We start from the raw sequence: 72,089 nt of genomic DNA on the forward strand, positions 1-72,089 counted from the left end.
CTATACAAAAGGGGAAATTACTACTTTCACAAAAGTGCTACCCTTCTCAATTTATTGCTAAGACTTTTGATGCGGTCATAAAAACCCTAAGGTTGACCGATGCTAACACAAATTCTCGCAATAAATCCACCATTGATCCATCGAAAGTCATAAGTTTACCTTATGTACCGCTCCTCTCTGAGAACATCTCATCCATGCTGCGGAAATTTAATTTTACTGTAGTGAGAACCAACTACAACAATCTTTCGTTCCTTTGGTCCCCTTTAAAGTCAAAAAGGCTTACCCAACAACTCTCTTGTGTCGTTTATCAATTAGACTGTTTAAATTGCAATTCTTTCTACATTGAGACGGAAGACTCCGGTTGTTCCAAAACACCGTTCGTATTTTCGGGGTCTCTTTCCCTGTTTAGCTATCCTTTCAGTCTTGTCGAGCTCTTTTCTACTGATAGGATTTGTCAACTCCGAAAATATATTCGAAAAATCAGTCAAGGACAGACCCGTTCTTTCTTCATTGACTACATTCTTCAATTTTGGGAGGGTCAACGACTGCCCCCCCCAAGAGCACCCACTGTTGTGTTGCGTAGGTGGTCTGCACGAGATCTCTCTCCATAGAGAGACCACGGGCGACCACTGTCCGACGCAACAGTCCCCCTGGAGCTCTGTGACGTCAGCTCGAGATATCTCTATTTAGAGACGTCCCGTTGGCTGACGTCGCGACGCTCCAGCTACGTCCCCTAGCGACCCCAATTCAGGGTCATCACATGGCCACACAATTGGCCAAACAAAACGGCAATTGTCCAAAAGACTTAATGGCCACAAATACGATAAAAAAGAAGTTACGGCGCTTCATCAGCACGAAAATAACAACGGTAATGCTTTTGATTTTGAAAAGACCAAAGTTTTAGGCAGTGAGTCCAATGACTACACCAGAACCTTATTGGAAATGATATGCATTATAAAAAACAGCAATAGAACCTAACCATAACCAATAGGACCTAACTGTCGGGCTGATGTTGAAAAACTTAGTGTTGCCTACCATCAGTTTTTCCAGCCACACAAGTCCAACTAGTGTGTGTGAAGAGAGATCCCTCTAATTATCTCTTAGTCTGTTTACCGGCTCCGTGATTACATACCTAATCATCAGTCAGCGCCTTGCTACTCCGGTGTGAGAGACGACTGAGTAGAATCAAATAAGTTTTGCTCTACCATGTTCTCCCGACTTTTTAGCCCTTCAGAATGGAAAAATCTGACCTTTTTTCTTTTTAAATTTGTTCAAAATTGTACGCTAATTCAGGTTGTAATATCGCTTTTGGCAGTTTTTGCCATTTAATATCAGAATTTTGGCCCTATAAACAGCTGAAATGTCCTGTACCGTAGCCTGTCTCCGACTCAAGTGCGCAACTTCAACGCTTCATAACCATTATCTTGCATCTAAATACTTCCACTTCTGCTGTAAATCCACACTCAACTAGAACATAACTTAATATTTTCAGTTTTATTCATCCAAATAAGTGAAAATATTGACCGTCTCTGCGTCAAGCAGCCTTGTCTCCGGAATTCGCGTCCTGCACCGTAGCCCCCTTTTTTCAGCATCATTTCGTCCGTTAGAGTGCAGCACTTATGAACTTTGTTTACTTTTTTTGTGTTATCGTCACTATCATACGCTGAGGCCGAGCAGAGGAAAAAAACCGCAATGAAACAGTAAATTTTGACCGTTTTTTTTATGAGTTTCTAGGTTTAACGACCATCTAGGATGTCCTTACCGTATACCTACCTTTTTAATGCATAAATCACTTCAAACTCTCGAATTTTGTTATGTTCTGATACGCTCTGATATCTTAACCTCAAATCCAGAATTTCAACCACATGCGTGAATATGCCCGAGCACCGTTGCCAATAATCACATGATTTGTCCTACCGTAGCCTGTAGCCGTCCGGTACCGTAGCCCGTAGCTCACGCGCGATGCGGCCGGGTCTACGGTAAGTACGGACAAAATGCGAAAGTCATCCAGAAATCGGTGCGCTGTTTGATAGATCATCCTGTTTTACTTTATTTTATCTATCATAAAAATTTGGAATTTAAAAAAAAAGAGAGACGTATTTTTTCTTTAGTACGACGCGACTTAGAAGAAGGAGGCTTTTTTTTTTTGATGATTGCATAAGGATCGCCATCTTTTTATTTTATTCATTTTTTCTTTTAGAACTTTGAGTCCTCTTTTTCGTCTGATGTTCATAGCAATTTATTCGTTAATATCTAACTTTTTTTTTTCTTATTGTCCTTTAAATATTTATTTAAGGTGATTTGTGACCACATTTTCGATAAAGTTACCTTTTTGTTTTCTTTCTTTTTTTGTAAAAGTGCACCTTAAACGTTCTAACGTTGTCAAGCTTGTTTTAAGAACTCAGCTTCTAAAATTTGTCCCTAATTATTTAATGCGTTTACTTTAAAATAAAAGCAGTTCATTTTTTTTTTTTTTTTTTTTTTTAGATTTTTATTTTGTAAACTTCCAAAGGAATTATATACAATATCTTTACAATGTAAGAAATCAGTATACAAGAGACAACAGAGTAGTTTCTTAATTCTTGAAAGAAAAGGATCATTTTTTTTGAAAAACTGATTTACTTACTCTTTTTACCTTTATTGCCTGTAATTATTTATAAAAGTGGCACTTATAAGCTATGCTATAACTTAGCAGTTTATTCCCCAATGAATTTCAGTTCTTTATAATTCGGCCCTTGCATACAGTAATATTTACGAATGCCTCTTCGTCCTTACCGTAGCCCGTTTGTCCGTACCGTAACGTTATTGTCCTGTACCGTAGACCAGTAAAAAATTGTACAATTTGTAGCTTTAAAAAGAGCAAACCTGTAGAAATTCTTTAAAAAAGTTGTCTACCAAATCTTCTAAGTTAGTTCTAAAGAAATTAATTAAAATTAAGCGTTTAATTACATTTCCTGGCTTTTTTAGGAGAAAAATGATGGCGCAAAATTCTAGAAATCGGACTTTAGAGCAATTTGGGGGCTAAATTTTGAAAGTAAAAACTTTGAAGGATATTTTGTTTTATTCTTCTACAAGAATATAGCTCTATGAGTGCAAAATAACTTAAAACGGTATTATTATCATACGTATGGATAGAAAAACTAGCCTTAGGGGGTTTTTCTTAGTGGACCTCCAAGGAGGGGGGGGGGCAACTTTGAAAATTCAAATCGCAACTCCCATTTTTTTAGATATGGTTAAAAGAACTTAAAAAGACAAGAAAAATGGCGCACAAAAAATTAAAATCGGATCACTCGTTCAAAAGTTACAGCCGGTCAAAATTTTAAATTGACCACTTTTCAGAAAATCACCGTTGAGCTCCAAATTATTGAAAAAACAAAAACAAACCAGGAATGAAAAGTTTGAAAAATGCCTTTTAGGAAAATGAAAAACAACTGACGTTGTCACAAGTTTAGATGGCACTATTTCAAAATAAAATTTCGGAAAATTCAACGTGGCGGCAAATTTGAGGAAACGCGAAAAATGAAAATTCCAGAAAGCGTTATCTTTTAAATACCATCTAGCTTAAGGAAATTAAAGGTATCAACTTTAATTATTTTATTTGGCCAAGTAAGAGCAATAATTTGCTGACTTTAAAGTTGTCAAGCGGGACACTTTTAAGCGTTGGAGTATGCAACATCACAGGATTAAGTGGGCTATCAAAAAATGAGGCCAATGTGAAAAAACGCTCCTCCTTTGGGATGCTCTAGAAATTTTGAAGGTCCTCCTTCTCAAATTTAACGATAAAAAAGAAGAAAAGAAAAATTGAGCAATTTTCCCCCGCAAACTTGGCGAGCCAAAAAAACATGGTTTATCGTGATGGGGTAAGGGCGGTTGACATTTTTGACATTTCTCTCTCTGAAAATTAAAAATCCAAGAATAGTTTTAATTCTCTTACTCCTGGCACTCCAAATTGGCAAGGAGGATATCTGCTACGCTTTCAATTCCGAAAACGCCGTTCTACTCTTGATTATTATCTGAGTTGAGATTATCTCATTGACAGTTTCAACCTCACGATTTGAGGCACCGATCTTTTAGGTAACACCTGATACACTATCTGATCGGTGACACTATTTTCGAAGCTGAAATCAGTATGCTAAGTTCCCTTGATTAGTCGGACCAACTTCAAAGTCAGCAAATTATTACTCTTACTTGGCCAAATAAAATAATTAAAGTCGATACCTTTAATTTCCTTAAACTAGAGGGTATTTAAAAGATAACACTTTCTGGAATTTTCATTTTTCGCGTTTCCTCAAATTTGCCGCCACGTTGAATTTTCCGAAATTTTATTTTGAAATAGTGCCATCTAAACTTGTGACAACGTCAGTTGTTTTTCATTTTCCTAAAAGGCACTTTTCAAACTTTTCATTCCTGGTTTGTTTTTGTTTTTTCAATAATTTGGAGCTCAACGGTGATTTTCTGAAAAGTGGTCAATTTAAAATTTTGACCGGCTGTAACTTTTGAACGAGTGATCCGATTTTAATTTTTTGTGCGCCATTTTTCTTGTCTTTTTAAGTTCTTTTTAACCATATCTAAAAAATGGGAGTTGCTATTTGAATTTTCAAAGTTGCCCCCCCCTGCCCCCCCCCCCGGGAGGTCCACTAAGAAAAACCCCCCATCGAAAAATTTCCCTTTTTGCATGATGAAGAATGCCACAAACCGCGACCTTCTCTCTTTTTTTGTTCAAAAATTATACCCACTTTTCAGTTACTTTACGGACACCCGGTATATATATACACACTGAAAACACATCTGGGGAAAGAAAGGTTTACACATTCAAAAATAAAAACCGAGACGTTTCGTCCAAATTCTTGGACATTTTCAATCGATTAAATAAAGGTTAAAATACATATATCATTTATATATGTGCACTGTCCGGCAACGCTGTTGCATAACATCCAAGTTCAAGGGGCAACATACACCATCGCTTAACCCGGAAAATGAAGGGGTAACATACAATACTTTTTACAGCGTTGCCATATCGTACAATACCCACCCCACAACACTGTACTTTAACTCGCATTTTTCTGCACAATTTGGCTTTAAATTTTTGCGCTAAAGTCGCCAATTCTCTACTACTGAGAATATCCTCAGATCTCGAGACGTAGGCTTCGATGAAACCGTAATGGAATATCAACCTCTGACGCAAACTCTAACTGAAATTGATGATAGCAGCGCAACGACGGATTTGCCGTGATAGCGAACAGAGCCGTAAGTGCTTTTCGAAATCGAGTTTTCTTCAAAATTCGTCTAAACTCTTTGAGATGAAATTACTGAGACAGCTAAAACAGCAAAATTCATCCTAATTTAATGAAAACGAGACGTATGAGAAAGCCGTAAGTGCACAAAAAATGACTTAGTTCTTTTTTTAAAGACAGCCGTGGGTGCATGAGAGCCAATGAAAACGGTGCTTTCCAGTCCGCCCTCTTCTGCCAATTTCTAACCTGAAATTGTGCTATATTGTGCGCCCAAAACGCAACCACGAAAACATGCAGAAGATAGCACTTACGGCTGTCTTGCATAACAATAACCTAGCATGAAAATGAAAAATACCCTTTTTATGTAATGGAAATTCAATCAGTCGATTTTTAATCATCCATACGATTTCTAGGAGTCTTCCGGACGACTATGATCGTGTCTCGAGAATCGACGTCGTCTTCAGTGCGACCCGTTGTTTGTTCTTTATCCGTTGCGTCTTGGAACGATTCATCATCATCATCATCATCATCGTCATCCTCCTCCTCCTCCTCCTTTGAGTCGTTATCATCATTATTGTTCATATTTTTCGGTGATCCGAACGAAGCAAAAAAACTATCAACAAACGTTGTTCCATCTTTCGTTTCCGATTTTGAAGGTTCGATCTTGGTTTTCTTTTCCTGAGGAGCAGCAACAAGTGGGGGTGTTGACGACTCATCGTTGGGTGAAAGAGCGGCAGCATACGCCGTAACGAACGCTATGAAACTCAAAGCCAAACTCGGAATGGGACTAAACAAGACGGTGGCAGCGAAAAAACCGAAACCTAAGAAGAAGAAGAAGAGAGCGTCGAAGAAGAAGACGAAACCGGTGGAGCGGTCGATCGAACGAATCTTGGCTCTCCCAAAGATGGGTGCCGGGGCGTCGAAAACGAAGAAGAAGAAGAAACCGGCGGAGCAAATCTTGGCTATCCCGAAGACGGGTGCCGGAGTCAAGAATCTCCTGACGAGTATCGGTCTAGCCGCGAGAACAATCACACCGGTATCGGAAATGATCTAGACCGTCATCGACGGATCTTTGAAGAAGAATGTACACCTCGGTGAAGGATTGTACTTGCGACCGTACCGTAAAGGTTACGGACTTTACTTGAGACCTTACCGAAAGAATTTAAACTGATCCGTGAGCTACCGCGACGAGCGATGACGGACGTTGAGTTGAGGATCGCTGCGACAGAACAATTACGAAGCCCGCATTTCCGCGGTGTGTTCATGATCGATGAATTGGCGACCAAGAAACCCAAACGTCCCGAGTGCGGTATCATCAATCTGGACCGAAGCTATGGACCCGGTACACATTGGACAGCGTACCGGATTTCAAAGAGCGGTAACGCATTGTACTACGACAGCTTCGGTGATTTACCACCACCCGTTGAAATTACGCGATACATTTTACGCTCACGCGGTAGCTCAACGACGACGACAATAGGATACAATTATGATAGCGAACAAAATTTCAACTCGAGCGTCTGCGGGAAACGATGTTTAGAATGGCTCGTACAAACCAGGAAAATATACTATTCGAAACCAAATATGGAAACTCAGAAAAGATGTCACACGTTAATAATGACGGGGAGGAGCAACGCTCTCGAGTTTGCACTGCCTAGACCTCTCGAGTTGTTCGGACCTTGCGAGATCGGTCTGATGGGTTTTGTAACTTATTATTCCATCCCGAACATCGACATAACGAACAGACTGATTTTCTACTCCGAGAACCCTGAAGAGAATTACTCGGCAATTTCCTCCCCGATCGGAGCCTACGAGATCGAGGGTATACAAGAATACTTGTAGGGAGAACTTGGCGGATCGGAAGCTATCAAACTCAAAGCGAACAACGCTACGCTTAAAGTAAGCATCAAATCCAAGTACTGGATCCATTTCCGCAGACCCGGTACTTTACGTAAGGTGCTCGGATTCGGAAAGCGTCTCTTAGCACCGGACGAACGGCACGAAGCTGACTATCGCGTCAACATCCCTCCCATAAACATGATATGCATCGAATGCAGCATCGCCGACGGTGGATACGTGAACGGGGTGCGCGGACATCACATTTATGCGTTTGCTCCCGATATCGAACCAGGATTCAAAATGGTAGAGCAACCGTCGACGATTCATTACTACCCCGTCTTGGGTGATAAGATCCAACGTTTGCTCGTTAATATAGTAGACCAACAAGGAAGAGCGATCAATTTCGGTGGTGAAGAAGCGACAGTGCGACTGCACGTGAGACCGCTAACTTATGGGTAAACGAAGGATCCAGAACGATGACAACGATACGTTCCCATATTTTCTCGCATATAATAGTATTGATAATCCACGGACTAGTTGTCAACAACAACAACAACAACAACAACAACAACAACAACAACAACAACAACAGCAGCAGCAGCAGCAGCAGAGGAAAACTTTGACCGAATATTCCAAGAGGGCTCTCACACAACTCGGATTCGTGGTGAAATATCCGAAATAAGAACGAGATGGAAGCTTGGCGACAAGAGATCATCGAATACAAATACATCCGTTTCGGTCCGGTCGACGAACGGCGTGGAAACAATGATTCGATCCGGTTCACCCCCGATACCCACGGCCTGATCACCGTGCCTCAAGATTCGAGGATCTTCATGTGTTTAGAAGTGAAACTCGAGAAAAATCCTGGAGCCGCCGCAGATGCTACAAAACCTCCATTCAAGTTGGCTAACAATTATATCTAGTACATGTTCGACCGTATGCAGTATAAAGTGAACAGGACGGAAGTCGATAGCATGCAGTCTGTCGGAGTGACATCGACCGTGAAAAATTATCTCACATACACTAGAGCGGAAACCGCGGGACTCGCAACTGCCGGGTTTTTGTGACATCACTCATTCATGGACCGAATGGGATTACACAACGGGGAATCAAACTTTCTTTGGTATCGTACCGTTGTCTACACTCAGCGGATTCGCAGTACATTTTAAAGACGTTCTAGTCAGATGCTCGCAAGAGTTGATCCTAGTAAGCAGTGGTACGGATAAGAACATATGATATCACCGACGCGGCGACCGCGGACGGTTACACCATCAAATTTAAAATAATCGAAATTCATTGGGAGATTCCCATCGTCAAATTCACATTGGAACTGGAAAAACAAATCTTGCTCAAGATGAAGAAGAACGACAAAATTAGTTTCGGTTACATGAATTGGGAATCGCACGACGTCCCGGAGATTTTTCCGACCAAGACGTTCAAATGGAGCGTAAGAACAACCAGCAGGCACAAGCTCAAATTCGTAGTTTTGGTATTTCAAACGGATCGACGGGACAATCACCTGAAGGATTCCTCTCGTTTCGACCATGTAAATGTGCGCTCGATCAGCGTTCAAATCGGTGAGCGTCGGTTTCCTCAAGTTGATACGATCTACGATTTCCCGAGTATGGATTATCATCACGCCTATCTGAACTACACCGATTTTATGAGAGACTACTGGAAAGGTGAGAAACTCTGCGAGCCAGCTATGTTGTATGAACATTTCAAAGATCTCGCGATTTTTGTCATCAAATGCGTTCAAGGTGAAGATTTAAAAACAGCGCCGGTGGATATCACGTTGACCGTTGTGGTAAAGGAGAATTTCCCGGCCAACACTACAGCCCAAGTGATTCTGATCACACCTGTGAAGTATTCGTACGAACTACTGCACGGAACCGCGAGGCAATTGGATTGATCTTAAGCAAAAATTTAAAAAAATATAACATGTTTATTTTGCCATTTTTTTTTACAAGCATGCTATTTATTTATTTTTTTTTTTCAAGCATTACATCATTTAGAAAGGATTACAAACATGACTTACAATATAAATCAAGCTGCAACGTTTCGAACGAGTGTGAATTTGTGTGTTCTTCCGATCGGGCCTTCGTAGATGAGATCGAAGGATCCAGCGTTAATATCCTGAATTGCATCGTCCCTCAATTGGTCCGCAATGTGCGAAGGTAGGAAGAGGAGACGATGATGATAATCGAAGACGATATCAGTGGCAACGGTTATCCCGTACTTGGATGGCATTTTGATGAGTTTGTACATCTTGTAGCGGGCGTTTACAGTCAGCTCTTTAGCGTTAAGGATCAAGACAGAATTGTTGAAAACGTCCATGATGGTAGGTGTCGTCAATTCTCGCAAGGTACGGATGATTCCAATTTTCGTGTGCTATATATTTCGACTGAAACAAGTTGTCTACTTTATTAAGCACGGATGATTTCAATTTTCGACTGCTATATTTCGGTTCGATATTTCGTCTGCGGATGATTCCACTTTTCGTGTGCTATATATTAAGTCGGGTTGATTCGACAATTTGTCTGATATATTAAGCACGGATAATTTCACTTTTCGTCTGCTATATTTCGGTTCGTTCAATCTGACTTATTTCCCACTCCTATATTATTTTCGGGGTGATTCCTTTGTTCGTCTGCTACTATAATCTTCTGCTGCTCCTGCATGATTTCAGTTTTGCAATAATCACGATAAAAAGATTCCGACATCCACATACACAATGGGAATGCGTTCGACATAGTGCAGAATGGATGTACTAAAGGGCACGTATATGCTGTCGACCAACGAGCCAATAGTCGCAAGGACGGGCAATCTTTAGTGTCCAAATTTACAACGATACACTTTTCCGGCACGAAACGACTGATGAAATCTCGTTTTTGTTCACCTTTAACATATAGTACATCGTAGTGGTTCCCGATGCGATTCATTTTTAAAGTGAATTCATCGTACTCGAGAAACCCGCTTTCCCATTCCATGTGATGATGATTGTGTTTAAACCAGTTGTTTGTCACAACATCTTTAGCGCTCAACTAGCTGCTCGCGAATGGTGGTTTGAATAAATAGAGTTCAGTTTCAGTACACTACATATCCACAAGACCAAACTCTTTGACGATGAATTTTCCTTGGCTCCAAAAACCTTGTACATCGAGACATGCCATCGTCCTCTCGTTCCGTTAGTTACATTTTTTACTATTTTCAAATTCGAGGTTTCTTAACTGACGGTTCTCCAGAATTATTTATACTATTTATACGAGGTTCTTTAACCGCGAGGATTTTTCTCAACTCGGTCTCGGCTCCGCAACTTTCATCCACCATGCAAAGATGGTTGATGTCACGATGACCCCAAGGAACAGTGTTAACACCGTCGTCTAAAATACAACGTTTATCGTCTAGTCCGCAGATAGTTCTTTTTGCACTTTCAAATGAGTATTGTTTATGTCTCCGCGCCCCGATCCTGCGTATCGGAGCGCTCATCCTCGATTCAGGATCCTGCAATACGCTCCGAAAGTTTTCGAAGTTTAGCGATCTTAACGCTCCCGTTGATACCACTTTTGCTCTTTTCTCCGTGTCACCGTCGCTGAATCGATAGGCGTACATTTTGGGTCGCAGCGCGACGAACTTGGCAATGGGTCCTCCCGCCGTTTCGTCTTTAAAAGTACCCATCACTTTGCGGTTCGTCGCGCTGCGACATTGGTGTCGGTCTGGGAAGTTGGAGGTGTCGTACATGTGTAGATCTGACATCATATCATCGTAGACGTTCGGTGTAATCAACTCGTAAATGAATGAGTCCGTATCCATGTAGAGAAGTTGAACTTGGTCGGGATTGTACTTCTTAAGCATGTGATTATAGTGGAATTGATACATGTCTACTTTACTCAGATCTAGGATTGAAAAACCAACCTACATTGGTCTGTCTATGACAACCTCTGTTCTCCGTAAATGGATTGCCACCAACTCTTCATCGAAAATTGTGCGATCTATGAAATCGACCCGTGAGATGGCTTTCAGTATGTCTGCTGTTTGTACCCAATTTAATATTCTTTCGCTTCAACGGGTTCTCGATAAATTTTCCGTAGCAAGCGTTGCTGCTCAGTTTAAGGAGCGTTTGGTGGAACGGATTCGTAGCGTCCCGTCTCAACCGGGCGTTCAGCTCGAAGAAGGGTGCCAAGAAAGGAGCCTGACGGAATTTGATTGCCCGGTTGACGCTCAGGAGTTTTAATCCTTGACCGAGCGCTTCTTTCAACATTACATAGTGGATAACATAGTTGTTTTTATGACCTAGAGTCGTCAATAGTTTCGTTGATTTCCCCGCTCCCGATGGTGGTATTTCGTTCCTGCACAAGAACGGAAGGTCCTTGTGTAGGTCGTGGAGGTGTTCTGGATATTCAATATCTACATCGAGTATGAACCCGAAAGGAGCGTCGTCGTGATGGTTGATAATAGTTGTCGCCAGAGTTAGCAACTCTTCTCCTTCCGGGACCCAAGTGTAGTTATCGTAGGGCAGATGCTTTCTCATGGTATGGGCGTACAGTGCCGTCACATCTAAGTATTGTACATAGTTCACTGGTATTTTAGGATCAAACTGATCCGGTATCAAAGGATTGCTTGTGAGAGCGTGCCGTTTCACCACCTGTGTTATCCCCCCTCGGATCGAGCTCATGATCATGAATACCATATCCATATCATTGAAGAGTTGAATTTTCACATTAGTTATTTTTAAGAAGGCGTCGAAAGCGAAACCGGGTAGCGTTAAGTAGTTGGCACAGTCCAAACCATAATTTTTCATCCCAAAGAGACGGAACTCCTCGAACACATCGCTGAGGAGGCACACGTCGAGTCGCAAGTAGAAATCTGAATACTCGCCGAGATTACGGAAATTGAGAGTTTGCCACCCTTGGAGAAACCGTTCGTATTCCTCTTCGGAGATGTGCGTTTGAGTCAGGGTGTTGAAGATAGCCTCTCGTGGTGGTGGACGCGTCTCGTTCAGCTTGGCCGGATTGTCAACGTAATCGTACGGGAGCGGAGCTTTCCGACAAACCATATCGAACTCATTACCTGTGGGAGTGAGTTTCCTCGTGCGAACGAAAGATTCGCGCGGGATCGTCTGAACCAGTTTATCAAACGACGCGGGGAGGAAACTGAACGAGTCGATGAACTTGATCGAAAACCTGTTACCCAGATGGACCGTCATGCGGATGTTTTTTTCCTCCGTGTGTGGTATTGTTGACGCGATGAGGATACTTGTTCAGAGGCAGCACTACCTCATGGAAATCATACCTACTACCATTGTGCAGGACTATTCTAACACATTTTTCATGTCGGAAAATAAGATTGCAATTTGAACATAAGGCTTTTCGATAATTGGACACTGTTTCCCCTCCCGCTCTCTTTTGATGGTCATGATCCCTTACCTTTACGATACCTGGTTGTGAGAAATCCACCTCGCAATGTCCACACCTATTTTCCGCTTCAAATGTGGCCCGGTCTTCATGTGTCATTATTATTTTACCCTCTTTGTCATTGTAAATCTTACTGATTCTTCCTACCAGAGTGATTATATCGTCCAGAAATTTGATATGTGCCTCCTCGCCACGGTACAGTTTCGGATCCGTCATTTTAAACTCAGGATCCTCCGTGACAAGGAGGTAAGCGTAAGAATTTGAGATGCGCCGCGTATACGCAGAAGCTGGATGCTCCGAGTCACCAGGAATTTGTTCCAAGTAGGCTTCAAAGTCTGCATAAATTACATAATTATGTTTTATTTCCTTAAGATGATTTTTGAACTTGAGGTTTCGCTCGTCGGGAAATGAAGCTAGAAACGCGTCTTTGCTTACCAAAGAGAAAAGAAGTTTATGTCGATTCAATTGCTCCATCGAGTACTTGAACGTAAAGCACCTCTTGCAGATTTAGATAGGATGTTGATGTTTTGTCAACTGTTTTCGTACAAGTTGTTCAAAGTTCCTGATTCAACAATAATGGTAACTGAAAGGTACGGGGGTTGAGAAACATAGTAGGTCGGTGTGGTCCTCTCTTTCCGGGTCGGCAACTTTAATTGGGTAAACTGTATACTTTTTCTTGTTGGACACCAAACTCTCACGGAACCCAAATACCGAAACCGATACGTTGTTCCTTTTCTCGAATTTCACAATATCATCTATGCTCGTGGGGAATCGAACGTCCGAGAAATCGTAAAGATTGAACAGATCTAAATATTTAGCCGGACGATATTTATCCTTGTCATCCTTCGGGACGAACTTTTCCAACATTGCGAACAGGAAACAATCGTTTCATGCACCGTTATTTACATTGACAACATTGTTCGTGCGAAACGGAAGCTTAACGTACGTTCCTCCTCGATGTAACGCGTAATAGCGGTTGACACGTAGCTCTCCTTCAGCACCTACCCGGATCCGTTCATGGGAAAATCGAATGACTCTTTATTGATCTTGACCCTGAACCTTTCATAATACTCGTCCAGATCCGTTGACGCGAAAATAGCTTCGTTTTTAGTCTCAAACTATTTCAACTGCATTCCTTCCTTATCTTTAATCATCAGCTTTCTCGTACTCAGCGTAAACTAGTATATTAACCGTCAATAGTCACCTGATTTCGTCGGAACAGAAAATCAACACTATTTTCTCGTTTGTAAGATTCTGTTCGTTGAAAAGATTTCAGAGTGAACATGTGAATACTATTATAAGCTCGAGGGTTTCCAATATCATCAAAAGTGAGACTGACGAGTTTCTACTCGGAGGTAAATATATATATAGTTTCCATACCGAGTGGAAAGAAACTGTAGAGTCATAATTTACCTCAAAGTAAATATAGTAGTATTTATTAATCACCAAACTCGGTTTCACTCGGGCAAATTGTGTAGTCATAAGTCGTAACATAAATTACACTCTTGAGTAGAGTTATAATTTACCTCAGAGTAAATATAGTAGTGTTTGCTAATCACCAGACTCGGTTACACTCGGACAAACTGTGTAGTCATAATTTATAGTAGCAATATAAAACTACGCTTTCATGCAAGTGGGGAAAATTATCAATTCTAGTCAGGGAACGTATAAATAGTGTCGAGGAAATATGATCGATTATTTCAAAACAAGAGCTCATCAAGTATGGACGCTCCAACCCTCAAATCACAATCGATTAGAGCGATGAACACCTTGGACACGGTGTATGAGGCTCTCTCTTTCAAGATTCCAGGAATACGAGCAGAGCTTTTGAACAAGTTTGCCAGACTCCTTTTTCCTGACAAGTTGTTCCTCCATCTTAAACTCAGCTCAATAGACACTTCCGATCCCGTCGGGTGTTATGGGTTAGTTGAGATAACGGAAAGATTTTGCCATCTCCTAGAACGTGTCGCAGACGAGCATGAAATAATGTACTTCTTAAAGCAGGGGTACAAGAAAGTAGACGAACGGGACTGGAAGATATGCAGACTTTTGAGTGCGATTCGCATAGCATTGTACACAAGAGAGAGGAGAGCGGCTCTCGGAAAAAGACCTAATCCTTCCGCTCCCCAGAAGGCTGGGACGCTCTTTGACCGTCGAAAACTTCCAAAACTTGCCCCTCAAGAATAAGGAATCTTGGTCTCTCGTGACATGCTCTATTTTAGTCATTCTGACAAGGAAAAGTGAATTCTTGAACAACTTAGCGCGCCAAAATTATTCAGAACGCTGTCTCTTTGCCCGATGTATGTCCAACGAGTGATACTGGGATGTATTAGCATGGATTATTTTAACTTGTGTAGCTTTCTTTTCTTTATATGATTTTTCTGTTCATTGTACCAAATTGTAGAATAATGAAAATGTTTGATTCACCAAACTGAACATTGCAATATCCAATCCCAGTTGCTCTTCGCAAAACCCAAGGTTCACATACGCATCTCCAAGCGCTTACTACTGAAAATGGAAATTCCCGAATAGGACCCTAATCTCCAGACTCCGATACCAGACCCATACTGTAAGATATGGTCTATCCTGGATGCCGTCAAAATTTTACAAGTCCGAAACTCCGAATTTTTTGCACAATCTCACAAAATTGTATCGGAAAATTAACTGATTTCTTGCACCATCTGGCAACACTGTACAATTCGATGTTGCCAAATTTCACCCATTAAAAATCATTTATTTAACTGCACCGTCCGGCAACGCTGTGGCATAACCGCCATCTTGAAGAATACACCATTGCATAACTCGCATATTGAAGGGGCTACATTACACCATTGCATAACCCGCATATTGAAGGGGCAACATACAATCGTCTCTTCTTTACAGCGTTGCCCTATTGTACAATAACTGCCATACACCACTGTACTTTAATTTATATTTTTCTGCACCATCGTGCAACGCTGTTGGATAATTTACTGCGGTCAAGTCGCCATTTTCATACTACTTGTCGACAAAAAATGTTGCCGACCTTTTTACAAAACTGCTTCCAAGAAACCTGTTCATGAATCATTCTTTAAAAGCTTTTAATTTTTGCCAGTTATACATGTTTGTGAATCATGCTCTTAAAGCCTTATGAATTTTTTTTTCTATCTACAGTAAAGCAAAAGGTAGGTAAAGCTCTTTTTCTGTTATAACTTCGACAGTAACATAACATAAACATTATAACTTCCCAAGTAGCATTTTGCAACGAAAAAATTGCACTTTAAATGAAATACAATTTCCGGATGATTTCAACTTTTTTTCGAGAAAATTTCAATTATTTTACAACATCTGACCCCCTAATTGAAAAAAAAGTTGCAATTTTTTTGCGAAGAAATTTCAATATTGACGACCTTTAAATTTCAACCCCTAAATTTTCCGGGGAAATTAGAATAATTCGAACCCATACTTACTTGAAGTCCTAACACGTTTAGCAGCGTAAAATACCGGACGCGCTCGTGTGGACTTGAACCCGACCCGCGTGTGTCATAGCCCAGCACTCTGCCACTGAGCCACAGGGAGCTGATGGTAAGTCGGGTTAAAATCACGCCTGTTGTTATAGCATGCATTGCGTCAGTGCGCAGCTCAACTTTCATCATAGCTTTGATTATAACGCCGTGTTTTCTCATTCTTCTTTCTTTTTCCTCTTATTATTTTTTTTTCGATATTACGTACTAGGTACTTACACTAAATTTACACTGGTGTATTTTACACCACATACTAACTTGAGAACTTAAAAATATTTTCAAAAAATATATTTAAAATATTTTCAAAACTTTCTTAAGGAATATTTTAAAAATGCTTACAGGCAACATTTTTTAATTATTTCAAAAATATTTTTTGAAAAATTTTCGAAATATTCCCTAAAAATGTGATAAAAACATTTTAAAAATATTTTAATTACAATATTGTCATGAAAATATTTTGATAAAGGTGCTATCTGGGTTAGGTAAGACATTTAAGTCGAAAAATTTTAAAACAACCAGAAAATTGGATGCTAGGCACATGGCGTGAATTTGTTTCAACTTGATTGCACCGAAATTGCAGTCTTTATAGTGCCTTGAAAAAGAAGGTTAGGCAACATGCATAACCTCCATTTCTTGCAAACTCATTCCAATTAAATTGCAAAATTTTCAGCGCCTTCAAATGAACGTATAGGCAACAAGCAAAAATTGCAATCAACTCACAATCCATTGCAATGACATTGCAATCCATAATCCATGCTACTTGGGTTACTCAAAATTTTTGTAGCATTTAAGTAAAAAGAAGTTGAAATAAATTTGTAGACAATCCACATTTTAATCTGTAAAACTGTGTATCGAGTGGAGGTGTTAGAGTAAGAATTTCACCGACACTAGGTTAGCAATCACCGTAAGGGCAACCCTGATTTTTCTTCAGTCTCCATTGATCAACTTTCTTCTCTTGTTAATGCAATGGCCGCTGCTGACTGCTTTGCCCGAACCCGTGTTCACTATGCTATGATAATTTTGTGTTTCCTCAATAAAACTGACAGCTTTAAACCCGAGTTCTCTTTTGCACTTCTAAAAATAGGGGCCGGCAAAGAAAAAATTGCGAGGGAGCCAATTTTTCGTATTTCTAGGTTCGACTAGGTCCTCTTATGTCCCATCTGAAAAGAAGGGGCCTCAGCCTGGCGAAGTAGAAGGGGGGGGGGGGGCACGGAGCGACCAGAGGGACACCTTCACATACGTATTAAACTCAGTTTGAAGAGCCATACACAAGATTTCGACTAATCAACATGAGCATGTTTTGCGAGGGTTACCGAAACATCGAAAATTGAATATCTCGGCAGATTCAATGAGTATTCACAGAATATCCAAAACAGACTGCGTGACCGCTTAAATATTCTCCCAGTCAGCACCGCAATATTTTTAAAACTTTTTAAAAATATTTTTGACATTATTTTGTACTTATTCAAACATTGCCAAAATATTTCCAAAATTGCAACATATTACCTCCATGTAAATATTTTAAAAATATTTTCAAGGAAAATTTTAAAAATATTTTAAAAATATTTAATCGAAAATATTTTACCGGAATGTTTACCTATTTGTATACCATGCGCGCTCTATCAATGATTAATGACACTATTTACTTCTGTGTACTCAGCACACTCTGTCAAGTAGATGTGGAATTACAGGCAAAGATCGTCATTTTCATAGTACTGCACATTTATTACATTTGAAACATGAATTACACTAGTATTGAATATTATAAACCACTTACCTGAATTCCTGCGATGTTTAATAGCGTAAAATACCCGGACGCCTTCGTGCGGACTTGAACCTGGGCCGCGAGTTTGATAACCCAACATTCTGCCACTGAGCCACAGGGAGCTCATGGCGGACCGGGTTAAAATCACGCCTGTTATAGCATGCATTGCGTCAGTGCGCGGCTCGTTCCTGGTATTTGTTTCTTTTCGATCTCACGTAACACGTACCTACACTAAATTTACACTAATGTAAATTACACCTCATAATAACTAAGAATAGGGACTTGAAAATATTTTTAAAATAATTCAAAACAATTTTTTGTAAATATTTTTTTAAAAATACTTTAAAAAATATTTTCAAAACTTTTTTATTAATATTTTAAAAATGTTTACAGACAATATTTTTGAAATATTTTAAAATTATTTTCAAAAAAATATTTTTGAAATATTACTTTAAAAAGTTTGAAATATATCTAAAAATAGTTGGAAAATATTTTTGAAAAATTATTTACGAAACAATTATTTATAAATTAAAAGCATAAAAACAATTTTATAATATTGTCATGTAAATTATTTTTAAAAAATATTTTTAAAAAGTTGTATCAATATTTTTTGTAAGATATTTTCATAGCAATAACGAAAATATTTTTAAAATGTTTTTAAAATATTGCGGACAATCTAGGAGGTATTCATAAAACATCCATGATATTCTATGCTTGGTTATTCTGCGAATATTCAATTTTACCTCAAATACTCATAGAGCGTTCTATTACATTACTAAGCTATCTTCTTTGTAGTGTGACACAGGTGCAAAAGAGAATTTCTCCTAAATGTTTCAGGTAGTTTCGAGACGCAATTCATGCGGATGTTGCAACGGGTAAACGTCACGGTAGAACAAAATGAGCTTCGATTGTTAGACCAGGAGCGACGAGAGCAGACGGAGCTTGAGTGGAAACAGGTGGCGTTGGTAATGGACCGACTCCTTTTGTGGATTTTCATCATCCTTACAGCCATTTCCACCACTGTCATCCTCCGTGGATCCCCATACGGCCCGTGATCTGTCGGTGGCTTTTATATCACGCACGCAGGCTGATTATTTACTTTCATAGATCCTGACCATTGATTTGTAAATTTCATTTATGGCGCATGTATGATCAAACGATTTGTGTTCTATACTGTGATTCTACCCAATGCCCTGCTAAAAATTCCCATGGGAGTGGACAGGGTAGGTATCCCCTGTGCTCCATGGGGAGTGAACAGGGGATCCACTGTGCCCCTGTGGGAGTCTGGGGATCTTCAGTCCCGTCCCTCCGTCCCCGCGCGTCCCGCAGTTTTAAGATTAGGTTGGCGGACCTCCGGCTTCTCGGTTGTTTTTTTATATTAAGTATTTTGTTTATTTTCTGTTTGTTTGTTCATTTGTTTGTTTGTTTGTTTGTTTGTTTGTTTGTTTGTTTGTTTGTTTGTTTGTCTGTTTTGTTTGTTTGTTTGTTTGTTTGTTTGTTTGTTGTTGTATGTATGTATGTATGTATGTATGTATGTATGTATGTATGTATGTATGTATGTATGTATGTATGTATGTATGTATGTATGTATGTATGTATGTATGTATGTATGTATGTATGTATGTATGTATGTATGTATGTATGTATGTATGTATGTATGTATGTATGTATGTATGTATGTATGTATGTATGTATGTATGTATGTATGTATGTATGTATGTATGTATGTATGTATGTATGTATGTATGTATTATGTATGTATGTATGTATGTATGTATGTATGTATGTATGTATGTATGTATGTATGTATGTATGTATGTATGTATGTATGTATGTATGTATGTATGTATGTATGTATGTATGTATGTATGTATGTATGTATGTACACATTTTTACTTAATGATGGCTCGCCCACCCACCTCTCCTCTGCCACAGGCTCTTTCTCTGCCATTGATCTCTCTCTCTGCTCTCTTAATGTTGCCCCCACAATAACATGGAGGGTTCATGATGATTTATGTTCATCAGATCATTTTCCCATTTTCATAAAAACAGGTCCTGAGACACCTAGAACCAAGAAGAAAAAATGGGTGGTAAATAAAGCTGATTGGGAATTGTTCAAGAATTCGATTAATGTAAACCCTGAGAATAATCAAAGCCCTCAAGATATGCTCTCTCATCTCTCTGATCAAATGCTACACGCTGCTGCCGTCTCCATTCCTCAAACTTCCACAGAAATTTCAAAATTTCCCGTTGCCACACGTATCAAAATTCGAAGTTCCCTCCCTCTTAATATGCACTCTTTGTGTTCAGATAGTCCAATGGTAGTAACAGAAATTTTAAAACTCTTCAAGAAACTAAATTTAAAAATTTAAAATTGCCTAGTCCCCGACGTAAGTAGCCCTAGATGCTGATCGTCGTTAAATAAAATTAACTAATTAACTGTATGTATGGTTGGTTGGTAAATACATTTATTTGGTGCTTTAACATTGAAGCCATTAACACCGTAGATGAGGAGAGATCGTCAAAAAAGCATAATTTAAATATTTAAGAAGTAGGAGTCACAAAAAGGGTAGTAGAAAATTAAAATTTAGGACAAGGAAAGAATGCATTAAATTTGGAGATGGACAAGGAAAGAATACATTAAATTTGGAGATTAATTCGTTTAAAAAAGGGAGGGATTTCATGAAAATACTTTGAAAGGATGGTATGGAGGTCAGAAAGTGGAGGGAAAATTTTGGATCTTAATTGTTGATATGTGGGGCAAGTTATTAAAACATGTTTAACTGAGAGAGGGACATTACAAGAGATGCAGGTCGGGGGTTGGACTTTCTTGATGATGTATTGGTGGGTGAAAGACGTGTGCCCAATGCACAGCCGGGTTAATTTTACTTGATCTGCTCGTGGTAGACCAGAAAGTTGAGGGAATACGGACATTGGAGGATTTCTGTGTTGGCAATACACTGTCCACTCTTGTTGCCAATTTTTGACGATTTCTTTTTTGATGTACTTGTTGAGGTCCTCGGCTATGACAGTTAGGGGGAGGAAGGGGCCAGCAGATGAAGCGGCTTCTCTCGCCAGAGTATCGGCTTCCGTGTTTCCAGCAACGCCTACATGTCCCGGGCACCAGCAGAATGCAATTGAGAAATTCAGGGAGAGAAGATGATGTAGGGAATTTTGGATTTGGATAATGAGTGGATTGGAACCAGGGACAGTTTGGAGGGCAGACAGAACACTCAGTGAGTCAGAGCATATAATGGCTTTTTTATCTTCTGTCTCTTGAAGAAAATTTAATGCTTGGTGTATAGCAAAGGCTTCGGCAGTAAAAATTGAGGCAATGGGAGACAGCTTGAAGGATCTAGACTCATTTTGTGTGATAAAAGCACATCCTGTTTGGCTGTTTTCCAGTTTGGATCCATCGGTGTAAATTTGTTTATAGTCTTGATAATTTTCCAATGTCGAGAAAAAGTTACTTCGTAATTCGGCATGGGATGTATCGGACTTTGATAAAGAGCAGGAGTTGAGGTGAATTTCAATATTAGGAGGGGTCCAGGGAGGAAAATTGAGATTTGCAGCTGGAATAACGTCAGAAAAATTGAACTTAGAAAAGAAGGTATCATAGAATGGGATCTCAGCCCTCGCCTCAAAGCAATCTTCAATAGCAGGATTACTTGGATGGCTCACTAGTTTAGTGACATAGCCTGCCAGTAATTGATATCTTCTGTGTTGAAGTGAGGGCTCTTGTGCTTCAACTTCAATACTAACGACAGGACTTGTCCGATAGGCACCAGTAGCTAGTCTGATGCAAGAGTTATGAATACTGTCTAACTTTTTAAGTAAAGAGCGATTTGCGGAGCCATAAAGAATAGAACCATAATCAAGTTTTGATCGTATAAACGATCTGTAAATTTTAAGCAACGTTGGTTTATCAGCTCCCCACGAAGTGTGAGCTAAATATTTCATAATATTCATTCTTTGTTTGCATTTGGATTCAAGTGCCAATATATGTTCTTTCCATGTTAATTTTCTGTCAAAAATTAAACCAAGGAAGCGAATTGATTCGACGAATTCAAGTTTTGTCCCTCCCATACGCAGAGAAATACGAGGGATTTTGTGTTTCTTAGAAAAGATGATACCCTTACTTTTGATTGGGGAGAAGGTGAACCCTGATTTCTCCGACCAATCTTCTAGGTTTTGAATAACCTTTTGGAGGAGAAGTTTGGCATACTTGACATTTTTAGTTGTGAAATAGATGCAAAAGTCGTCCACGAATAGAGATTTGTGTACATTCTGCGGTAGGCATTGAGTTATATCATTGATAGCTATAAGAAAAAGCAGCACACTCAAGACACTGCCTTGAGGGACCCCATTTTCTTGAGAGGTAGGTTTTGAGAGAACAGAATTGACTTTGACTTGAAATTTCCGATCACGCAGGAAATTTTGAATGAAAAAAGGTAAATTACCACGTAGGCCCCATTTATGTAAAGTTTTCAAAACTTTATGCTTCCATGTAGTGTCGTATGCTTTTTGAATGTCAAACATGAGGGCGACAGTGTATGCTTTTTTGGAAAAACCTTTCAGAATTTGTGACTGTAATCGAATCAGGTTGTCTAAAGTTGAGCGCTTTTTCGAGCACCGCTTTGAATATTAGAGAGGAGAGAATGTTTTTCAATAAACCAAGTGAGACGTTTAGCCACAAGTTGCTCATAGCTTTTGCACAGAGTAGAAGTCAGTGAGATTGGTCGAAGTTTTGAAGCATCCAATCTGTTAGTGCTATCTTTTGGTATAGGAATGACTGTAGCCATATGCCATTCTTCTGGGAAATATTGAGACGTCCAATATGAGTTAAACATATCTAGAAGGAAGTGCATCATATTATCAGGAAGATTTTTAATCATCAAATTATGTACTTGATCTGGACCCGGAGCCGATTTTTTAAGTTTTGCAATAACTTGTTTCAGTTCTTTAAAGGAGAAAAGTTTATTATATAGTTCAGAATTAGTTTGAGAGGTAAAATCTGGAACGGAAGTTTCTTCCCTAGACTTAAAATCTAAGAAGCGTTTGGAGTAATTTTCATTGCTTGAATTTTTTTGGAAATTCAAGGCAATAATATCAGCAATGTCTTTGGAATCCGAAAAAATTTTCCGATCATGTATAATGTTCGGAAAATCTAAAGATTGATGATTTCCTGCAATTTTACGAATGTTTTTCCATACCTCTGAGACAGGAGTGTTGGATGTGAGTTGAGATACAAATTTAAACCATGATTTGCGTTTAGCTTCTCTGATTGTTCTTTTGGCAATTGCTCGACTTTTTTTGAAGTTAATCCAATTTTCATCAGTAGGCTCACGTTTAAATAATCTGAAAAGCTTATTTCTTTGAGAAATTACAAGTTGGCAATCATTGTTCCACCAAGGAACTAAGATTCTTTTATTTTTCCCCGCTTTGAAATGGGGGATAGAAAGCGTTGCAGCATGAAAAATTATCTCTTTGAATTTCAAAAGTTTTTCATCTGGATTCTCAGGGAGTTCAGTCACAGAACTGCATATTGAACGAAATTTAGACCAGTCAGCTTGATCTAATTTCCATTTTGTAAATGGGTCATTTGGAACTGATTGCTTAGGATTTAAGAAGGTAGTGATAATTGGAAAGTGATCACTGGAACATAAATCTCCGTGGACAAACCATTGTAATTTGGGCAAAAGATCAAGGGAGCATATCGTTAGATCAATGCTACTAAATGTTTTGGAGGAGTAAGAAAAAAAAGTAGGAATTTGAGAATTTAAGAGCGCCAGTTGATTATTGAAAATAAAATTTTCACAAGCTCTACCATTAGTGTCTAATTTATTTCCTCCCCAAATGGGATTATGAGCATTAAAATCCCCACAAATAATGAATGGAGATGGAAGCTGTGTTTTAATTGAGACGAGTTCGTCTTCAGTTATTTTTTGGCAGTATATGTTGCAAATAGAAATATTCATGTTACTTATGGTTAACTGAATAGCAACTACCTGGTGATTAGACTGGACTGGAATTTGTCGTGGAGAGTGGGAATTTTTGGCAAAAAGAGCAACACCGCCGCAAGCTGATAGGCCTTCTATATAATCCTTTTTGAATAACACATAATTTTTGATTGATGGTTTATGGGAGGGCTTAAATTTGGTTTCCTGAAGTGCGATGACAGATGGATGGATTTGATTTATAAGGAGGTTTAATTCAGCAGTATGGGCATAATACCCATCTGCATTCCATTGCAAAAGGGCCATAATGTTTAACTTTTAGGGGGAGGAGAGGCACAGTTGGAGGAAAAATCAGAAAGCATCTCATCATCAGCAATCTCTAGCTGGCTTTCTTCGGGAAAATCTAAGTTCATCTCAATAGCCTCAATGAGGCGCGAGATCCTTCCCTTTAAATTTCGATTTAATTTCTCAGATTTTATTGTAATTAACACATCACGAAGTTTTTCGAAATCATCGGTGTATACTGAAACAATTTCTAAGGGATTTTTAGAATTTTTAGTTTCAGCAAAAATTTTCTTCAAATCTGATGAAGTAAATTTGACCTCTGAATTGTCTTGCAGTACATTTTTAATGGCAGTGTAGAGGAGTTTATTTTCTTCGTCCAGAAGTTTTTGTTTATTTGAGGAGGGTGGTTTGAGAGGATAGGTGATTGGGTTCTTTGACGTTGTTTCATCTTGAGGTTTGACATTTGGGGGAGAGGCGTGAGAGGAAGAATTTACCTTAGTGTTTTGTGAAGGGTTATGCACAGAGGAAGTAGGATTTGTCTCTGGAATCATCTCTGAGAGTTTTATATTTGTACTGAGGGTGTCCCTAAGTTCAGTATCTAAATTTTCAGTCTCAACATCCATGTGTTTCCCTGCTGATGTCTCTTCCTGCACGAGCTGTTCAGAAGCCCTTTGATGCTTTTGGAGTCTATCAGCAAGAGATCCGACGTTTGAAGGAGTTCCATTTTTAGTTGAAGACGATAATTTTTTCGCACATTCAGCAGTTTTGTGATTGGTTAGGTAATTGCAATGAAAACATCGTGGGTCCTCTACTGATAAGAAGATTCGGACTTCTTCTCCATCATGAGGGATTAAGAGGGATGGAGGGAGGGCATGAGAGTTGACGTCCTTAAGAATGAAGGTTTCACGACGAAAGGACTTAATATGTTGAAATTTAGGGTCTTTCAGTCCAGCCGATATGAGTTGCATGGGTGAGACAACTTTTACAAATTGGGAAACAGCTTCAATTAATTTTTTGTTGGTCATGTTAGGCATTACATTTGATAGGACCAGACGAAAAGCAGGATTAATGAGTCGCCTGATGGGAAGGGGGCCGACAGCAGTGTTGATAAATCTTGAGTTGCAAGCATTATCAACCAACTTTTCAGATGATAAATAGATGCATATTCGATTATTAGAAATTTTGGAGGCATAAAGAATATCTGACGGAGGAATAACCTTTGAAATTTCATTCAGATAATCAGTTAATGTGAGGCTTTGGTTAGCAGGAATTATGATAGCATGTTTCTTAGAAAGTTGATCACCTGCAATCGTTGTCATTGAGTTCGAGTTCTGTGCATTCTTAAACGCGGTAGAATAGGAAGTAGATGGAGCGGCAGGAGAGGGGGGCATGGTCTTATCAGTAACCACGGACTGCATAGTAGGAGTAATAGGCTAAGCGATGGATTGATTGATGTCGTCCTGGGGCATCTTGGAGACAACCGTAGGATGAGGATCAGTGGGGAGCGATTGGGAGGAGGGGGGAGTCAGCTGTTTAATAATTTTTGAAGAGGTTGATTCGTCTGAAGAGCAGTCCATTTTCGAAGAGCGTTTCTGTTTCCTGCCCCGTTTCATCGTGAAGAGGAGGGAGAGGAGAGTAGACACGACTGGAAGCGTCACCTATGGATTCTCCGCTGCGACGGTATCCATGGAAACACAGCACAATTTCACTCGCGATTATAGTTTTGTGATCACATTCTATTTTAGGGAAAGAAATGACGATTTCGCAAAAAAACAAAGGGGGACAATGGACCAGTACTAGGTCACACAAGGATCCAAAAGGATTCTTTGGATAGGGCACGAAAAACTGCACAAACCGATACAACTTTCATTCAAACTTTCGCGCCAAATCGACTCGAAAAAACGAAAATTCGCCGGAGCACAATCGCGCGCGCGCGGTCGGACCGATCTCTCCAACTGTATGTATGTATGTATGTATGTATGTATGTATGTATGTATGTATGTATGTATGTATGTATGTATGTATGTATGTATGTATATATGTAGGTGTGGGATTGTACGATCAATGGTTATGGAGTCCGTACACACGCTTCTATCCCACCTTGTGGGGACTCCCTATCCTTGTGGGGTCATTTTCCGTGGCCCCATAACCAAAATCGTGACAGAAAATGGCATTTATCGGCCAAAAAAAAAGCCCGATAGGTCAGATTAGGTTAGGTTAGGTAAGGTTAGGTTAGGTTAGGTTAGGTTAGGTTAGGTTAATTAGGTTAAATTAGGTTAGAAGAAATTAGGCTGTTTCGGCCAAAATATCGTTAGGTTAGGTTAGGTTAGGTTAGGTTAAGTTAGGTTAGGTTAGGTTAGTTTAGGTTATGTTAGGTTAGGTTAGGTTAGTTTTACAACAACACACAAATCCAGTGGCCCCACAACTATTGTTCGCACAAGACTGTGTGTATGTATGTATGTATGTATGTATGTTCGTTCGTTCGATCGATCGTTCGTTCGTTCGTTCGTTCGTTCGTTTGTTTGTTTGTTTGTTTGTTTGTTTGTTTGTTTGTTCACTTGCTTTTTTTTGTTTGTTTGTTTATCGATATATTTATTTATCTATTTATTTCTTATTTATTTTATTTTATTTCATTGCATTTGATTATTTTTCTTCATTTCAATAAGTTTATTTTGTTTTATTTGATTCATGATTCATTCACTACTTTCCTTCCAAAAATTGATGTACCCGTCATTATTATAGAATTACAAAATACAACAACACCGTTTTAAGGGCAAACATGAAGTTTTCTAATTACATGTAAATTGTGCAACCGTACCGAATTCGCGACTGAATTACAGAAAAAGTGCATCAATGTCTCAATATCCACTCACTTCGGAAGGGAAACTCCCAAAATCGACTCTCCAGCTGAGAAATACTTCCTTTTTGCTGATCTTGATCTCTGCTTACATATTTTTCGGCTGGGACGTCAAAATCGGGCACTTCACCTCTGTTATATAATTTTAGTGTATTTTATGAAGGAAATACACTATTGCGTTCTCCCGTGATGTCAGACCTGGACCAAAGACCATGTAATGAGCATTGATCATGGGTCGTAGATTACGAATATGCATGCCGGTTTTATATATTATATACAGGGTGTTTCAGACCACCCGTACCCAGGCCAACCAGACCGCGGGGTTGAATAGGGAATTGACCCCAAGGAATCCGAATTTCGTGGTCCCGAAACCCCCCAACCTCCCCTTGGGGATAAAGGGGGGGTCACGATGCTAAAAGTCACGGTTTCCGACCGAATTGCGGATGGATCGCATCAGAATTGAAAAGCACGGAAAATTTCACGTGGAATTGACCCCTAAAAATCCAAAATCGGACCATCCAAGGCCCAAAAATGACCCCCTAAAGAGGGGGACAGTACCCCCCTCCATATAATTTCTCTTTGATCTCAAAATTGCCGTAGATTCTCCAGAAAAAGACAGTTTCCCAGGTAATCGACCTCGAGAAATCCAAATTTCATGGTCCCGAAGCTCCTCTAGCTCCCCTTGGGGGGTAAACGGGGGGGGCCCAATTTTAAAAATCGGGGCTCCTTTCCGAATCGCAAATTGATTGCATCCAAATTGAGGAGCAGAACACATTTTCATCTAAAGTGACTCCTGAGAGTTCTAATAGACCCCCTGAACGGCAGAAAGTAACCCCCTGAGGAGGGGGGCTTCGCCCCCGCCAAAAATTTCTCAAGATTCCTCTTTGGTCGCAAAATTGACGTCGATTCTCCAGAAAAAGACGGTTTCCCATATAATCGACCCCGAGGAGCTCGGGAGCATGAAATTTAGAGTCCTCGGGGTCGATTACATGGGAAACCGTCTTTTTCTGGAGAATCAACGTCAATTTTGCGACCAAAGAGGAATCTTGAGAAATTTTTGGCGGGGGCGAAGCCCCCCTCCTCAGGGAGTTACTTTCTGCCGTTCAGGGGGTCTTTTAGGACTCTTAGGAGTCAATTAAGATGTAAATGTGTTCTGCTCCTTAATTAAGATGCAATCAATTTGCGATTCGGAAAGGAGCCCCGATTTTTAAAATTGGGCCCCCCCGTTTACCCCCCAAGGGGAGCTAGAGGAGCTCCGGGACCATGAAATTTGGATTTCTCGAGGTCGATTACCTGGGAAACTGTCTTTTTCTGGAGAATCTACGTCAATTTTGAGACCAAAGAGAAATTATATGGAGGGGGGTACTGTCCCCCTCTTAAGGGAGTCATTTTTGGGCCTTGGTTGGTCCGATTTTGGATTTTTAGGGGTCAATTTCACGTGAAATTTTCCGTGCTTTTCAATTCTGATGCGATCTATCCGCAATTCGGTCGGAAACCGTGACTTTTAGCATCGTGACCCCCCCTTTACCCCCCAAGGGGCGATGGGGGGGGGGGGGTTCCGGGACCACGAAATTCGGATTCCTTGGGGTCAATTCCCTATTCAACCCCGCGGTCCTCGACTTCGTACGACCTAAAACAACCGAGAAAAAGGCCTGGTACGGGTGGTCTGAAACTATATATATATATATATATATATATATATATATAAACTCAGATATACCGCATTAGTTGATCCGAAATTTTTTACACGAACAAGTTGATCCACCAACATTTCCATACATAAGTTGATCCAGTTATTTTCACATTGACAAATTGATCCGCTTATATACAAAGCAATAAGTTGATCCGGATCAATTTCTTTGTATAATTTTGTATATACAAATATTAAGTTGATCCGGATCAATTTTTTTGTATAAATTTTTATATACCAAATTTAAGTTGATCCGGATCAATTTATTGGCATAATTCTGTATATACAGAAAGTAAGTTGATCTGGATTAATTTTTTTGTATGATTTAGTACGTGGAATATGATTACATGCGTTTTCATTTTCATTTTTTTTATTTTTCAATAATTTTCATTGATAAATTAATTAACGCTCAATTTTTTTTCAGTTATTTTCCATCTGTTATCATATGAGTACTACTATTTTTTCAGGTGAAGGTCTGGAAGGGTGGGTTATCTGACAAAATGAAATATTTGTCGTCGTATTTAATTTAATTGACTCGACCAAAACGGTCGCCAAAAAACCCTCATATTTTAAAGGCTCATAACCAGAGTTCGTTTCAAAAAAAAAAAAAAAAAAAAAAAAAAAACAGGCTCTTCAAATTTCCTTTATATAGTTTGGGAAGCCTCTCATTTGAAGAAGTAAAGTAGCAGAGGTGGGTAGTTGCACGTGATCCAAAAGTTAATTTTAAAAAAAGGAACATTCTAACTCTAACCCAAAGTCGATCTGATGCTCCAATCCAAAATGGTGCCGATTTGAACATTTGAGATAGGGAGCCACAGGGCTACCACAGAATTTGGAAAATGAAATCCCTTGATATTTCCCTGATTTCCCTGACACATTTTTGTTAAGAAGACATAATTGAAAATAGTTTTTCGGCAAACTTTGTAGTTTCGAGACCTCAAACCCATTTGGGAAAGAAAATAAAGGAGATTTAACAAATCTCCCCGACATTTTTGACATTTTCGTCATTTTCTCTGACATTTCCCGGGTTTCCCTGACTTTTTAAAATTCCCTGACATTTCTCGGTTTTTCCGGACTGTGGCAACCCTGTAGCTTACCCCTCTAAATCGAAATTACCAAGTCATATTTCATTCAAAAGTTCTTTGAAAAAGGAGACGAATGCCACAAATAAGGTGTCAATTAAGATTCTCCTATCAAAAATGGCAGCAATCCTGCACGGTTCTATATATCCTGAAAACTTTTCAGAGTAGAATTTTGCTAGGAATAAAAAGAAAAATCAAATAATGAAAGAAATAATTATTAATATAATTAATAGGAAAGTATGAAGTTCAGGAAAACACTTTTTAAAGGTAAAACGAGCTTAAACATACAATAATAACTTAACTTAGTGAGAAAAGGTAAGTAACATAAATGAGATAAATTGCAAACATAGACAGCTTGTTATTAAACAAAATAAAAGCACAAAGTTATTAAACAAAATAAACGCACAAAACTTTGTGCCAGAGATAGAAAAAGCTCAAGAGTTTAAATGTCAAATAGCAGAGACAACCGAATAATTTAACCCTGATTAAAATTACAAAAAAAAGAAAAGAACTTAAGCATGAGTTTTAATAACAAAACTTGAGGGAAAAGAAACCTTACTAAAGGCCTGCAATCTAGCACGGTTGCATATTTCTTGAGTAACTTTTCAGAGTAGAATTTTGTTAGGAATAAAAAGGAAAGTAAAATAATGAAAGAAATAAATATTAATATCATTAGTAGGAAAATATAAAGTTCAGGAAAAAACTTATTATAGGTGAAATAAACTTAAACATACAATAATGACTGAACTCTGTGAGAAAAGGCGAGTAACAGATGAGATAAGTTGCAAACATAGACAGCCCAGCTTGTCATTACACAAAAGAAAATCACAAAACTTTGCACCAGAGACAAAAAAAACTCAGGAATTTAAATGTTAAATAGCAGCAACGACCAAATAATTTAACCCTGATATATATAAAAAAAAAAAAAAAACATTAAGCATTAATTTTAAAAAGAAAACTTAAGGAAAATGAAATCTTAACAAGTGCCCCAGCCCTGCTTGGGTGGAGAGTCCCCAACCTTTTTTTTCTTTTTTAAACAATAACTACGAAGTAGTATTGGAAACTAGGAATTTTGGCTCGAACCGCAACTTGGTAACTTGATTCTTGACCAAGTTAGATATAGTATAAGATATCATAACTCCAGTTACAACTATAGTAAAAAAAAATAAAATGGAAAAAATTACCAAAACAAAATGGTTGGGGCCCCTCCCCTAAAGAGCAAGGTCAAAAGTTTGACCCTCCGCCTCCCTCGCGAGAAGATGGTTCCCTTTCAGATAGAAACATTCTCCTAGAATTTTCTTTTATCTTTCAAAAAGTTGGAGGGGGGTGGGGAGGCGGGGACTTTTCCAACACCCTGTTTATTAATAACACTCAAAAATAAACACAAGAAGAAACCTTTAACATAGATAAAAATTAAACATGAACAGGATATGTAAGTGACTACAAATAAAAAATAGGTAAACAAGGAAACTTTTTCTCAGTCTTCTAAGTAAGTATCCAGCCCAGAACAAAAAAAAGTAAACTACATTATATGAGAAAAATTACTTTGAACGTAAAAGAATATGAAACATTAATGAAGAGGTGAAAAATCAAAGATAATTATATTTAGCTCTAAGAAAGGAAGAGCTTTGTGAAAAAGCTTTAATCATTCAACTTATGTAGGTGGAATTTTATAAAGGGACTTATGAAGGGAATTTTAATTATCTTAGAGGTTGATCAACTAGTGGGAATTCACCAGATTTTTTTTTCTTTTTTTTTTTTTTCTGAAAACTGAGCATGGTTGGGGTCTGTTAACAGTTCTGAAGAAGATATCTGGAAAGCTGGGATGTTCCAATCCATTTTGCTAGAGAGCACTATCACAGTGCGATATTATAGATCAAGCAGCAAGAGAGCTCTCTACTGTAATAACACTCTTATTATGTAAATTTAAACGTCTCAATTCTGCAAAGATCTTCTTGAGATACAGCTACAGGTTTTGATGATTCCAGTTTATCCACCAAAAAAAAATTAAAAAATCCATTCGTATATGGTAGATAACCATTGATAAATCACGTGGTTTGATCACCATGAATCACTTTAAAGAGGTAACCTCCGAACTGAGAGAAAGCACACATAATAATATTTCGATTATAAAGAATAGAAGATTGCTTCAGAAATTGACTTTTTCAAAAGGATTTTCACAGGTTTAAGTATTCTGCTGGAAATGCAACCTTGCGTGTTTTGATATTGTTTAGGTAAGTCCTAACTTGTGCAACAGTACGATTACACAGTGCTTCTTCCTTTAGCGCTTTAAGAATGTCAGTCTGTCGAACTGCACTACCAGCAATTATGCAATGTGACAAGTGGCGGAATACAGCTTTTTTCTCTTCATGAGTCCAAGGAGTTCGTTTAACTTTGCTCAGAGAGTTAGTATCAGATCTCATTTTTTTCAGTGTCTTTATTTTTGATTGAACGTCAAGCTCTTCAGAAAAATTGCTAAGTTCAGACTCAGAGGAATAATGTGTAAATGTTTCAGCTGGGAGAGAATGATTCAGAGTTTGATTTTCCTGAGAGGCTTTTTTGGTTTTTTCCTTACGAGTTCTAAACTTTTCTTTAATTTTCACAATATCATTATCACTCTCGCTAGACTCTGAATCTGACTTTGAAGCAGACACATTACTGACATTGACAGTTTCAGAAGTTTCTACATTCTCATTCAGATTGGCGCTGTTCATATCACACTGATTAATGCGATCAGATTCTTGGGTTTTTGACTCACCAGCCGGAGCTGAGGCAACAGAGGTACCTCCCGTCATTTTCAGCATCTCATGCCCTACAATGCCACGTTGAATAACTGATAGAGGAAGTCTATAGTTTTTCTTGTGCACATTGACGCTATGGCCCAACTGTCTGGCAACTTGTTCTGTGAACTGCTCTCCTTTATTCATTAACTGCACCTTGGTTGCCATGTGATGCCTTAGACCAATAGCATTGAAATGAACTGGTTTTCGAAGTTTACATAGATCCTTTACGTAGTCTATGCATTTAGATCCATCGTACAGTAACTCTGAATCCGGCTGTGGAAATAATAATGGATTTTCGGGGTCGATGCTTACTTTTTCTCGATAGCGAATTAGTAATCTGATAAGGTCATCCATTTTACGGGTTAATATCACACAAACAGGTTCAGTGCCTTTCCCGATAATGTGGAAAGAAAGGAGAGCGTCATAGCTCTTTCTTTCTTCTTCAGACAACACTTGTATGTACTCCTCATTGCTCTCCTTGTCAGCACTCTTGCGATTATTAAAATCTTTTACCTCAGCACAGCACACTTCTCCAGGACGCTTGCGTCCGAGAATAATCAGGTGGGCGATGACAAGCTTGGTTAGATTTTTGTAAACTAAGTTACAAGGATTTCGCATTAGTTCTCGGGACAAATCTACTTCGTGTTTTTCAATCTTTAAGCATGCATCCAAAATATCTTGACTATCAGGAAGGACTTCTTCTTTATGCATTTTGTTTTGCTTTTGCGCCCGGTTTGTCCGACCTGAAATCTCATACTGCCAATTTGTAGTTAGTAAATGCATAAATTGATCTAGCTCAGATTTAATGGCCACGTGATCAGTTTGATCCATTAGTGCATTACAATAGATTATATCAATACACTTTGCAATAGCACCTTTCAATCGAGCAGCAACACTCGGAGAGGACACTTTATTTGTGTCGTAATCGATTCCACACATGCACTGAATAGTAAGTATGACATTGTTGTATTGCTTGACTTGAAAGCACGCTTCTAAATTTTTTAAATTGGAATCAATTTTTTTCATCTCAATGAAAAATCTAGCCAGATCTCGCATACAATTTTTAATGTAATTTATCTTGCCTTTTTCAAAATGTTTTTTGATCATACGGGAGGCAAACTGAACAATAAGAGGGTCCGACTTAGCAATGAGAGATACTTCTCCGTGTTGTAAGCGAGGGAAAACCAATTCTTTCAGCTCCTTCGAAGCCTCCTTAGGCCCAGCCGATAACATTATTGCACTTGTTCTTAGCACTCTTCTTTTTGTACCTGAAGTATTCAAATCTTTAGAGGTATTCATTTTACAAATTGGCACATGAAGATACAGAGTGTTTCTTGCAAACAGACCTTGGCAGTAAGCACATGTTGCATGATTTTCTTCATTCATTACAGAGTCGGTGCAATTCGATCGTCGAACTGGAAGGAGTGAACCTTCCACTTCTTTATTCATTACAGCTACATTATAAGCATAGTTGGCTTTCAGTCTTAACTTTTCAGTGAGCTCCGTTCTTCTTTTTTTTCTAATTTTCAAGTCCTCTTTTGAATCAGATTCAGCGACAATTCGAGCCAAGTCAAGTACTTCATCTTCTCCGGCATGATTCCTTTTGAGGTGTCTGGTGAAATTTGTTATGAGAATGAACGGTCTGCAATATGGACATGCATTAGTCCGATTCCAAGTTCGAGATTTCTTCGTAACCTCTGTTACCTACAGGGGAAAAATGTAGAGGTATTAGAGAAGATGTTATTGAGTTTTTGCATAGAAATTAAACTGCCTGACCATCTGATGAAAAGCACATAAATATTTCAAGTGATATTATCCTGTAAAGTGAATGACCTCGTCAGAATAACAATTTGCTATTAAGCAGAAGTAGGTACTAGCCCTGAAAATACATTATTATTTCCGCAACCAGGCTTAGAGTTATTTTTTAAATTGACCTAAATGTATAGACTAGGTATCTTTGTAAACCTGCGCAAATTATGAATAGTCGTCTATTTTGTATCATTTTTTCGCTCAGTTATTTTAAACTTTGAAATTTGCAAAGTTTTGATGAAAATATTTTATTAGATATGTTACTTTTCAAATAAAACGACAAAATTTTGAATGTAGATGCCCCGGTATTTTATCCATATTTTTTCCAATTTACACTCAAGAAATATCATAGAAGATTTACCAATAACTGAATAACTGGTTCGAGGGTCAAAGAATACATTACAAAATATATACATTGATTGAAAATCTGAGAAAAAGTAAGCAGACTTCTGCAATTGTGTTTGTAGGTGTGCTTTTCTGGTTGATGTAAAAATTTTTACAGAACTTCTTCCAAATCAGGCAATTTTTCGACCCTCAAACTAATTTTTGATCAATTAAACTGTGGCTTACATGGAGTACAAATTTTGAAAAAATAAATGTTATTGATACGCCTATTGTTAAAAGTTGGTCATAGTATTTAGAAGGTAACATTGTTAAACAAATTATATTCATCAAACCGCTGTAAATTTCAAGACTTTAAATGACTGAAAAAATTCCTAAAGAATAATTTCAGATGCTCTTTGGTCAGGGTGTCTACTGAAACAGGCTGGCCAAAAATCAGTACTTTTACAATACTTTTCCAGTACATTCCCAAGAAATTTAGTACCTCCTCAACAGAAAAATTCAGTACTTTATAAGTACTTCAATTTGACGAAATTCGAAAAATTTCAAAAATTTGAATTTCTCGCTCAAATTGCTTCAAAAATGAGTGAAATTCCGGACCTTCTTGCGCAATGTCTGCACTTTTTCAGTACTTCCGGACCGCCCTTGAAAAATCAGTACTAAATCCGGACTTGCAGACACCCTGTTGGTCTTTTTAAGAATACTTTAGAATTTGAATCCAATCTGTAAAGCAGCTTTCCAGTAATAAGTTCTTTTGATATTTAAAAACAAATATTGCTAGCACAAACAGAAGTTATAATTCAGGCTCACATTCAGCAGTGAGCAGCTTCTAATGGCCCTTGAAATATTGTTACAGTCTTGGTTCAAAACTTGTTGGAGTGATAAATCATATGTTCCTCCTGTTATCACATTTTTATGCTCATAAACTTATTGATGATGTTGTCACCTTCTGGCTAAAGTATCACAAGCGCCATGTGATGTTTCAAAATTTCAGCCGCCATTTTATTTTTTTACAGAGAAATTGTTCAACGAAACTGTCCGAAAATTCCACTGAATTTTCTTTGTGCTGCCGATAGAATGCAGTGAAATTTTCTAACAGATTCAACAAACAACTTCTCTGTAAATAAATGAAATGGCGGCGGAAATTTTTAAACATAGCATGGCGCGAGCTTCTGATCCTTCGGCCGGAAGGTAACAATGTTATAATTTTTTTTCCTTCGTTGAAAGGAACAACAATAGGAGGTCTGTTCAATTAGAGACAGGATTTTGGTAATAACTAGCCCACCTTACGTCCGAATTAGGTTATCTTTGACTTTCCTGGAAACTGATAACATACGGAAGAACACTAAATTCACAGATTTTCAAAATTTAAACAAGCTTCATCGGTACACAGTTCGGAATAAGGCAACCTCATCAGTGTACTGTGATTTTTTACAAATGACGAATTTCGTTTGAATTAGTTGCCAAAAACAATGTCTGAGGAATTTATTCCTTTTTGGCAGAAATTCCTAAAAAATCCCAGAACACTGGTGAGGTTGCCTTATTCCGAACCATGCACCAACACAGTTAGATTCAATTTTGCAAATCTGTGAATGTAGGGTTCTTTAGTATGTTATCAGCTTTCAGGAAAATCCGAGAAAACCTAATTCGGACGTACATTAGGCTGGTTATCACTGAAATCCGGTTTCTAATGGAATAGACCTTGTACAGTATTTTTATCGTGTCAGTATTTGATCAAATAAGGTTTCTTGAGAAATATTACACCTCACTTTTTATTTCTTGGTATAAAATTGTACTAAATCATTTGCATTCCTACAACACTTCGGAAATAGAAACTAGGGTGCATACATGACCTAATACAGCAAATAAGGAGACTTGTCAAATTCACTAATGTATACAATTAAGTACTACCCTGATATTCAGAGGTATATAGTTGTACCTGTAGTGGTGGTGGTGGTTGTTCATGATTTTTCTCGCTTACGCCATCAACTGCAGTACCCTCAGGTGGGACTTCTTCACAGTTAATGGTTTCGGGTAAATATTCTCTTGTTTCCATAAGCTCAGCGGTGGAGTCATCCTGATTGACCGCCTCAAATACCAAAAAGTTTTCAGATGTTGCCTGGTTTTGTACATCATCGGAATCGTGCACCTATTTTCGTGCAAACAAATCACGAAATATTAGTTGTTCTTTGGAAGCATGTCTATTCAAGAAAAGGAAATAGGTCTAAGTAAAGCAAAAAAAGTTCCATCAGTAGCACAGGCACAGTTAGGAAAATTTTACGCCAACAGCATGTTTACCTATTACTGAGAATAATTGCTTTAATTTGTGAGGAAATATGGGCTTTGTTCTTGACTCCTTCAGACCTGAGATATTATTTATTTTAGAAACATTATTTTGACCTGGAGTATTTGGATAAGTAAACTTTTCTCACCGGGGTTTGAGGAGAGGGCACATGAGTGCAGTTTTTGAAAAAAGGGCTACTCATGATTTGAATTAAAATATGTCTTGAAATATACTCTGTGAAAAATTCACTGTTAAATTCCAATTTTTTAAGCATTCAAAAGTGAGTTTAAACTTCATTTCTGTCAGCAAAACTTAGCAAAAAGTGTACTTATGCGCTTTGTTCTCCAAGCCCTTCAATTTACGTGTATATTTCAGTTTGAGCGCAGATAGATTCTTTTGAAACTGCCCTCTCTCTAAGTTAAGAATAAATTAAAATATTAACACCAACCTGCTCATCATCTGTTGATGAATGTCTTGTTAATGGTTCTTCCACACGATCAAAAACATCCTGGAGGTCCGTAAACAACTCACTTATATCACGGAAATCAGGATCAAATGGAATTTCATGAGAGTTTTCATCAAAAATGTAAACAGAATCATCATGTTCACCCTGTGAAATATGAAAAGAGCCTTGGCTGTTAAAAAATTCTCCCAACATTCACTTGAAATACATTGTTTCTAGTACCTAATCATAAGGCAAGAGCAAGGTTATAAATGTAAGTTCATTTGGCTTTGTGGCACAAATTTTGAGGCGCGCAGTTCAAAATCCCTGGAACCAACATGACAGAGAGTAGAAATTGTGATGACTCACTGGCACGGTTCATTCACAGAGAGTGAGCCAGTGGAAAAGTGGGCTTGAAATATCTTACCATGTGTACAAAGAATAGTGAAGCCCTAACATAAATTGGACTGAGTTAAGCAGAAAGGAACCAACCCACATTTTGGAAAAAAATGAGTTATGAGTGGTTTTGAACTCAACCACTGCTCTGCTATCTATCGCCAAGAATTCACAGTTTTTGTTGGAGCAAATTTTGCAGCAACTGAACTTGAAGTTTATCTTTTACATTGAGTCTTATGCAGGAGCCAAACGTTAAACCTCTTTTTCACGGTTCAATCCCGATGTGGCTTGGTTCCTTTCTGTTTAATTCCGTCCAATTATAAAAGGAATTCTTTGAAAAAAAAGCTTTAAGAAAACTGATTAAACTATTTTCAAACTTCAATGTTGTCTATTAAAAAAATGTAAGCATTTAAAGTTTCTCTGCCAAGTAGGGCCTTTCCCACTGAATTGCTCTACTATGAGGTATCCTATTGTGCAGTGTTTACTGGGGACTAAGCAGTAGATGTAGAATACTCCAAGCAAGTAAAGACTAAAACATCATGTTGTGGAAGCTGAAAAAGCAGCAGGCCCTATGCTGGGACAGCAGTCGTAAGCTGTCTTTCTTCCGACAGATTGCGTTCACCATTGTTTTCCGTGCTTTGCCAATCAGGAATGCAAAATAATTCATTTTTTATGAACATTTTGCAAAATTCTACCTGAGAATCAACCAATGAATTAGGCATATGACTAACACAACTAACCTATTGTAAACATACACTCTGACTTGTTTTTGTTGAAAAATGATAGCTTCTCTGTTCAGGTATATGATAGCTAAAATTCCAAATACACATGATACAGAGTCAGTTCTGTTTAAAAATAATTCAGAGGTCCCCCGGCTATGCACTTTTGAGACATGGAAATAGTGTTTTCCAATAACAACAAAAAAAAACAAAAAAATAATGGGCGTATCTTACCATGACATTCTCTGAAGTGTTCACTTGTAGCACCTTCTTGCATTTTTTTTCACTTCTCTCAGTTCTCTCCGGGAATATCTATGGCATTAGAAAATGAAATAGACAAAAATGTAATTTTTAAAAGGCCATCAGCTAATAATAAAACGCAATTTTTTCTGTAATTAGGTGGTAATAACCAAACACTTACTATAACATACTTCCGTTTAGGTGACCATAGTTTTTGTTAGTCATACTGCAACTGGTATTCTTTACCAAATACGTAGATCATCTTAATTGAAGTTCGGTTTCTGGGACCGAAAACTTTGGTTTCCTGGGTCAAAAACTTTAGTGTTCCATATGAACTGAAATTCAGTACACATAACCCAAGTTCAGTCTACGTAACTGAAGTTTTTTTTTCTGAGCAATTCTATACAGAAAACTCCAGCAATTGTAAGAATAAGAGGAGAAGGCCACTACGAACTGCCATAATTTATTAGAGTCCCAGGATGCTTTCAGCACAGTTTTGTCTTGCAACCATCAAAATATCAATCAAATTTGACAAAACAGTGATTAGTTAAATCTTTGATGAAATAATGTAAGTTTATTACCTGTGCAGGGTTGCTGACATTGGGAGAAATTCTGAGACTGCTCTCTTTCAAACATTGTGCCAATTTTTGTTCTGGAGTTCCTTGAGGTTCAACCAGTAATACCTCTACGTTTTTGTAAAATGATGACTCTTCTGAAGGAGATAAATGATTTTTTTCATTTCCTTGGATCCTCTCCTACAAATTCAATTATTAAATTAGATCACAGTAAAACCATAAGGAGTTAAAGATCAGGAGTTCAAAATAGAGGTTTGGGGGGAAAAATATTAAGCCGTAATCTATTAGTATTGTTTTACAGACTAGCGATGACACAAAATGTATTGAATCCGATCAGAATGATGAACACAACTCGGTTTTTGGAATTCTTTTTGTTGTTTTTGGCAGTTATATCATGTACAAGGAGATCAAAACCTGCCCTCAGTTGATTTTGATCAACTTTGGCAGGATTGTTGAAGAGGGTGTCAAAAATAACAGTGCTCACTGTGCAACCATTTATGTAAATGTGTCTTCGTTTCAGAGTTATGGATTTTTGGAAATTTGAGTTAAGTAAAGGATGCGCACTAAGCTGAAGCTCAATGGAAGTTTAATAAGATGAGCACTGGGCTGGCTTCTTGTGTAATAAAGCCTCCGTTCATTCCTTCTCAGATGCCAAATTTTTTCAAGAGACAATTACTTTCTTTTTAATGGTTGATCGAATGATTAGTTTTACCTACCTCTTTCGAGTTTTACATAGAAATAGAAAGTATCAATGAAATCATTGGAAATAATATAATTTTCTGTCCTTTTCAAATGACACTGAAAATTGAATTGGGGGAGTAGAAAAATATGAACAGAACAATCAAGCTACATTTAAGTCCACCCGTTGCTCTGAAAAGTTGGAGTGCTTTTCAGTGATTTTTCCTGATTTGATCTGGTATTCATCTCAAAGCTGGTGAATAAGTAAAATAGTTTGTTTTCCCAGCAAAAAAGTAAAATAAAAAATAAGGAAGGACTGAGTCAAATTGTTGATGGCAGTAGACTAAAAGCATTTTTGTTACTTTTTTCTTTTAATTTTCTTTGTTCACTTTAGAACCAAGTCAGATTTGTGACTTTTCACTTTCTCAACCTTCATAATTATAAATATCATCTGATTTCAAGTTCTTTCTTCACGATTCTTTTTTCTTTCTAAAAAATATGATGAGATATAATTAGTCATCTGAGCAACAGAGAAAACATTGTCATTACTTGCTTGTACTAACAGTACGAGTGAGCTTCGAACGGAGGACCTCTCAGATGGGAGCTGAGTCTGGTGCCTACACTGTAGCTGTCTTGTTGGGGGTTGTGCAGAAGAAATCTTAATTCTGTGTGAGCTCTTGGTAAAACCTTTTTTTCAATTTTCAAAAATTCATAACTCCGAAATTAACGCTCAGTTACAAAAACGGTTGCACACTGAAGTTGCATTTGACAATCAAAATTGGCTGAGGGCAGCAGTCTGATTGTTGAAATTTTTGTTTGTCGCGATGACATAGATGACATAGGTCAAAAGGCAGAGCGTGATTGGTCGGCTATGTCTTATCGCTGCTTTGTCCTGCCTATGTCGGGTTGAACTCACGACAGGCTAACGGCACCTCTTAAGTTTCCAACAGTATGTCGTCCATTCCACCTGACAAAGGCACGATAAAGCAGCATTAAGACATAGCCGACCAATCATGCTCCACCTTTTCAACTGTGTCATCTATGTTGTCCCGACACACAAAAAATTTCAACAATTGGGCTGCAGGGTGTGACCACTCCTTGTTAGTTATAATCACTATAAAAGGTGATAAGACCATGTCTAACAGAAGTACGTACCATATCACTTTCACCTACAGGCACATTGCACAGTTTGTTAGCTTGATGGTTTTTCTGTGAAAATATGCTGTAATCGTTAACATCCTGCAAAATTTTTCCGGGAGTCGTCAGGGATGTCATGGTTTCACAGGAAATTATTGGTTCATAATTCTCTTTCATATACTAAAAACAAACAAAAAAAGTTAGTCAGTATGATCTTTTTAAAGTTTGACCCAATATCTCAACTTAGTTCGGCATTTACCTATCGTTCCAATGAATAATCATGATTTCATCAAAGTGATCTGTGTATTAATTCTTGATTTCTCTCAGTTTAAACTTTCAAAATGTTGCTGAAAGCAGATTCTAAATATGTTTTTTCAAACTTTTTCTGGCTGTTCATTGATACCTCAACTCTCTCTTTGTATTGTTGAGGTCGAACTTTTATCTTCAAGCAGTTCATCTGTCATTAGTTGCTGACTCTTTCTTCAACACATCTTCCATTATCTCTTCTCTTTGCAACAGTGTCGAGTAGATCTTTAGTCCTTGAGGAAGGCAACACATCAACAAGCTTTAATTCAAAATGAAACACAATCAAAATGGGACTTAGACCGCAAAAAAAACACACACCAAGACGGGGAAGTTTCACAACTAAATTACAATTACCTTCACAACGACAGCGGTGACGCTCGGTACTTTTTCTTTTCTTTTCTTGCTGTTTAATTCTTTTCTTTTTTTCCTAGTTGATAATACTGCTACTAACAAGTCACTCTTATAGCGCTTCTGTGCGCTCTGTGACACCCAACCGCCATTGATAGCGATCCTGCCAGAGCTCCTCCGGCAGATCGCATCTCCTCATTTCTACTTTATTCTCTCAATCCACTATTTGGCAGGGCGTTCTCTACGTACTAATGCTGTTGTGTTTAGGCGCGAAACATCGCAGTCTTTTGGTTTTTTTTTTGCGATCTTAGCCCCATTTAAAGTTCTTTTATTTTGTATTTTTGTTTTGGGCTGATTCAGTTGCTTTACAGTGAGCTTATAATAATGAGAGAACAAATTGTTCAAATAGAAAATGAAATTAGTTACATTGCTCAAGCTGTTTATATTATGGTTAGGATCTAAATAAATATCTCACCTCATCAAAATTTGGAACTGCCTTTTTGCGTCTTGATTCAACTCTGGATTTATTTATTTCATTTTCACCCTTGAACTCCAAAATGATGTCCGCTTGACTGAATTTACCTCCCTCAACATTTGCTGGAATTAAATAGAAATTAATCCTTGAGAGCGCACTTAATAAACAACTATAGATGAACTTCCACAGACTTACTTCCATTCATCAAAAACCAACATCAATCTTAAAATGGCAACTTCAATACACCTAGGTAAGCACCACAAAGTACACATTTACGTGAAAGAAAGCAGGGAGACAATGTGAAAACGATAGACATTTCTGCTAACGTCTCTGAACACTTTAACGTAAAGAGATAAAGAATTTAAACATATGCTAATGCTAACATATTTAAGAGGTAAAATATTAGTAATATCAAATTAATACCTCGGTACTGAACAAAAAATGATGCTACTAAGTTTGCAATGAATAATACTTCAGTATTATGCATGGTAGTCCTCTATGTTTCAACTGCTCTGTGCACAATGTACACAAAGCTTCACTGAATCATCTGATAAGCTTGCGCAATTCTAATAAAACATATTACTTATCCGACAGTTCTGTTCAAAGCGACTAATGATGTCATCACATACAGGTCAAATCTGACGTGCAGGGAAACGATCTGATCCTGTCTGATCAGGCCCTACGTTCAATGAACCTAGCTCTTGAGAAAAAAACATTCCAGCTAAAGAGCCTCAGATCGCCAAAACCACTCTGCTTGAAGGTATCCCCAGTACACCCACGCTCAGATGAACACAATTTCAAACTAGACCTATGTTTAGACTACTTCAGTGGTAAAACGTCAATTGTCACGAATTCACAGAGAAATGGCTTGCTTTCAAGACTCCAGTTCAAACAAATAGACTTGTAAAATTGATTGACTCATGAAAAGTACTTACGTGCAGTCTGAAAGTCAGATTTCACCAAGAAAACAGATCGTATTTGATACATCAAACGGGTGAGATTGCATCAATATCAATCAGTTCAAAACATAAACATAGCCTCAAAAGTCAATCGAGTAATCTGGCGGAACGGGTTTTTTGTGATAGATTTTTTATTCGTATCAGTACTAACTGGCCAATAGTAGTAAAATTGCTACGAAATTTCTCACCTTCAGCTTTCTGACAAATATCCTAACTTTATGGTTTGAGGTTAAGTTCTATAGTTTTGAACCAAACGATACATCGAACCACTATCAAATTCGATCCATACACAACCTTACTTTGCCAAACTCCTTAAAGTACAGCATAATCATATGGACATAGCCTCCTTGACACTAATTTTGCCTAACTTTATCACAAAAGATAGGTTCTTAATGGGACGGGCTGAAGAACAAGAGTTCTTCAAAAAGTAATGCCCCGAGTGTTGTGCTCTCCAAATTTTCACAACGTGGCAAGGCAAAATTCTCTATTTGCCTGCGTACTGTGAAACTCTTCAAAAATTAAAGGAAAGAATTAGGAGAATTAGGTCAGATAGATTAATTCTTTCCTGCATCAAGACAACGTGCGACCCCTCTATAGTCAGGAAACTACATCTGGCTATTTCCAGAATTGAAAACATAACATAGGTGCGTAAAGGGATTCATTTCGATTCAAATGATGAAGTGAAGTGAGCAGTTGAGACATTTGTTAAGTTACAACCCCCTGAATTCTTTGTCAACATGCGGCTCTGATCTCTCGACTGTGAAGAGCGCGCTTAGCAACTCTGTCCTCAATCGACTGCTACATTTTGTAGATATCTCGAATGTTGGAGGGAGCTTCCCTATAGGCTGACAGATCCAAATGACGGAACTCAAGTCTTGGTAACTTCACAGATTTCAAAAGTTGGTGTCAAGCACAAATGTATTGAACTTAACGGCGACTATTTAAAAAAGCAGTAATGAATCATGATTAAAGCCATTCCATTGCTCTATGATTCTGGCCATTGATGCATTGCAGTTGAACACGCCGAACAGATAAAATACTATCAGGAAGGTACTTACGATTTGCCAGCCGCATAATTTTCAGTGCTCGTTCCGAGACATTCATTTTGCACCAAAATAATAATTAAAACTTTAAAAATCTCAACATCACAATTCATGCACGGTTAACTAACCCCGTTGACACGAAAACTTATAGGTTATCTTGATTGTTTACTGACGTTGATGATAGCACATCGCAGAGTGCGGACCTGGTGCTAACAGAACTCACTTCGTGATCAGCTCGCCTTGTACAGCTATCCGATGACAAGATCAACTTGTTTTCCTGAATTTGACTGGATCAACTTACATGCATCGCGAGGTATATATACAACCGGTTCCACTTACGCATGTGAAAATCATTGGATCAACTTGTTAGGATCCGAGTGTATAAGATATACACCGTATGTAAGTTTACGCTTGGAAGTTGATCCGGACCAACTTAATAGGTTGATCCATCGGATCAACTTGTCCTGGTGAAAAATTGGCGCCGGATCAACTTATACGGGATAGCCGCACCTATATATATATATATATATAATATATATATAATATATATATATATATATATATATATATAGTTTCCTCAAGTAAGAGTTATTGCAACTTGAGCGCATATGGAGTAAGCGTCGTTGCACCATGACGGAGTCGTTGCACCATGGGGGAATAGTTGCACCATTTAGCTTCCCAGAGTAGGAGAACTTGCACCCAGGGGCCGATTGTACTGCAGTGCCCTCTATATTAATTTTAAAGTGTTCCAGAGTTGTCCCAGAATTGCCTGCATACTAAAGTACGATATTTTCTAGTGGTGGGCAATTTTATTTTTTATTTATTTTTATTTTTTTCTTTTTTACTTAGGTAGGTATTTATTTTTTTATTTATCTATTTTATTTATTTTTTTTACTTATTTATTTTTTTTACTTATCTTTTTTTTTACTTATTTATTTTTTTTACTTATTTATTTTTTTTACTTATTTATTTTTTTTACTTATTTTTTTTATGTATCTATTTTTACTTATTTATTTTTTTATTTTTTGTAACGTGATTCAATTCCCTCATGTTCTTTCAAATGCTTACATCGGCCCTTTATCGGCCCAAAGTGAACCGAGGGGGGGGGGGGGGGTCCGTAAGATCTAAAAATTTTGGAAATTGGAAATACAATGAAGTGCTAATGTGAGGTATGTAAACAAAACTCATAGTTCCGAGCGATTTCCAGTGGTTTACGAGGTTACACATAATTTTTGAAATTAATTAACCCCAAGGGGCTTAAAAGCTAAAAATTTTGAAAAGGCATAGCTAAACCTACTATATAAGTGTGACATGTCTAAAAATTCCTCCCAACGACGGCTTTAACGTGGCCAAAGTGCATACTGAAAATTTTGAACTCCAGTGTCCCTAATGGGAGGGGGGGCGGGCTAAGGGCTCAATATTTTTGAAAATCGAAAAATTCAAAAACGTGTAAGTGAGGCGTGTCCAAGGACTCAAAGTACCGGACGTAGTTGCACAGGTAAGATGGTTACAAATGATTTTCAAAATTGACTGCCCCCGAGCGGTTTGATGCCCCAAAATTTTGAGAAATCACAGCTAACCCTACTACATAAGTGTGACATGTCAAAAAATTCAGCCAAACAACGGCTTTAACGTGGCTAAAATGGTTACTGAAAAGTTTGAACTCCAGTATGCCTAATTGGAGGGGGGGGGGGGCCTAAGAGCTTAACATTTTTGAAAATCGAAAAACTCACAAACATGTAAATGAGGCGCGTCGGAAGACTCCGAGTGCACAGTTTTAGCGTAGGCTTTTTAACATTAAGCTCTTAGTCTCTAAATGTAGCAACACCCCTCGGTTTTTTCAATTTGCGCAACCGACGTTGCAAAATTTACCTCGAATTGGTAACAAAATACTTTCGTCTTTGCCGCCAGACCGTTTATCCTCCTTCAATCTCGGCAACTATTGGACCGATTTACCTCGGATTCTCGCAAATGAAAGCTGTAGGTCTCTAAATGCACCAACACCCCTCGGTTTTTTGATTTGCGAAACCGACGTTGCAAAATTTACCTCGAATTAGTAACAAAATACTTTCGTCTTTGCCGCCAGACCGTTTATCCTGCTTCAATCTCGGCAACTATTGGACCGATTTACCTCGGATTTTTGCAAATGAAAGCTCTAGGTCTCTAAATGTACCAACACCCCTCGGTTTTTCGATTTGCGAAGCGACGTTGCAAAATTTACCTCGAATTGTTAACGAAATATGTTCGTCTCTCCGATCGCTAAGAGATTGTCCTCCTTCAATTAATTTGACCTTTACTAAGGGTCCAAAGAGCGCTGCGGTCGGAAGCGATTCGATTCTGATCGGCGGATCCCGGTCCACGAGGTAGGGTCTTTCTTCTTTGTGAGATCTTTAAAGTTTTTCATGGAGCTCTATCCTTCGATGTGGGTATGAAAATATCCGAAAATATCTCTGCATGTCCAAATATCCATGCAATATCTAACGCTGCCGCGCCACGGCCTTTGATTTTGCGTCGGGCCCGCTTTTTTATAGACAACCTTACATACTTCCTTTTTTTTTGTAAGTAACTACAACAAAATTTCCAGATCAATAAAAAAATCACTTGACATTCTCCCCTAAAATTAACGGTTTCAAAGAAGAATGATCAGAAAGTTCGTTGATGATAACAATTTTGTCGCCGCTCTTTTTAAGTCCTGAAATTTTGGTTACAAGAATATTTTTAATTAGATTTTTCCGTAAGTGGTCACTACCAAATTTTCCGCTCTTTAAGGAGATTTACAGACATTTTCCTCTTTAATCAATGGTTTAGAAGAAAAAGGATAAGCAAGGCGCTCATCGTAGAAATTTTTTCCGCAGTTTTCTTCACACCACAAATTTTTTTTATAATTTTTCCCTAAAAATCGATAGCTTTTAAGGGTCAAAATCGAAAGTTCGCCAAACGAGCTGAAACCAAGCATGTTCGCTTGAAAATGACCCGCTGAGTGCGATTTACCGGTCGGAAAAGCTCCTCGAGTCCGCTGCTTGGCGCTATCCGCGAAAAACGCCTGGCAAAAACGGTGAAAAACGTGCAAGAAACACTCGTTTCAGACCAGTTTTTCGCTGTTTCTCGGCTCAGGAAGCCCCGCAGAGCCGCGGGATTGTGCGCAACCGATCCAGCACTTTCATCTACTTAGGATCCGACTGAAATCTCGGAATTTTTTCTCTGGACGAGAATCAAGAAAAATTGACAGGGGTTACATGGACTAAATTTTAAGGGTCAAAATCGAATGTTCGCCAAGCTGAAAACAAGCATGTTCGCTTGCAAATGACCCGCTGAGTGCGATTTACCGGTCGGAAAAGCTCCTCGAGTCCGCTGCTTGGCGCTATTCCGCGAAAAACGCCTGGCAAAAACGGTGAAAAACGTGCAAGAAACACTCGTTTCAGACCAGTTTTTCGCTGTTTCTCGGCTCAGGAAGCCCCGCAGAGCCGCGGGATTGTGCGCAACCGATCCAGCACTTTCATCTACTTAGGATCCGACTGAAATCTCGGAATTTTTTCTCTGGACGAGAATCAAGAAAAATTGACAGGGGTTACATGGACTAAATTTTAAGGGTCAAAATCGAATGTTCGCCAAGCTGAAAACAAGCATGTTCGCTTGCAAATGACCCGCTGAGTGCGATTTACCGGTCGGAAAAGCTCCTCGAGTCCGCTGCTTGGCGCTATCCGCGAAAAACGCTTGGCAAAAACGGTGAAAAAACGTGCAAGAAACACTCGCTTCAGACCAGTTTTTCGCTGTTTCTCGGCTCAGGAAGCCCCGCAGAGCCGCAGGATTGTGCGCAACCGATCCGGCACTTTCATCTACATAGGTTCCGACTGAAATCTCGGAATTTTTTCTCTAGACGAGAATCAAGAAAAATTGACAGGGGTTATATGGACGAAATTTTAAGGGTCAAAATCGAATGTTCGCCAAGCTGAAACCAAGCATGGTCGCTTGCAAATGACTCGCTGAGTGCGATTTACCGGTCGGAAAAGCTCCTCGAGTCCGCTGCTTGGCGCTATCCGCAAAAAACGCTTGGCAAAAACGGTGAAAAACGTGCAAGAAACACTCGCTTCAGACCAGTTTTTCGCTGTTTCTCGGCTCAGGAAGCCCCGCAGAGCCGCAGGATTGTGCGCAACCGATCCGGCACTTTCATCTACATAGGTTCCGACTGTAATCTCGGAATTTTTTCTCTAGACGAGAATCAAGAAAAATTGACAGGGGTTATATGGACGAAATTTTAAGGGTCAAAATCGAATGTTCGCCAAGCTGAAAACAAGCATGTTCGCTTGCAAATGACCCGCTGAGTGCGATTTACTGGTCAGAAAAGCTCCGGGAGTCCGCTGTTTGGCGCTATCCGCGAAATACGCCTGGCAGAAACGGTGAAAAAGTTGGAAACTAAAAAGTTGGAAAAGTTCGATTTTAAAGTTGGGCCCAGAAGCGACGGTTGATCATCAAGTACGGTTGATCAAGTATGTTACGTGTCTAGGTGTCCTTGACACCATTTTCGAAGCTCATCATTCGTCTCCTTTGGGCCCAGGTTGAAATCTGAGGTAGAACCGCGAAAATCGCGAAATTTCAGCTATAGGTTTCGTCAAAAGGAAATCCGAGGTAAATAGGTCTAATAGTTGTTGATATCAAAGGAGGACGAATTGCAAAGTGGCAAAATAAAAAATTTATGGTTATCAATTCGAGGTAAATTTTGCAACATCGGTTTCGCAAATGGAAAAACCGAGGGTTGTTGGTACATTTAAAGACCTAGAGCTTTCATTTGTAAAAATCCGAGGTAAATTGTAGTCCAAAAATTGCCAAGATTAAAGGAGGAAAAAGTCTGGCGGCAAAGACGAAAGTATTTTGTTACCAATTCGAGGTATATTTTGCAACGTCGATTTCACAAATCGAGAAACCGAGGGGTGTAGGTACCTTTAGAGGCCTAGAGTTTTCATTTGCGAAAATCCGAGGTAAATCGGTCCAACAGTTCCGAGATTGAAGGAGGTTAAACGGTCTGAGGGCAAAGACAAAAGTATTTTGTTCCCAATTCCAGGTAAATTTTGCAACGTCGGTTTCGCAAATCGAAAAACCTAGGGTTGTTGGTACATTTAGAGACCTAGAGCTTTCATTTGCAAAAATCGAGGTAAATTAGTCCAAAAATTGCCGAGATTGAAGGAGCATAAACGGTCTGGCTGCATAGACGAAAGTATTTTGTTACTAATTCGAGGTAAATTTTGCAACGTCGGTTTCGCTAATCGAAAAACCGAGGGGTGTCGGTACATTTAGATACACTGAGCTATCATTAGCTAGAATATGAGGTAAATCGGTCCAATAGATGCCGAGATTGAAGGAGGAGAAACGGTCTGGCGGCAAAGACGGAAGTATTTTGTTACCCATTCGAGGTAAATTTTGCAACGTCGGTTGCGTAAATCGAAAAAGCGAGGGGTGATCGTACTTTCAGAGACTAGAGCTTTCATTTGCAAAAATCGAGGTAAATTCGTCCAAAAATTGCGAGATTGAAAGGAGGATAAACGGTCTGGCGGCATACGACGAAAGTATTTTGTTACCATTTCGAGGTAAATTTTGCAACGTCGGTTCGCATAATCGAAAAACCGAGGGGTGTGGGTACATTTAGAGACACTGAGCTTCATTTGCTAGAATATGAGGTAAATCGGTCCAATAAGTGCCGAGATTGAAGGAGGATGAAACGGTCTGGCGGCAAGACGGAAGTATTTTGTTACCAATTCGAGGTAAATTTTGCAACGTCGGTTGCGTAATCGAAATAGCGAGGGGTGTTCGTACTTTCAGAGACTAACGAGCTTTCATTTGCAAAAATTCGGGTAAATTGGTCCGAAAATTGCCGAGATTGAAGGAGATAAACGGTCTGGCGGCAAGACGAAAGTATTTTGTTCTCAATTCGAGGTAAATTTGCAACGTCGGTTGCGTACATCGAAAAAGCGAGGGGTGTTCGTACTTTCAGAGACTAACAGCTTTCATTTGCAAAAATTCTTTGTAAATTGTTCCGAAAATTGCAGAGATTGAAGGAGAATAAACGGTCTGGCGGCAAACACGAAAGTCTTTTGTCCTCGATTCGAGGAAAATTTTGCAACGTCGGTTGCGTAAATCGAAATAGCGAGGGGTGTTCGTACTTTCAGAGACTAACAGCTTTCATTTGCAAAAATTCAGTGTAAATTGGTCCGAAAATTGCCGAGATTGAAGGAGAATAAACGGTCTGGCGGCATGGACGAAAGTGTTTTGTTACCAATTCGAGGTAAATTTTGCAACGTCGGTTGCGTAAATCGAAATAGCGAGGGTCGTTCGTACTTTCAGAGACTAAGAGCTTGCATTTGCAAAAATTCCGTGGTAAATTGGTCAGAAAATTACCGAGATGGAAGGAGGAAAAACTTTTAGTGGCGGGTGGGACGAACATATTTTGTCCTCAATTCGAGGTAAATTTCGCAACGTCGGTTGCGCAAATCGAAAAACCGAGGGTAGTTGGTACATGTAGCGACCTAAAGCTTGCATTTGCAAAAATCCGAGGTAAATTAATTCGAAAATTGCCAAAATTGAAGGAGGATAAGCGGGCTTGCGACAAAGACGAAAGTATTTTGTTACGAATTCAAGGTAAATTTTGCAACGTCGGTTGCGCAAATCGAAAAACCGAGGGGTGGTGGTTCATTTAGAGACTAAGAGTTTTCATTTGCAAAAATACGGTGTAAATTGGTCCGAAAATTGCCGAGATTGAAGGAGGATAAATCGTCTGGCGGCAAAGACAAAACCAAGTCATTATCAGTTTAAGGTAAATTTTGCAACGTCGGGCATGCGATTCGAATAAGTAACGGGTGCTGGCAAATCTGCAAGTTTGTAATTTCCGAGATCGAAGGAGGACAAAAAAATCTTAAAGATTTAATTTTACAGATAGAAGATATCGTTATTGAAAACCATATTTTCGTTCACAAGCATTTTTAATTTTAGATTTTTTTTTTTTTGTAATTTGCTTAAAAATAAATAACCACCATTCAAAAAATATCATTAAACATTCTTCTTTAAAATGAACGGTCGATATCATCAAAACCTGAAGTATGTTGATTATATAAATCCCGGCAGTGGAGTACTTGCACCTGGTGCAATAACTCCTACTACGTAATGCTTCCACCATGGTGCAATAACTCCTAGTACGTATGCGGATTTTTAAGTTGCAAATGTATAATTTTTAAGGAATATATTGATCAATCATCGAAATTGGGTCTTTATAATAAACGGGCAACAATGTTTTCACTCCCTCCCTCGTTATATATACGGGTTTCGACGATGGTGCAACAACTCCGGAAATCTTGCATGGTGCAACAACTCCTACTCCACAAGAATATATATATATATATATATATATATATATATACTTCTGTAACTGGAGCAATTGTGGCCCCCACGCATATTATTCGACAGTGATTGTGGCCCCCGGCCGGGCCACATAGCTGGGCCGCATTGATGGAGATTTTGCGGTTCATTGTGGCCCGGTGTATTTTGCAACAGTGAGGACACCTAGCGCTATTAGTTACTCCTGTGGCCGTCTGCACGGTTACTAGTTGGCATCAGAATGATGTTCCGGGATTGCGGAGCCGCGCCGCGTGAGTGTTATAGGTTATGTTTATCTCGAAATTGTGTTGGTGTTTACTTAACTGAAGTGAGCTACAGACTTAACTACAAAGTAGTGGAGGGAGTGGGGAGGGGGAGGGAGGGGGAGGGAGGGGGAGGGAGGGGGAGGGAGGGGGAGGGAGGGAGGGGGAGGGAGGGGGAGGGGAGGGGAGGGGAGGGGGAGGGGAGGGAGGGTGGAGGTATTGCTCCGTCACTTTATCTACTAGTTTTCTTAGGAATTGATGCCGCAAAACCGCCTCGGAAAATTTCAGGAAAATCAAAAATGAATTCTAGAGCGATGTTGCCGATTTGGTCCATCAGCGATATTTCGCCAGTCGCGTGGATTCGGAACAGGCTCTACCGTTTCCACAATTTTATTTGTTCATCGGATTTGACACATGACATTGAGTTTGGACTCCAAGGACCATCCTTGGAAAATTTAGATAAAATCCAAAGGGATATCTCGCGCAATGTTGCCGAATTTCCCCATCATCAATACGAGTCGAGTCGCGTCGAGTAAATTCGAAAAAGGCTCTGACGATTCCACAATTTCATTTGTTCATCCGATTAGACACATTGTATAATGACTGTGCACTCCAAGGACCATTCTTTGAAAATTTGGAGAAAATTCGCGGGGAAAATCGGGAGCAATGTTGCCCAATTTTCTCCATCAGCCATACGAGTCGAATCGCGTATATTCGGAAAAGGCTCCGACTATACCACAATTTCATTTTTTCATCCGATTTGATACGTTGTATATTGCGTATGGACTTTTAGGACCATCCTGGGAAAATTTAGAGAAAACTCAAGCGGGAAATCTCGAGCAATGTTGCTGAATTTCCCTACCATCCAGAAGAGTCGAGTCGCGGAAATTCGGGTCTGGCTATCACGATTCCACGATTTCATTTGTTCATCCGATTTGACACATTATATATTGAGTTTGGACTCCCAGGACGATCCTCGGAAAATTTTAAAAAAAATCAAAGCGGGATATCTCGAGAAATGTGGCCAAATTTTCCAATCATCCATACGAATTGAGTCGCGTGATTTCAGAACAGGCTATGACGATTCCACAATTTCATTTGTTCATCCGATTTGACACAATATGTAATGACTGTAGACTCCAAGGACCATTCTAGGAAAATTTGGAGAAAATTCAAGGGGGGAAACTCGAGCAATGATGCCGAATTTCCCCAACATCTCTAATTCGCGAGTCGCATAAATTCGGATCTGGCTTTCACCATTTCACAATTTCATTTGTTCATCCGATTTGACACATTAAATATTGAGTTTGGACTCCAGGGATCATTCTAGGAAAATTTGGAGGCAATTTAATGGAAAAATCGCGAGCAATGTCAATGTTGCCGAAATGCCCCATCATCAATACGAGTCGAGTCGCGGCGTGTAAATTCGGAAAAGGCTCTGACGATTCCAGAATTTCATTTTTTCATCCGATTAGATACATTGTGTAATGACTGTCCACTCCAAGGACCATTCTATGAAAATTTGGAGAAAATTCGCGGGGAAAATCGGGAGCAATGTTGCCCAATTTTCTCCATCAGCCATACGAGTCGAATCGCGTATATTCGGGTCTGGCTTTCACGATTCCACAATTTCATTTGTTCATCCGATTTGACACATTATATATTGAGTTTGGACTTCCAGGACCATCCTCGGAAAATTTAGAGAAAATCAAAGCGGGATATCTCGAGAAATGTTGCCAAATTTTCCCATCATCCATGCGAGTTGAGTCGCGTGATTTCAGAACAGGCTATGACGATTCCACAATTTCATTTGTTCATCCGATTTGACACATTGTGTAATGACTGTAGACTTCAAGGACCATTCTAGGAAAATTTGGAGAAAATTCAAGGGGGGAAACTCGAGCAATGATGCCGAATTTCCCCAACATCTCTAATTCGCGAGTCGCATGAATTCGGATCTGGCTTTCACGATTTCATAATTTCATTTGTTCATCCGATTTGACACATTAAATATTGAGTTTGGACTCCAGGGATCATTCTAGGAAAATTTGGAGGCAATTCAATGGAAAAATCGCGAGCAATGTCAATGTTGCCGAAATGCCCCATCATCCATACGAGTTGAGTCGTGTAAATTCGGAAAAGGCTCTGACGATTCCATAATTTCATTTGTTCATCCGATTTGACACATTATATGTTGAGTTTGGACTCCCAGGACCATCCTGGGAAAATGTAGAGAAAATCCAAGGGGGAAATCACGAGAAATGTTTCCGTTTTCCTGGATGAGCGAAAATCCATAATATAGCGTAAATCTGAAACAGACTCAGTCTTTGAGTCAATTTCATTTGTTCATCTCTTTTGACCATAATTTTCAGGCGGAACGACTCCTGGGATCTTGTTTAAAAATTAGGAAAATCCAAGGGGGAAATCTAGAGTAATGTTGCCTTCTTCCCGGATGAGCGAAAATCCATGCTTTCGCGTAGTTCTGAAACAGGCTCAGTCATTTTGCAATAGCATTTATTAATCTTTCTTGACACTTTTTTTTGTGAGAAGGCCCTCTAAGGACTAATTCCAGAAGATTTTGTGATAATCCAAAAGGGAAGTTTTGAGCAACGTTGCCAGTTTCCCGGACGAGCGAAAATGCGTGAATATTCATAGATCCGAAACAGGGTTAGGCGTTCCGTCAGTTTCATATGTCCATCCTATTTGACGCTGATTTTCAGGAGAAGGGGCTCTGAGGACCATTATCAGAAAATCTGGTAAAAATCCAAGGGGAATAATTGGATCGACGTTTCCGGTTTACCGGATGAGTGAAAATCCGTAACTTTGCGTTAATGTAGAGCAGGCTTAGCTGTGTCGTCAATTTCATTTGTTCATCCGTTTGCTGACAATTTTTCATAAGAATAATCTCTAAGAACTAATCTCGGAATATTTGATGAAAATCCAAAGGGAAAAATTGGAGCAACGTTGTTGATTTCCCGGATGCGCGAGAATCCGCAAATTCGCGGAGATCTAAAACCGGTTCAGATGTTTTGTCAATTTCATCAGTGCATCCCTATTGGCATGAATTTTTATGAGAAGGGACTTGATTTACCATCCTCCAAAAATTTCATGAAAGCCCAAGAGGGTATTTTTGAGTAATATTGCCGGAAACCCCGATGAGCGAAAATCCACGTAGTCGCGTAAAAAGGGTTATTCAAAAACAGTAAATATACTCCGTTCGTGGATTGTTTCGTAGAGTTGGACATTTTTTTTCCTTATCAGAAGATTCGGCTTTTTCTAGCAATGACAATAAGTTCGAAATGTATTTTCTAAGCGCGGTACAGCGTTGCCAAGTTAAAAGCGTGACGATTCCGTAGCCGTACCTACTTAAATAATGACCTATATGTATAGTAAGGGCTTGGACGAAGCTTTTGTACAAAATGCATTTTCAAAAGATATGCATACATTTTTAATATAGCATTGAAATGCTAATGCATTGTTGCCGTTTTACCTATTTTTAAATCCGTTAATTTTTACAATTTCGGAAATATCTCAGAACGGTTCCGATTTGATTTGAATTAAAAGTCGTCCAATCTATAGTCCGTTTGAAGCGGCATCCATCGATATTATTTTTGGCGTGAACATTTTTTGTTGGAGAGATTTGACAATTTTTTATCGGAGTTTATGCTGCTTTTTTCAGCTTTCCGCTCGTCAGCGCAATTGATTCTGCCATGAGCAAAAATCATTACAACAATTATAGATATTATTTCTTGAGTCTTAACTTGGAGATAAACGTTTTTCGTCGTCAGATCAAACCGTCGCAAGTCAAATGCCAAAATCCGCTGAATGTCAGATTTTTAGCCATTTTAGACGGATTTGGCAGATTTCAGGGTTAAAAGTGTTATATTAGGAAAAATTAATAATCGAATTCAGCGAGAAATAAGAGAAAGCAAACCTAAGAAATGACGCTATCCGCGGATGTTATTGAAGGTCAAAATTACCAGTAATTTGGATCCAAAGAGCATCGTCCCAACAAAAATCAGATTAAAAATATAGTATTATTAATTGCTTTTAAAGTAAATTATCTCTATAATTCATGTAATGCTTTTTGCTCATGACTGAATCAATTGCGCTGACGAGCGGAAAGCTGAAAAAAAGCACCATAAACTCCCATAAAAAATGGTCATATCTCTCTAACAAAAAATGTTCAAGCCAAAATAATATCGATGGATGCCGCTTCAAACGAACTATAGATTGGACGACTTTTTATTCAAATCAAATTAGAACCGTTCTGAGATATTTGCGAAATTGTAAAAATTGACGGATTTAAAAATAGGTAAAATGTCAAGAATGCATTATCATTTCAATGCTATATTAAAAATGTATGCAAATCTTTTGAAAATGCATTTTGTACAAAAGCTTCGTCCGAGCCCTCACTATACATATAGCTCATTATTTAAGCACGGCTACGGAATTGTCACGCTTTCAACTTGGCAACGCCGTACCGCGCCTAGAAAATACATTTCGAACTTATTGTCATTGCTGAAAAAAGCCGAATCTTCTGATCAGGAAAAAAATATTCAACTTTACAATACAATTCTCGAACGGAGTGTATTTATTGGTTTTGAATAACCCTATTTACGCGGCTACGTGGATTTTCGCTATTCAATCTGATTTTAGGTGATTCGATGGACGCCATATTTTGTGTCAGAACGGCATGCGATATATCGCATCAATTGGTTCCATTTTTTCAGCTACTCGTCATTTTTCTCCAATTTTGAGGTCGCAATTCTGTTGTCAGGAGACCAAAGCACTCACTTACCAATTTTAACAAAGATTATCGACGTAATAAAGGCGTGGTTTTTTCAGAGAGAAAATATCGCATTCGATACTCATATTGAAACTGCCCTCGAATGCGATATTTTCTCTCTAAAAAAACTACGCCTTTATTTTGTTGAATTTCTTTGTTGAAATTGGTTAGTGAGTGCTTTAGTCTCCTGACAACAGAATTGCGATCTCAAAATTGGAGAAAAATGACGAGTAGCTGAAAAAATGGAACCATTTGATGCGATATATCGCATGCCGTTCTGACACAAAATATGGCGTCCATCGAACCACCTTAATAACACCCAAATCCGGCTTTTTGACGCGCGAAAATCCGTCGGCGCGCGTTGGACGGAATCTTCAATCGCTCATAACTTCGGAACCGCTTGGTTTTCCAGGCTAATGGACCACTCGTTGGATGCGGAAAAAATGAACAATTTAACACTCTGGTTTCGGTTCGAATAAAAAAGTAAAATCTTGGTGCACCGTTTGTTCGAAAGAAACTTTCTCGACCCAAAAACTGAAAAAAAGAAAATACCTTGTTTTGAAAATGTGATTTTGGGATTTTGACCTTCAAAATCTGAAAGGAGGTAATTTTAGAGGAATTGTCGTCCAAACCAGACGTCAAAATCTTTCTTTTTTCGAGAGATATCGAGGTTCACAGGTTTTGACTTCCACCCCCCCCCCCCCCCCAGCACTCCCAAAATTTTTGGGGGGTCTGAAAATTTTGGAAAAGAAGCACTCAAGTATGAGTGATCAATAGACAAAGTGAGAAGAAATTCCACAGGGGGGGGGCGAAAAATTCCAGTTTTGCATCAAGCTCTTTTTTTTTATAAAAACAATCATTTAAATTAAAAATGGATTGTTTAACCTCCAAAAAAAAATGTCTGACTAAAAAATAATCTCATTAACGAGAATAAAATTTCTTTCAATTAAATAAGGAAATCGAAAAAAGTTTTTTAACCTTTTTTTTCAATGGGGCCACAATGAGGTGGTATGTGGAAAAAGAAAATAACCTTAAAGAGGGCTGCAATGAAGTGGTACACGGAAACAACGAATATACATATACAAGGGGCCACAATGAAGTGGTGCGCGGAAACAACGAATATATATATGAAAAGGGCCACAATGAGGTGTAGAACGGAAAAGTGGTGATATATACGGGCCACAAAGGCGGCCCACAATTGTACATCGAATATCCACTTTTATATTTAGAAAATAAATCCGTCTAAATGAATTCTCAATGCATTTTAGCTTCCCACACGTCTAAAAGAACATTTCTAAGTAGAAAAAAGGGGGGTACATTAATTTTTTCCTTGTTAAACGTGCATTTGAAAAATGGGCCACAACTGTACGTCATTTTACCCATGGGCCGCAATTGGAGGGTTTACGTCTATATATATATATATATATGTACCCTCAGTGGTCAATTGTGGTCCTGCCGGGTGTATATTAGCTGTGATGGTGGTCACCGGTGACCACAATTGTGTGATCATAATTGCGGGTGTATTTAAATACTGATTGTGGTCCCTGCGGGTGAATTGCATTCTGATTGTGGCCACAACAGTCAAGACAACTAGCGCCAATGGAGACAACATTCGCCACGCGTAATTTCGGTGTTTTGACCAGATTATGACTTTAGCTCCTACTGACCGGGGGCCGAAGCCCCAATAATTCGCGGAAAAAAATTATTTTCTTCGAAGGGTCACATGTGGCATATTTTTCGATTCAGTGCGAAAAATCTGGGTGAAGGGTTTAAATAAGTTTTGTGCATTTTCAGTTTCTAAGCCAAAGGGAAGGGGGGTAGGTCCCCAAAATTTGGCGGGAAAACACGATATTCGCCGAAAGGTTACGTGTGGCATATTTTTGGATTCAGCACGACAAATCTGAGTGAAGGGCTTAAATCAATTTCGCTCATTTTCAGTTTTTTGGCCAAAGGGGGGGGGGCGCTTACTCCAAAAAGGCGGGAAAACATGTTATTCACCGAAGGCTCACATGCGACATATTTTTCGATTCAGCAGGACAAATCTGAGTGAAGGGCTTAAATCAATTTCGCGCATTTTCAGTATCATCGCCAACGGGGGGGAGGGGGGGCCGAAAGCCCCCAATTTGGGCGGGCAAACACGATGTTCGCCGAAATGTCAGATGTGGCAGATTTTTCAATTCAGCACGACAAACCTAATTGAAGGGCTTACTTTAATTTCGTGTTGTACCACTTTTGTCGACACAGGGGGGGGGGGGCTTCCTTAAAAAAGGCGGGAAAACATGTTATTCACCGAAGGCTCACATGCGGCATATTTTTGGATTCAGCACGACAAATCTGAGTGAAGGGCTTATATCAATTTCATGCATTTTCAGTTTCTTGGCCAAAGGGGGGGGGGGGGGTTTCCTTAAAAAAGGCGGGAAAACATGTTATTCACCGAAGGCTCACATGCGGCATATTTTTGGATTCAGCACGACAAATCTGAGTGAAGGGCTTAAATCAATTTCGCGCATTTTTAGTTTCTTCGCCAACGGGGGGGGGGGGGGGGGGGCTTAGCTCCCAAAATTTGGCGGGAAAACACGATATTCGCCGAAAGGTTACGTGTGGCAAATTTTTGGATTCAGCACGACAAATCTGAGTGAAGGGCTTAAATCAATTTCTTGCATTTTCAGTTTCTTGGCCAAGGGGGGGGGGGGGGGGGGGGCTTACTCCAAAAAGGCGGGAAAACATGTTATTCACCGAAGGCTCACATGCGGCATATTTTTCGATTCAGCACGACAAATCTGAGTGAAGGGCTCAAATCAATTTTGCGCATTTTCAGTTTCTTCGCCGGAGGGGGGACTAAGGCCCCCAAATTTGACAGAAAAACATGATATTCGCTGAAGGGTCACACGTGGAATATGTTTGGATTCAGCTCGACGAACGTGTTTGAAGGGCTTAAATCAATGAGCTTGTTAACCTGTTTCTAATTCTTGCATTTTCAGAAACTGCATTGTCTCCTGATCACGCAGTAATTTTTTCAGATTTTTTCGAGCCGTTTTTCCCTCCGAAATCGACTTTTGAAGTTCGAAATTTTAAAATGCCGCGTTTGCCCGCGCTTTAGCGGCAATTCAATATGGCGCCGGAATTACCCCCTAGCTTTCTTGCCACACATTCGACCGGGCGCCGTCAGCGGGACCTCTACGCGTTCGAATATCGAGGCTAATCAAAACAACCAACTGGCTGTTATCAATTTCATCTTTTGACAAAGATTTCTCTAGTTTTTGGCATATTTTCTGAACTGTTATTCGTTCAACTAAAATATCTAACCCTGCTTTACGAATATCTCGACCTGCAATCTCCTTGGAACGTTGGAAAATCCGAAAATATTGACCAAATTTGTGCTAGTTTACTTAGTCATTTCAGTACACTGAGATACTGAGTTTCCATGGTAGTGAAGTGAATTTGGGAATAATTCTTCTTGAAAATGTTGAGTGCATATGTTTTTGCAATAGTTTTTGCTTAAACTTCAGAAACAACAACAGATCGGCCGGTCAAATCCTGACACTGTTACTGACCATGCCGAAGCTTCATGATGCGAAGCCTTGTGCTTTGTTTCGGGAAGTAAATATTTTGGAGAAAACTTCCTACTTCTCATTTACAGCAATCTAAATAGAATCAGTAATCGAATGTCCTTCCCTCAATGGCTCTCTTTAAAGAAATATCCACAATATATTACATGTAGGTATCACTTGTTTACTCTTGGGAAGCCACCCAAGAATAAATAGCCTTCGACAATTTTCTATTCTGGGACCGTAAACTTATTAAACTGTTCAGTGTTCCATAATTATTACAGGTATATTGTGAATTGCTAGTGTGTGCCATTCTTTGATAGTTTGTCTCAATGCGAGATATAACATCCGTGATTTAATCTCAATTTCTCATCCACTCATTTTCTACGTAATCACATCCTCCACATGACTTTGATTCACTTTGAACCTGATTTTTTTTTGGTAAATAATGGCTCACTATGCTGAGCGTTTTACCAGAAAGTCAGCTTTAAGTTACATTCTTCGACATGGAACTACATACAAATTTTGTGAAGATGCATGCCCTGACTCTGAATAAATGGATGTTATTAAAAATCCTGAAGATGAAAGGTGAGTAGCTAACTACTTTGTAAGTTCCCTTCTCAATTTCGATTACCTAAGTGTATGGTTTCTAATAGCGGATAGTAAGAGTCGTCCAGAAAGTAAGTTTACCTGTTAAATACTTCCTAAACGAAGATAGGTAGAGACAATCTGTAATAAGCTTTGAAAAGTCACTACCCTGGTTCTCTAATACGCTGTAGATTTTTAAATTTGGCTTGATAGAACTCTAGAAAAGTGGGATTTTCTGAACCCACCTCCTCTCCGCACGGGTTCAAAATTAGTGATAGACACAGTGGCTCATTTGCGAATGAGGCTCTGTAAAATTTTGGACCTGTGCGGAGAGGAGGTGGATTCAGAAAAAGCCACTTTTCTAGAGTTCTATCAAGCCAAATTTAAAAATCTATGGCGCGTTAGAGAACCCAGAGTGGTGGCTTTTCTAAAGTTTATTACAGATTTTCTCGAAGTACCTATCTCAGTTTAGGAGATATTGAACAGGTAAACTCATCTCTGGACAATCCTCGTAGTTGTTCTTCCCTCTTTCTTGCAAATTATTTATTGAAATGAAATACATAAGGCTCTTTATCATTGAAATATCACTATGGAAAAGCAACTGAGTTTAAAGACTGAGACAAAAAAAGATAATGGTGACAGTAAAATGAGGTGAGAAAATCTACCAACTGGAGGCATCCACTTCAAAATATTGCTATCACATGAATTTGTTGGCTGGAGTCTAGCGCATCCATCTGCGCATAATTGATTTTAAGGGTTTCCATGGGTGTACTGAAGGAAAATCTAGACAAATTTTCTTCGACTTATAATTTGATCAGTACCTAGACATTTCTGCTGTGAAATGGAGACCTCAGGTTTCCATGTCAATCCAGTGATAAGAGAATACCTTGGTGTGCCTTCGAAATAACACTTGCTACATTTTTTGTGATTTTCAATTACTGGATATTACATTCATTGCACACCGCAAACATTTTTTATGAGAAAACTACATATGTTCCAAAGAATTTAAAACAAGTCATGTGCACGTTGGAGCAAATTTACTTCTGTTCTAGTTTGAACATTATTGGTACGTACCTTTCAATTTCAGGATTTAACGGCTTTTGCCGAAGGGTCTGTTGGTGCCGGCACACACAGTTCCAGGGTAGAGTGGAGATCCATGTCGAAGAAAATTCCTTTGAACTGATTTTTTAGTAAATAAATGCTCAGATGACTGAAGCATAATTTACTACACTATCAGACTTCAAAGGGAGTTGGTCATGAGGAAGTATTCACAACAGCAAAGGAAAGAATATGTGGATATACAAGTAGAAGTACTTAATGAGCAAATATACAGATTACTGACTTTAACACTCGCAAGAAAGGAGGAAAAATCTTAGAGTAAGTAAGTGCTTGGTATCAGATGTTCTAGCAGCATAAAGCCCGTCCAATGTGAAGATTGTTTGATTACCCAATCGTTGCAAGTGCAAGAATCTATGTATGACCGCAGAAAATGTATCATTAGAAGAACACTTATAAGTATATTTTGACTAACACAAACACTGTAAAAATCGTGTGCAATGTTAACCCCAACACCGAAAACACGGTGATTTCAACTGAAAAACCAAGCCTTTAGATACTTAAGTGATAGGGACACACACATATAACTAACACAGTTTTGGAAGCTATTTCCGGATTTCCCAACGTTTCAAGGAGATTGCAGGTCGAGATATTCGTAAAGCAGGGTTAGATATTTTAGTTGAACGAATAACAGTTCAGAAAATATGCCAAAAACTAGAGAAATCTTTGTCAAAAGATGAAATTGATAACAGCCAGTTGGTTGTTTTGATTAGCCTCGATATTCGAACGCGTAGAGGTCCCGCTGACGGCGCCCGGTCGAATGTGTGGCAAGAAAGCTAGGGGGTAATTCCGGCGCCATATTGAATTGCCGCTAAAGCGCGGGCAAACGCGGCATTTTAAAATTTCGAACTTCAAAAGTCGATTTCGGAGGGAAAAACGGCTCGAAAAAATCTGAAAAAATTACTGCGTGATCAGGAGACAATGCAGTTTCTGAAAATGCAAGAATTAGAAACAGGTTAACAAGCTCATTGCATGCATTTTCAGTTTTGTTGCCAAGAGGGGGCTAAGCCCCCAAAATTTAGCGGGAAAATATGAGATTCACACAATGGTCACATGTAAAATATTTTTCGATTCATTCCGAAAAACGTGAGGGGAGGGCTCACATTAATTTAGTGAATTTTTTATAGTGCCACCGAGATGGGGGCTAAGGACCCCAAATTTTGCTTAAAAATATGAAATTCGCCAAATAGTCACACGTTACAAATTTTTCGATTCTTTCCTTTTGCTGTCTTTTTAGTTTAATCACCATGATGAGGGGGGGGGCAACACATTCGCAATCCCGCACAACGCATTCCCCGGAATGATGCTCTTCCAGCATAGATGGTGTCAAATTCGATGTGTAAACATGACAAGTTTGGGAATGACGATCTCGTATTGAACCGTCCTTTTTGGGGAAAAGGCGGCGCCAGGGGTCACATGCAACCCACCGAATTAGTTTGGAAGCCTCCAGGAATTTAGGAATCATCCTAGCCACCGCAGACGCCTATCATGAGCTGCGGTTCCACGTTAACGTAACTGATGACACGACGTCGTAAATAACAATCAGATGGCATCATAGCGCTAGTTGTGATATTTTCAAGGCTCACAAGAGTACTGCAGCCCCCCCCCCCCCCCCCCCGGAATGCTAGTCGATTTTCATCTCATTTGGATCTCAAGCCTGAAGAACTTTTATGCAAAAATGTATCATAAAAAAGGCACGCGGAATTTGTGCAATGGACCTAAACACAGAGCCTAGAATGATAGATCGAGCATAATCGTAGGGAAAATCAGTAAATATATTTTTTTTACAATATTTCAAACTAAAATAAAATTTACTGATATTAAATTCATACTTTTTAATTTCGATAACAGCTTCAAATCAATTGTTTGATTCAGTATATTAAAGAAACAAATTAAGCTTAAAAAATTAGTTAATTATTTGAAAAGGTGGTTTTCCATTTTAAAATGATAAACATTTTTTTAAGGAAGTTCAAAGGCCAACATGTTTTTCATAGAAATCTCCCTTTACAGACACTCAGTACTAACCCTTGGAAGTCCTTATCGTTGTACAAATATTTAAGGGTCCACACGGAAAAAAAAGACCTGTCATTTTAACAGTCGCATTGAATGTTAAATTTGTTTGACGTTTTTCTGTTCTTTTAGTTGTCGTGACTGTTAATTGAACATTTTAAGTATGTTGAAACAAAAGTGTACAAATCTGTCAGCTCAACATCTTATTGATGCTTTTGAAATAACATTCTGTATGTTATTCCATCATCACACGACTGCTGAGTTAACGTCAGTGCGGTTCATTAAATCAACGGTTCCTGAAGCTCTTGGAATGACTGTCATTGACTTTTGATTTTACAGTACACACGTCATTTTGACATTCGTTTAGATTTTAAATTTACACTCGTGCTAGGTGTTGGTCTAATGTTTTGAAGGCCGTTAAATTCGCAGAAATAATCTGCTAAAGCAACAGCGAGGGTGTCGAAATAACAGCCTCTCATTTAACAGCGAGTTGACGGTAAAATGCTGACCGTTGCACGGAGCATCCCATCCCAGCCAGTCCCGCGCGGTCGGCGCAGCGCGCATGCGCAGTTGTATACAGTTGTCGATCGCCCCGCTGCGAGCGGTGACGCAGAAAACCTCTCCTACCCTACCCGCCACTGTCCACCCTCCTTCTCGAGGGTTGCGCGCCGACCTAACAAAGGGCCCGGTCAGGGAAATTCTCAGAACTCCAACCGCCCGGGCCTGGCGTTCGGCTGTTTCTTCCTTCGACATTGTTCGCGCATTCCAGTCTGTTCGTTGAGGCGGCCATGTCACTGTTTAAAGGGATTGCGTTTGCTCAACAGTCAGTGGTTTTGAGTCAGAGAGAAGTCTTGCGCTTGCGTTTCGAAATCGTGCTCAAATTGTGTTTGCGAGTGAATTTTGGCGAAGAAAGTGATTAGTTTTGATACTCAGTGCGCGATCTGCAAAATTAGTAGCTCCATAGGAAAGTAACTCTTACGATATAAGCAAATTTGGGCACACTGTAATCAGTTGCGGGCAGACGCCATTTTTTGAGGCATCATCATGAATCCGTTCAACTCGGAATTTCTGCTGCCGTATATTTGTGTTTTTTGGTTTCAACTTTACCATTGACATTACACTCACTCTCAACTCACTTAGGTTTGCGTCCAGTGCATCCCATTATTATTTTTAGCGTGCCTTCCATGTTTATATGCAGGCGCTCTTTTGATTTCGTTTTCTGTAGATTATACCATCAGCCCTGTCCTCTATACTTTCCGACCCAACTCCATTGTGTGATTTTTTCCTTTTCTTTTGTTCAAAGAAATTTCGGCTGTTTTGAAATGAAATGAAGTGATAATTTAGCAAATCTTAATCTTGGTAGAATCTTTTGAAACCCTTTATAATACATTTTTGGTGTTTTTAACTCACAAGCACGATCTGCTGTTTGGTTCTTACGTTGTTTTTATTGATGATGCCAACGTGACATTGTCTTAATGACGTAAAGTGTTTCAATGTGTAATACAGTGTATGTGCGGTATCTGACCAGGATGCGAGTGATAAGTTGGGTTATTTGAAAAAAAGAAAATAACGGATGGAGAGGAAGGGTTTAAAACGTGCCTCACATAATTTGTTGACGACCCCTAGGCCATGATCAATTTTGCCCCACCGAGAACTGCAAAGATAAATACTTTGTGAAGTGTTTTTGTGCATTTAAACTGTTAAAATTTTTATGAAATTAACTCATTGTGAAACTGATTTAGTCTGTAAATGTTACTTAGACCGAAATATTATCTACGGTTTTTGTATCATTTACTTGAAACCAGTTAAGCAGTTATCAGCTATTTACATAAGCATGTAAGTATGACCATGATTTTTTTACAGTTGCGTGGCATTGTATCTGCTACATTAACAGCAGTGTGAATGAGAATCCAAGAGCGAATTTGCTTTTACATGAACAGCAGCGCTGCTACATCGACAGCAGTGTGGATTTAAATTCAAGAACGAACTGGCTGTCATGAGAACAGCGACGCTGCTTTTTCGACAGCAGCGGCCGCTGTTAAATCGAAGGCAGCGTGAACGTCAATCTGATGGGGAACCGGCGTTTACGCCAGCAGCTGCGCTGCCAGTGTAACATACTATTTGATGTAGGTTGAGCAGATTTTGCTGTCGTTGTTACACTCATTTACTGTCAATGTGACAGCAAAGCGCCTGTTATAATAACAGACAAAGGTAATGTTATTTTAAAAGCCAGGATGCTGTGCCGTTTTTTAACAGCCAAGGGCTGTTCCTTTAGCAGTCGCGACGATTAAAATGGCAGAACTTTTTTTTCCGTGCAATTACAAAATAAACCCTAATATACACATTTTCAAAGAATTCGACACATCGGTCATCCTCGTAGTTTGCCTCGCTTTCTTGAGAAATGGACATATTAATCGTAGATTACAGGCTATCTATTAGTCTTGGACACTAAAATGTTTGTACCATCGGAACTCATGTAATGATCCGCAAGCCCTCGAAATACCAATTCGAAAAAAACAGACCCAACGCTTTAAAAAAAAAAAAAAAAATTCGATACAGCGATTAACCGCGTATTTTTTGTCAATTTTTAGGAGATCAACGCATTTATCCTAGATTACAGGCTATCATTAGGTTCATGGACTCTTGCATTTTTGTATAAGAGGACCTTAGATAACAGGTATCTTAGATAGTGGTCTAAGACTTCTCTTAGTATCGATCCAAAAACATGGACATTAACCTCTGCAAATAAATTCGATAAATCGATCATCCCCATATTTTGGCGTCGCTGCTCAGGAGATCGACGCATCTATGATAGATAACAGGCCAGGGTATCTATTGGTCCTATAGACTCCTGAGTTTTTATAAGTGGACAAATTTGGTGTGGGTTTGAGAGCCTTTTAATCACCAATTTTAAAACAACACTAAATGCTTTTGAAAAAAATTTCATACTTCGATTTATCCTCGTATTTTCCCGTCATTTCTTAGGAAATCGACGCATCTAGCGCGTATTACAAGCTAATCTATTGGTCATGGAAGCTTGAACTTTCGTATAAAAGGACCAGAGGTAATAGTGTAAGAGCCCTCAAAGCACCTATCCAAAAAAGAAAAAAGAAATATCTGACGCCTTTAAACAAATTCGATGCATTGATAATTTCCGTAATATTATGTAACTTCTTGGGATATCGACGCACCGATCGTAGATTATAGGCTACCTATCCATTAATCTGGGACTCTTGAGCTTTTGTATTGTAGGCCCTTAGGTAATGGAGTGAGATTCCTTAAAGCACTGATAAAAAAAAACATTACCAACGCCTTTAAAAATAAATTTGATTCTTTGATTATTCCCGTATTTTGCAGCTAATTTTTAGGAAAGTGACACATTCGTCCCAGCAGGAGGCTATCAATTGATTCTAGACTCATAAATCTTAGTAGAAAGGACCTTGATGATGGTCTGAGAGTTCTTACAGCACCGAGCCGGAAAATAATGATCCGATGCCTTAAAGAAAAATTCGTTCCATCGGTTAACTTCGTATTTTGTCATCGGGAAATCGCCGCATCCACTGTAGGTTACAAGCTAGATACAATTGGTAATGGACTCTTCAATTTTTTCAATTGTAGCGGCGCTATAAGGGCTCTCAAAGGATCAGCTACATTTCTTTCATCAGAAAGTTAAAAAAACTAGGACCAATAGATAGCTCTAATCTAAGAGAGACACGTCGATGTCTGAAAAAATAACGGCAAAAGATTGAGATAATTATGGGTGTATCGAATTCTTTAAATGCGGTGGGGTGGCTATGTTTTTTTGGATGTGTACGTTGTGTTTTTTTGGATGTGTACGTTGAGATCTTGCAACATCGCCTAAGGTCCCTCTAGAGAAAATTCAAAAGTTGAGGGCCAGTGGATAGCCTTTTATCAATAGACGCGGCAATTTCCTACGCAATGACCGGAAAATACGGGGATAATCGATGTTTCGAAATTGCTTTAAAGGCGTAATTTTTTTGATCAGTGCTTTGAGGGAATTTAGAACATGTTTTCACGTCCCTCGATGCAAATGGTACACGGTCCAGGACGAAGAGATATTCTGTAATCTCCGATAAATGCGGCAAAATCCTGAGAAATAATGGCAAAATACGGGAATACTCGATTTATCGGATTTTTTTTTTTTGAAAGGTATTGAATCCATTTTTTGGATCGAAGCTTTAGAAGTCCTCAGAGCATAACCCATGGTTCTTCCAAGCAAAAAGTCAAAGGTGTGGAGCCAAGATATATCCTGTCATCAACGACAGATGAGACGAATTCCCAAGAAATGAGTGCAAAATAGGGAGATAATCTATGTATCGAATTTGTATTGAAGATTTTTTTTTAATTATTTTTTTGGATTTGTATTTTGAGAGCTCTTAGAGCATGATATAAAGTCCCTTGCAACAAATTCACAAGGGTCTAAGACCAATTGATAGCCTGACCATAGATTGAGAATTATTCTCAATTTCTTTTTTGAAAATTCCAAAGATTTTTTTTTTTTAAAACAAATTTTTACAGCTATTTACAGTCAAAAATGAGCCGTGGCTCTTGCATACAAGTGAAACAAAAGGGAGGGGGGGAATGATACGGCAAAGAACAGAACATAAAACATTAAAGAATAATAGCATAAAAAAATACGATATTTAAGTCAATTGATTAACTGTTTTAGCTTGCGTTTTTTTTATAAAGCACAGCAGGCCATACTCACGACTTTTCCCCCTTTTTTCCAAAATTTTGAATGCTTGAAAGTTGGATTTTAGTTGTGAATTTTTCACAGGAGATACTTCCAAACTCCTTTTAATTGCACAATGAATTTCTCAATTTTTTTCAAAAACTGCACTGATGCGCCTTGTCCTTTAAGCCCATCAAATAATGTACATTGAAAAATAAATTTTCAAAATGTTGGAATTTTAGACATTTTTCCCGCAACTCAAAAAATGAACTCTGGCTCTTAAGTAAAACATTTGATTCAGCTTTTGAGTAAGTATTTTTTTATATAGCACATACCGGTTTTGAATTAATTTTTTTCGTTTTTCAAAATTTGGAAATCCTTAATTTTTGGATTCAATTAAAAATCAAGAAATCGGCACGATGACAACGAAATCGTCTTTTAATACAAAGGGACCACAATAAAATGTTATATACATACTCACCGTGACCACAATCAATATTATATATATAGGGACCGCAATCACATGCTATACACATAGTGGCCGTGACCACAATCACGTGTTACATACATAGTAACCGTGACCACAATCACGTGTTGTATACATAGTGACCACAATCACTAATGTATATACAGTGACCGCAATCGCATGTTATATACATAGTGGCCGTGACCACAATCACGTGTTACATACATACTAACCGTGACCACAATCACGTGTTGTATATATAGTGACCACAATCACTAATGTATATACAGTGACCGCAATCACATGTTATATACATAGTGACCGCGATTACTTCTTAAATTGATATGAATTTAGGACCTTGTACATCGATCAACAGAGATTATTTTCAGAAATTGAAGGAAAAATATAGGACCGGGTTGCCGAGTTGAAGATATGTATGCTAAAATAATTTTCAAAGTCCGTTTTTTACTATGTTTTATGGAGGTCGTTATCTGTGACCACGATCAAATGTTATATACATAGTGACCACAAAACGGACTGAAGGTATATATATATATATATATATATATATATATATATATATATATATATATATATATATATATATATATATATATATTCTTATGGAGTAGGAGTTGTTGCACCATGCAAGATTTCCGGAGTTGTTGCACCATCGTCGAAACCCGTATATATAACGAGGGAGGGAGTGAAAACATTGTTGCCCGTTTATTATAAAGACCCAATTTCGATGATTGATCAATATATTCCTTAAAAATTATACATTTGCAACTTAAAAATCCGCATACGTACTAGGAGTTATTGCACCATGGTGGAAGCATTACGTAGTAGGAGTTATTGCACCAGGTGCAAGTACTCCACTGCCGGGATTTATATAATCAACATACTTCAGGTTTTGATGATATCGACCGTTCATTTTAAAGAAGAATGTTTAATGATATTTTTTGAATGGTGGTTATTTTTTTTTAAGCAAATTACAAAAAAAAAAAAAAATCTAAAATTAAAAATGCTTGGGAACGAAGATATGGTTTTCAATAACGATATCTTCTATCTGTAAAATTAAATCTTTAAGATTTTTTTGTCCTCCTTCGATCTCGGAAATTACAAACTTGCAGATTTGCCAGCACCCGTTACTTATTCGAATCGCATGCCCGACGTTGCAAAATTTACCTTAAACTGATAATGACTTGGTTTTGTCTTTGCCGCCGGACGATTTATCCTCCTTCAATCTCGGCAATTTTCGGACCAATTTACACCGTATTTTTGCAAATGAAAACTCTTAGTCTCTAAATGAACCACCACCCCTCGGTTTTTCGATTTGCGCAACCGACGTTGCAAAATTTACCTCGAATTCGTAACAAAATACTTTCGTCTTTGTCGCAAGCCCGCTTATCCTCCTTCAATTTTGGCAATTTTCGAATTAATTTTCCTCGGATTTTTGCAAATGCAAGCTTTAGGTCGCTACATGTACCAACTACCCTCGGTTTTTCGATTTGCGCAACCGACGTTGCGAAATTTACCTCGAATTGAGGACAAAATATGTTCGTCCCACCTGCCACTAAAAGTTTGTCCTCCTTCCATCTCGGTAATTTTCTGACCAATTTACCACGGAATTTTTGCAAATGCAAGCTCTTAGTCTCTGAAAGTACGAACACCCCTCGCTATTTCGATTTACGCAACCGACGTTGCAAAATTTACCTCGAATTGGTAACAAAATACTTTCGTCCATGCCGCCAGACCGTTTATTCTCCTTCAATCTCGGCAATTTTCGGACCAATTTACACTGAATTTTTGCAAATGAAAGCTGTTAGTCTCTGAAAGTACGAACACCCCTCGCTATTTCGATTTACGCAACCGACGTTGCAAAATTAACCTCGAATTGATAACAAAATACTTCCGCCTTGCCGCCAGACCGTTTCACCTCCTTCAATCTCGGCACTAATTGGACCGATTTACCCCATATTCTAACAAATGAAAGCTCAGTGTCTCTAAATGTACCCACACCCCTCGGTTTTTCGATTAGCGAAACGGACGTTGCAAAATTTACCTCGAAATGGTAACAAAATACTTTCGTCTATGCCGCCAGACCGTTTATACTCCTTTCAATCTCGGCAATTTTTGGACGAATTTACCTCGGATTTTTGCAAATGAGAGCTGCAGGTCTCTAAATGTACGAACACCCCTCGGTTTTTCGATTTGCGAATCCTACGTTGCAAAATTTACCTTGAATTGGTAACAAAATACTTTCGTCGTTGCCGCCAGACCGCGTATCCTCCTTCAATCTCGTTAACTATATGACCGATTTACCTCATATTCTACCAAATGAAAGCTCTGTGTCTTTAAATGTACCAGCACCCCTCGGTTTTTCGATTGACGCAACCGACGTTGCAAAATTTACCTCGAATGGGTAACAAAATACTTCCGTCTTTGCCGCCAGACCGTTTATTCTCCTTCAATCTCTGCATTTTTCGGAACAATTTACACTAAATTTTTGCAAATGAAAGCTCTAAGTCTCTGAAAGTACGATCACCCCTCGCTATTTCGATTTACGCAACCGACGTTGCAAAATTTACCTCGAATGGGTAACAAAATACTTCCGTCTTTGCCGCCAGACCGTTTCTCCTCCTTCAATCTCGGCATCTATTGGACCGATTTACCTCATATTCTAGCTAATGATAGGTCAGTGTATCTAAATGTACCGACACCCCTCGGTTTTTCGATTAGCGAAACCGACGTTGCAAAATTTACCTCGAATTAGTAACAAAATACTTTCGTCTATGCAGCCAGACCGTTTATGCTCCTTCAATCTCGGCAATTTTTGGACTAATTTACCTCGGATTTTTGCAAATGAAAGCTCTAGGTCTCTAAATTTACCAAGAGCCCTAGGTTTTTCGATTTGCGAAACCGACGTTGCAAAATTTACCTGGAATTGGGAACAAAATACTTTTGTCTTTGCCCTCAGACCGTTTAACCTCCTTCAATCTCGGAACTGTTGGACCGATTTACCTCGGATTTTCGCAAATGAAAACTCTAGGCCTCTAAAGGTACCTACACCCCTCGGTTTCTCGATTTGT

General features: G+C 38.8%; 2 protein-coding genes across 3 annotated transcripts; both read right to left on the reverse strand.

Annotated features, from left to right (window-relative positions):
• Positions 1-19,512: 19,512 nt before the first annotated feature.
• Positions 19,513-22,297, reverse strand: LOC140225865 (uncharacterized). The gene has a single exon (XM_072305843.1). The coding sequence runs from the start codon at positions 22,292-22,294 to the stop codon at positions 20,396-20,398; it is 1,899 nt and encodes a 632-aa protein (XP_072161944.1). The 5' UTR covers positions 22,295-22,297; the 3' UTR covers positions 19,513-20,395.
• Positions 22,298-29,828: 7,531 nt separating this feature from the next.
• LOC109040517 (uncharacterized) lies at positions 29,829-44,390 on the reverse strand. Of its 2 annotated transcripts, none has more exons than XM_072305842.1 (8): positions 44,178-44,390; positions 42,161-42,282; positions 41,050-41,211; positions 39,223-39,396; positions 38,636-38,713; positions 37,293-37,454; positions 36,500-36,709; positions 29,829-34,113 (listed from the first exon to the last, which is right to left on the reverse strand). In XM_072305842.1, exons 1-8 carry the CDS (start codon positions 44,221-44,223, stop codon positions 31,804-31,806), a joined length of 3,264 nt encoding a protein of 1,087 aa, XP_072161943.1. In that variant the 5' UTR covers positions 44,224-44,390; the 3' UTR covers positions 29,829-31,803. The 2 variants fall into 2 exon arrangements, with proteins under 2 accessions (XP_072161943.1, XP_072161942.1); XM_072305841.1 differs by lacking the exon at positions 44,178-44,390 and adding an exon at positions 43,096-44,171.
• Positions 44,391-72,089: the final 27,699 nt, after the last annotated feature.

Source organism: Bemisia tabaci, unplaced genomic scaffold (genome assembly GCF_918797505.1).
Source record: "Bemisia tabaci unplaced genomic scaffold, PGI_BMITA_v3".
Lineage (NCBI taxonomy): Eukaryota > Metazoa > Arthropoda > Insecta > Hemiptera > Aleyrodidae > Bemisia > Bemisia tabaci.

What these genes read in the sequence shown, in the direction of transcription:
- LOC140225865 (XM_072305843.1), bottom strand. Translation starts at nt 22,294, where the DNA reads ATGTTTGACATTCAAAAAGCATACGACACTACATGGAAGCATAAAGTT.
- LOC109040517 (XM_072305841.1), bottom strand. Translation starts at nt 43,147, where the DNA reads ATGTATCAAATACGATCTGTTTTCTTGGTGAAATCTGACTTTCAGACT. An exon ending in CTGTAGGTGAAAGTGATATG is followed by an intron (nt 39,397 to 41,049) that starts GTACGTACTTCT and finishes TTGAATTTGTAG; the next exon opens with GAGAGGATCCAAGGAAATGA. An exon ending in ATGTCAGCAACCCTGCACAG is followed by an intron (nt 38,714 to 39,222) that starts GTAATAAACTTA and finishes CTAATGCCATAG; the next exon opens with ATATTCCCGGAGAGAACTGA.